General features: G+C 33.4%; 4 protein-coding genes, 1 long non-coding RNA gene and 1 other non-coding gene across 6 annotated transcripts; 4 read left to right on the forward strand and 2 right to left on the reverse strand.

Moving 5' to 3' along the window:
- Nucleotides 1-17,252: 17,252 nt before the first annotated feature.
- Nucleotides 17,253-17,324, reverse strand: TRNAK-UUU. The gene has a single exon. It is a non-coding gene; the product is annotated as a tRNA-Lys (tRNA).
- A 140-nt stretch (nucleotides 17,325-17,464) lies between these two features.
- LOC115954714 (phytoene synthase 2, chloroplastic-like) lies at nucleotides 17,465-23,027 on the forward strand. The gene is made up of 5 exons (XM_031072639.1): nucleotides 17,465-18,256; nucleotides 19,044-19,094; nucleotides 20,956-21,128; nucleotides 21,236-21,471; nucleotides 22,209-23,027. Exons 1-5 carry the CDS (start codon nucleotides 17,884-17,886, stop codon nucleotides 22,576-22,578), a joined length of 1,203 nt encoding a protein of 400 aa, XP_030928499.1. The 5' UTR covers nucleotides 17,465-17,883; the 3' UTR covers nucleotides 22,579-23,027.
- A 93-nt stretch (nucleotides 23,028-23,120) lies between these two features.
- Nucleotides 23,121-24,245, forward strand: LOC115954717 (protein PELPK1-like). Its single transcript, XM_031072641.1, has one exon. It carries the CDS (start codon nucleotides 23,509-23,511, stop codon nucleotides 24,079-24,081), a length of 573 nt encoding a protein of 190 aa, XP_030928501.1. The 5' UTR covers nucleotides 23,121-23,508; the 3' UTR covers nucleotides 24,082-24,245.
- A 3,367-nt stretch (nucleotides 24,246-27,612) lies between these two features.
- On the reverse strand, nucleotides 27,613-30,045 carry LOC115954718. The gene is made up of 3 exons (XR_004083946.1): nucleotides 29,805-30,045; nucleotides 28,838-28,904; nucleotides 27,613-27,938 (listed from the first exon to the last, which is right to left on the reverse strand). It is a non-coding gene; the product is annotated as an uncharacterized LOC115954718 (long non-coding RNA).
- Nucleotides 30,046-34,890: 4,845 nt separating this feature from the next.
- LOC115954715 (phytoene synthase 2, chloroplastic-like) lies at nucleotides 34,891-40,970 on the forward strand. Its single transcript, XM_031072640.1, has 5 exons — nucleotides 34,891-35,318; nucleotides 38,472-38,522; nucleotides 38,897-39,069; nucleotides 39,522-39,757; nucleotides 40,421-40,970. The coding sequence occupies exons 1-5, from the start codon at nucleotides 34,955-34,957 to the stop codon at nucleotides 40,776-40,778; spliced, it is 1,182 nt and encodes a 393-aa protein (XP_030928500.1). The 5' UTR covers nucleotides 34,891-34,954; the 3' UTR covers nucleotides 40,779-40,970.
- A 16,572-nt stretch (nucleotides 40,971-57,542) lies between these two features.
- On the forward strand, nucleotides 57,543-58,071 carry LOC115956941. Its single transcript, XM_031075202.1, has 2 exons — nucleotides 57,543-57,758; nucleotides 57,835-58,071. Exons 1-2 carry the CDS (start codon nucleotides 57,543-57,545, stop codon nucleotides 58,069-58,071), a joined length of 453 nt encoding a protein of 150 aa, XP_030931062.1.
- The last annotated feature ends 2,877 nt before the right edge of the window (nucleotides 58,072-60,948 follow it).

Consider the following 60,948-nt stretch of genomic DNA (forward strand, 5'->3'; position numbering starts at 1 on the left):
CTGAAAACACTATAACAAAATAATTTTTAAATATGTGAATAGTGTTGTGAGACCCATTTTTAATTAAAGTTTTGGTAAAAAAATATGTTTGTGGGTCCCGTGAATAATGCATGGGACCCACTGACAGTGCCATTTCAGACCAATGTGTGGACGTTCAAAGTGCTAGTGGGTCCCGTGCACAGTGCACGGGACCCATTGGCAGGTTTGTGTCCCACGTGAAACCAACTTCTGATAAAAAAAAAAAAAAGGAAACGTGAAAACTCAAAACGCAGACATGAAACCTTTGAATTCAAACGCTCACTAAGTATTTTAACATACTCACCGGGGAGAGAAGAGAATGTTTTAAAGAAACTGACAGTGGTATATATTCAAAATGACCTAACTCTTGAATATACAGCACATGTTTTAAACATTTTTTAACTCACACTCATTTTCCAAAAAGAAAAGGTAGGTTACAAGCTAGTTTGCTATTTATCAACCAAAAAAAAAAAAAAAAAAACCTTGTATAAGATCATATTTTCTTAAAATGGTAAGAAGTACTCAATTTTTACACGCACATAACAAAATGTTAGAAATAAAATAATTAATTTGATAATACAATTAAGCAAAAATAATTAAGTGGTACACAATTTTATATAGCCTAGTTCGAACTAATTAATACATATATTTAATTAATACACTCATGGATTACACAACAGGCACACTACTCATATAATCAAATCCAATAATCTAAGTAGTTTATTGGGGTTTCACATCAATAAAGTGTTTTTGTTTTAATTTATAATTGAAATTCGCTTCTCGCATTCCATATACTCCATACCACAAATTAAAGAGCCATGCATCCAAAAACTTATTTTCACTTTGATAATAGTCTTTCCATTTTTTTTTTTTTTACCAATGGGTGTCTGTGGTTCATATTTACATGTCCTATACTGCTATGTCGTGAATGCACTTCCATAGGAAAAGTTTGATGGATCTCAAAGTGATAACAGGGCCAAAATGGGCTTTTACCCATTTCTCACAAATTTTTTAACAAAATGCTTCATATTTGAAACTAATTAGGGAAATACCCTTGTTTTGAAACTTGATTTTCAGAAAATCGAGTTTCAAATGTAAAACTCGATTTTTGAAACATCAAGTTTTAGTGAACGTGGACTTAGAATTTTTTTTTTTTTTGGAACTCGAGTTCCATGTAAAATACTCGAGTTCCACTTGAATTTTTTCAGGGAACTCGAGTTCCATGAACTCAAGTACTTCACATAGAACTCGAGTTCCAAATTTTTTTTTTTTTTTTTTAAATTTTCAGTTTGCTATAACTCGATTGTCCAAAAATCGAGTTTCTAAAAATCGAGTTTCAAAACAGAGGCATTTTCCTAAATAGTTTCAGATATGAAGCATTTTGCTGAAAAGTTTTGACAAAAGGAACAAATGCCCATTTTCTCCAAGATAACAGTGCCATATATATTATACTAAAAGCCATTTTCATGAAACGACCAAAAGTGACTCAAAACTCATTTACTTGCATTGAATATTGATATCAAAATGTATGCCATCTTAATCATCACACGTTCATGCCCACATACAAAACGACTAAGTAAAAGATGGGCATTGTCTTTATCGAAAAGTACTTAAATGTATAGGATCTTCCCCCTAATATACTCTTCTTGCAGTCTAGAAACTTTCCCCTAGTTACGTTCTCTCTATACATATTGATCATTCATACCTAATTAAAATACCAATTTTGTTAATTGTTGTTGTCCTTGTGTCCTTTCCTCACTACTATCAACATGAAAAGGGAATCATGAGTCTTTACCCTATCTATGTGGTTTCCATTATGTGTGAATTGTTAAGTCGTCCCACACGTCTAGTAAAGTCAATCTATAATTGTGAGCAATTAATTTGACATTGTTAAACCTAAAATAGTAAGCTTTTAATTTTTTTTTTTATTAGTTTATTTTGATATTCAATAGTTAGAAGAAGAGAGATTTAAATTTCGGAAGTTTTTATTGAAAATACCAGATAGTGTCAACTAGTTAAACTACTTTACAACTCTATCAATAAGTTTAGGGGCACAAGTGCGAAGGTGGTTATGATGATGATTGTGAGTAATTACAAATTTTGCTAAGTTAATTTATAAAAGTGTAATTATGATCACGATTGTGAAATCTCCCACGATGTTACCTCTAAGACATACTTAAAGCTGGTTTAAGTAATTAGAGAATAAGCGGTTCAAACACATTATAGTGATAATGACATCCTTTGTGCTGTCTTGTAATTATATTTCAAACTTCGCTCTTTCCTCTCCCTCACTATCTACTTATATAAAAAACATAATTAAAAAAAAAGAGTAATTATAAAAGAAAAAAAAAATTGAAGGAAAATAAAATATTATAAAAAGTGTGTTGTTACTCAGGATACTAAATGCCACATATTAATTTTCTGCAATAAATTTTTTTATTCTATGCCAATAACTTTGTAGCTCAACTGATTCCACCTAGTTTTTGCAATACAGAGACAACCAAGGTTCAAATCTTCACACATCAATTAATCGTAACCGTTGATTTATATATATATATATATATATATATATTCCGTGTAACAAAATTATTAATTTACCTTGAAGTATAAGAGAAAAACTTATGTTCAGTTTTTTAGGTGCAATGCATCAAGTTCTCCAATATAATCAAATACATAGTTGTAAACAAAATAAAAGAAGGAGAGAATATCATTCCCTTCAGATAAAATCATATTTTATTGATGCGCATTACATAAGTTGTTGATTATTTAAAATAAAAATAAAAAAACACTTGAGAATAGATAGAATACAAAATTGATTTGGCAGGAACAAATCAAACAACAAAGTTTTACATTAAATAAATATAATACAAAAACGGCTAAAGACAATTGGAAGGTAACCCTAACTTTATCTTCATATTCTTCTTTTCTCTCTCTTTTTTTATTATTATTTATTTTTTGGTGGGGTTGGAGCAAGGCAGAGTATGGCAGTCCATGAAGAGAGCAGAAGGACAAATGGAAGCTAGGTTTTAGTTATGCAACATTAATTAGAACCTACAGGTACCGGTCTTTTTGTTCATACCAATTTCTATAAAACACCAAAATTTTAATTAACTCCCACATTTTATGCATGAAATGTCCACTCCCTATATTTTGTATACTTGAGAATCAAGAAAGTAATAGTTAAATTCTACTTTTCACTTTTTATTTCTTAAAAAATGTCATTAAGTTAATTTTATAAAAAAATATTTATTTTTCACCAAAATAAGATGGTTATTAATGTTCAAGGGCATTTCTATCAGTTTACGAAAGTATTCGTATTGATCAAAATTATTATTAGGGAAAATTACATATTGGGTCCCTAATCATTGCTATGTTTATCAATTTAGTTCCTAATATTTCAAATGTATTAGTTTAGTCCTTAGTCTCTTGGTATTGTGTCAAAATGGTCACTGCCATTAAGTGATAAATGAAAAATGTTATCATAACTAACGATAAAAATAATATATAATTTTCATGACACATAGATTGCCACATGTATTGCCATACCTACACAAATTAATAATAATAATAATAATAATAATAATAATAGGGACTAAACCTTGTACTGTTGTCTGTCCTTAGTATATTTTAGATTTAAAGGGGGATACCATAAAGGGGGGAGGGGACGCACTGTTGAAGAGTGTGAGTGGAAGCACAGTAATATTGTAAATGGAAATAATGTAAAGAACTTGAAAATAAATAGCTTGAAAGTAAATAACTTGAATGTAAGAACAATAATAAGGCGGTAGAACCAGCCAAGCAGTATATATCAAAATAATTAAAAGTAAATAAGAACAATAGTTCAAAATAAATGAAAGCAATTTAGAACCATCCGGTATGGCGGTAATCCGTCCAAGGTGGTGGTAGCAACAAATAAAGTAATGAACATAGAAGTGAAAATACTTGTTATTGAAAGTAGAATAAACACTTACAGTAGTAGTAGTGAATACAAGATCTCAACAGTACAAGTTAATAGTTACAAAGCTTGAACTAGTCCTAGTTACAAGGTTTGTAGGATTACAAAGTTTGTGGTGAATATGGATGAATCAAGGTAGTAGTAGTAGAAGTAGGGTGAGTTCTCTCTCTAAGAAGGCTAGTTCTAAGGGAAGAGAATTCAGAAGTAAAACTTGACTTGAAAAGCCCTTTTAACATAAGGGACAACCCCCCTTAAATAGGCAAAATTCGGAGTGAACAGTATCATGAATAGTAACGGATGAACAGTACCAGTGAATAGTGACAGGTGAATAGTGACAGATGAATAGTAAAATTTGGAATATCTCCTCTTTTTTGACCCAATCTTGTGAGGAATTTTGTAGGATTTTGGGAATCCTCCGTAGTGCCCTATAAGTGTAGGAACAAGGCTTCATCATTGGTGTCCTTTAGAGACAAAAGAAGCCAATAAGAAAAAGACCAACAAAAGGAACTAATAGGCATGCATTTTGTTGTCTTCACGTGAACATCCTTTGGAAGCATCATAATAGTGGAAAACCAGCTTCTAACAGTAGTAAATATTGGAGCATTGGCCATTGTGTAGGCTAGACAAATAAGAGAATCAAAATCTTCCGCAAAATCCGGAGTATTATGAACCAGTACCGGATTTTCCGCAACATATTTGAGAAGAGCAATATTTTATCTTGGCTGTTGTGCAAGCCAGACAAATAAAGTAACACCAGTCTCGAAATAGTAGTGACCTCATCAATCAGTAGAGGGAGCATCGGAGGGATAACCATCAAAAGGATCAAAAGGACCTTGTGGAGAATCACAAACATGCTCATGGTAAATAGCATACTTATTACAGAATCCACAATATAAAATTGGCTCAAACTTTGGGGTTTTTCCTAGGATAAGGAGACTGTTTAGATTAGGATGATCTTTTGTTTGTAGGTGAACAAAGGCATCAGCGTAGGGTTTGGGACCAAAAACAGCAATTCTACCTGTGCTTCCTATGAAATGATAATTTTTCCATAGATTATGAGCAACTTCGCGAATTTGATTATTAAAATAATTCCTCCACCATTTTGCAAGACCAGAAGGATCTTTAAAGGACAATTGAGAATTGCCTTTGAACCAAGGCCCTTGGTGAGTATGACCATTGATGAGAATAAGATGCTTTGAGGGGTTAACATTCATCCAGTTATTTCTCTCCCATTTTGCTAGAGTGCTCCAGCATCTAATGGTAACAAAAGGTCTAGTGGAAGAGTTTTCAAACCCTTTAATAGCATCCTGAATGATCTGTGGAAGTTGGCTGGCTTGTTTATGACTTGTCAACTTTACAAACCTAACAAAGCCATATTCAAACATTTGGGAAAGCCAGCTAGAATTAGGATCATCATCATCACCATCATCTGAATCTTCATCAGTGAAATATGAACCATCACCAAAATTAATAAGGAGACCGGGAAATGGATGTTTCTTTTCATACACTCTGAGACTACTCCCAAAGTGATCTTCCCATTCAAGTTGAATAAAGACATTATCACCTTCGTCTATTTCATTAGGGTCAGGAATAGTAGCAGTAACAAGTTTTCTGAAATACTTGGACCATAGGTCAAAAGACCTAGACATAACCTTGCTATCCAGAATACGAGATTGTAAATCTGAAGGCAAGTTGGCAACAGCACTTCTTAACATGGATTGGGTCTTAAGACTCAATCTAGCATAATCAGTGCCCATTATAGTCTTTTTATCCATCGAATGGATTTCCTCTTTGTCAAAGAGTTGACTAATGTAGGCTTTGAGACGGCTCACAAGAGCCTCATTTCTTGAAACAGGGTTGTTTTCTGGAACAAAGTCAATATTTGACGCAAGGTCATTATTTGGAATAAGGTTACCATAATGGCTCATGTAAATCTCGTTTTGAGCAGTAAGGTTAACAAGGTGGATTTCAAGGGCTCTAAGGGTTTTATGAAAAACATTACTGTGGTTTTTGGTAAAAGCAAACTGAAGGTTATCAAGAATGAATTTAATAGAATCTGGTAATTCTGAATAGGTTCCATTGTGGAATTGTAGATTTCTTGACAAAACTTCCTGTAAAGCAATTAATATATCACCATTAGAGTATGTCACCTCTGCTGGGACATCTCTTTGAAGGGATGTTGATCCACTGGGTTTTACACCAGAAGATGCGCCTTCATGCAATTTAAAAGGTCGTCCCGCTGGGAAGCCTTTGTTTTGAGAATAGTCCTGTGCAGGAGCTTTTCCCTTGTTTTTCCTTTCCATAATGATCCACTTACTAGTGGTATAAATATGAATATTATTATTATCCCACTTATTAGCGGTATTTATCCACGCATCATTGTCCAGTTCCTGCAAAGGATCATCGATAATGTTAGGATAATGAATAGTATTTAACATTTTGGTATTGTGAAAATTACCTTTAAAATCATCAGAATTTATTAGTTCTTGAACAAGTTCATTCATGGGAGAGTCTTTCTTATAAGACAGATTATCAATATCAATCTCAAACTTTGAAGCAAATTTGAATTTTACTTTCTGTCCGAATGGATCAGTAGTAATTCCATCATGTTCAACAAGAAAGGGATACAAAGCATTAATAAATGGCAGACCAAGAATCACTTTATCAGTCATATTTTTGACAAGAACAGAAGGAATCTTGAAACAAACATTATCATGGCACACCTGAGCATTATTCAATTCATACTTAATTTTCATTTGAGAACCATTAGCAGAAACCAATCTTTCAGTAGATTTCTCAAAATATTTTGAGGGAATTAATCCTTCTTGGATACAGTTCATATCTGCACCAGAATCAATCATGGCAATAACAGTGAAATGATAATCAGGAGAAACAACAATTTTAACCTTTGTAAACCATTTTGGAGGAAATAATTTATTAACAAAAGCAAGTTGGGGATTAATGAAAGTACTAGGAGTACCTTTATCAGAAAGAAGAGTCTGTTGACTGGAATCATTTCCATCACTGTGCTCATTTTGATCGTTACTGGACTTATTAAGATCTTTATCAAGTTTTAGCATTGTCAATTCTTGTTTGAGATTATGATTATCACTTTTCATGCTTTTAAATTCATGTCTTAATTCGTTTATCTCATGTTTAATAATATGAATTTCATTTTGGAGATCATTAACAGTTAGTTCTTTAGATTTCTTTTTATTAAATCTTTCCAAAGTTTCTTCAAAGCTTATAGTAGATTTTGGTTTTTTACCAGTTTCATCTCTTATCAAATTTTTCTTAAACCTATCCAAATATTCTTTCTGGAGTTCAGGGTTTTGAATTTGGTTTATTATTTGAATTATTAATTTTTCATCTTCTTCACTTTTGGTGAGAGCATTAATAACATTGCAACAAGAATCTCTACAACCAATTTTAATATTAGGAGAATCAAAAGAATCATCAGCAGAGTGATAGCAAGAATCAGATGAAGAAGAGAAATCATCTTCCAAAGAATCAGACGAGTTGTTTGATTCAAGGATTCTGAATAATTCTTCTTGCGCATTATCATCAATGTTTAACATGTTGAACTTGTTTTTCAGTTTACCAGGTTTTTCTTTACAGTCTTTACTAAAGTGTCCAGGTTTACCACAGTTAAAACATTTACCTTTATTTGATCTCTGTTTAACATGTTTTTTAGAAACCTTTTTCTTTTTAGCATAGAAATCATTGGGTTTAACAAAGTTATTTTTGTATTTTTTATAGCTTTTATCATGTTTTTTACTTTTTTGCTTAGAAGGAGCAATAGGAGGCAAACCATATTGTTCACAGAAATTTCCCATTTCATATTTAGCTTTTCTTTTATTCTTTAATTGGTGTTTTAACAATTTTTCATCATTGCACATATTAATACCAAGTTTTTTAATAGTACTGAAAATATCACCATAAGTTAAATTATCATAATCAATAGAATCATTTTTACCCAATAGTTCTTGTTTTACCTTATGAGCAAAGATAGGAGGCAGACCGTCAATAAACTTTTCTTTCCAATAAGGCTTATGGCAATCTTTCCGGAGCATCACCCTGGGAGTAAAAACATCTTGATACCATCTGTAATCAGACATAGTTGGACAACTCAGATTATTCAGATAATCAGAAACACGGGACGAAATATTGGATGGAGTACCAACAAAATGTTTGAGGATAGTATAGATCAAGGTATTGACACCATCAGGAATACCACGACCAATACTTTCATCAAAAATAGGCAAACCTTCCTCATTCTTTTTAACAGCATGTTTAATAGACTCTTTGGATTCTTCAGTGATGTACGAATCCCACCATCCACGAAGAGTACCAGAAAACCCAGTAAGAAGCAAGTTAACAATTTAAGGTTGATCAAGATCATGGTTGTTTTGATAAGCAATACCAACCATAGACATGTGACTCATTTTATTAATGATTTCCTGTTCAGACAAACCATCAATATTCCATTCATAGAGCTTATCAGCAGAGACAGAAAACTGTGTTTGAAAAGATCTCTCTTCAAACTGCATGTCAGGAGGAGTAGGTTTTGGATACCAATTTTTTGTAAAAGACATGGGTTTGGAGTTCCCAACAAATCTTTTAATTTCTGGGAAATCGTCATCAAAGATTCTTTTTGCAGGAACAGAAGAAACAGAAGAAACAGTATCAGAATCTGTATTTTCTTCAGAAACAATTTCTTTTTTGGAAATAGTTCGATTCATTGGAGCACTTGTAGAAGTACCAGTACCCTCAGTTTTAATCTTTAAATTAGAAAGCATTTTGTCAACAATTTCAAGAGTCTTGGACTGAGAAGTTTTAGACATAACTTTTTCTCTTTGACTGGGTAAATCAATCAAAGGTTTCTCAGTTTTAACAGGAACAGATTTTTCAGAAACAGGAACAGATTTTTCAACAAATTTTTCTTCAATACGGTCAAGCTGTTGACCAATAATATGCAAAGATTGATTAGTGAAATTGTTTTGTTCAATAAGGCTAACAATAGGAGTTTGATCATCAGCAATTTTGAAAGGAGAGGCCTTCACTTCCTCTTTTGTCACTTCATCTTTCTTGGTAGTTATCAAAATAGAATCAAGAGGAGGATGACTAGATCTAATAATGGTTTTATCAATCTTAACAAAATTTGATTTCTTTATCACATTCAAATGTTGTTTTGAAACCTCATTATTTGGAACATAGTGGTTTTCAAGAAAATCAAAAAACAAAATATGTTTTTTCAATTGATTCATCATTTCCAACCATTTTCTTTTAACATGGTCTTTGTCAGACTGAGCAAAATTATTTTGGAAATATTTTCTCTTGGTTTTGTTTGATGCAAGCATAAACTCATTGTACAAAGAATCCCAATCAATTTCAAAATCATCATTTAAAAAAGTCAAAACTCTTAATTGATTTTGGTAAACAGGAGGAGTTTCAATAGGAGAATCAAAATCAGATGGAGTAACAGAAACAGTATCTTCCTCATCTTCATTAGCAGTTTTACTAAATGGAGTGGAAGTTTCAGGTTTAGTTGAATAGTAAACAGAGCTAAATTGGGATTTATCACTTGAAATACCTTTTAGCTTTAAATCAGAAGATGTTTCCAAATTCTTTTTCAAAAATTCATTGATCTCGCGATCTCTTTTTGAAATACTTTCAGATCCAGCAAAGGAATGTCTTCCTTCGTTGATCCTCAAATGTGGATTGTTTTGAAAACTTATTTTAACAGTACCATCAAGATATTGTTGAATATGGGTGAGATCAAGCTCATCAAAAATGGGTTTAGCAGGAGGGGTTTCTTGTTCTAACAACCAATCCTTAGGAAGTTTAACATCTTGCCATTGAATCATTTTTGGAACTTGGATTTTAGCATCAGGAGTTGAGCATTGGATTAACATGGTTTTTCCTGAAGGTTCTCTAGGCATTATAGCACAAGGATTCATTTGAGTACCCATTAATTTGTAATAAATGCGATAAATCAAAGCAAAAGGCTTACTACCCTCTTCCATGTGATAGCCAGATGAAGCAATATTCAAAGTTAAAGCTTTAACAATATTAGGATCATCCAAAGCAAGAGTAAGATCAGGATAACAGTTGAAATAAACAGGACCATCATACAAAGAAGCAGTGATCATACCAAGAATGCTATCTTTAAAAATCTTAAATCTAGCATCTCTTAAACACATGAGAACAGAAGCATTAATACCCTTTCGGGTAAGTGGTTTAATAGCAACTTGAACCATACCAATATGCAAATAACTGAATTTTTTGGTAGCAAGGAAGTCATTAATATTCTTTTTAGTAAACAAACAACATTTTTCATGAATTCTTGAAATAGAGAAGATTTGTTCAACAGTTCTAGCTTTATAAGCAGAATGAAAAGTACTTTCAACAAAACTAGTTTTATAAACAGTTTTAGTATCAACTTTAGGAATAGTCCATTTACGAAAATCAGGGATTAACTCATTATCATCAATAGTGTGATCTTCTTCATTTACAATATCAGGAGGACAACTAGTCCTGGAGCTGATAGAGGAGTTGGATCTCCACAACTTATCCATACTATCCTAGGTTCAACACTCAGTTATCATGTTTTTCTCACAACCGTTGCATTTCGTAACACATACCCTAACCAACCTCATACCTCTCATGCCCTACACGCCCTCTCTTGGCTCAAACGGGCCTTACAGCTAGGTCCTAGGAATTCACTTTACGACTAGGGTGGCGCCAACGACGGTAAGAAGGGAACACAACAACGGAATATCAAGCGTTCGGGTAGACACGGACAAGAAGACAAAGAACACAACCACACTACCACCGGCCAGAAAAGAGTGGCTCTGATATTATTATTATTATTATTATTTTGTGTAGGTATGGCAATACATGTGGCAATCTATGTGTCATGAAAATTATATTTTATTTTTATCGCTAGTCACGTCAACATTTTCCATCCATCGATTAATAGCAGGGACCAATTTGACATAATACCAAAAGATTATGGATTAAATTGACACATTTAAAACGTTAGGGACCAAATTAATAAACAGCGTAAATGTTAGAGACCAAATATATAGTTTACCCTTATTATTATTATTTAGTTATGAAAATAATATTAAAATGATATGTATAAATTTATTTTAAACAACTAAAACTTATAATTTTAAATATAGTGCTCCAATGCTCATCTATAACATAATACTATGATATACATTCAAATTCAATTTATTTCCAAATAACATAAATTTCAACTATTACAGATTTTAATTGAGAATGTCTAGAAACAACAAAATCTCATAACATTTTCACAACATTCTTATTGTTTTGAGTTGTGGTAAAATTTTATTTTGACGTATGTTGAATTGATTCTTCACTTCTTGTGAGAATGTTGTGAGATTTTGTTATGACTATAGAATAACTCATTTTGATTCTTATGAGGTAAAACTTTACTTTCTTTTTTGTCTTTCATAGGTCGATAATGGGAGAGGGAGTTCAAGTAATAGCCCAATGATAATGTTATAATGTTAGGTGCCCTATATCTTATAAGATTAAACTCTTAATAATAATTTATAACTCTTAAAATTCGAAATTTCCAATAGCCAAACATATATCCTAGGAGAAGGGACCATTGTGATATCGTTGTTTTAAATTACTAGTATGTGTTTGGATTCACGTTGCGGGCATCTGCGTTTCAGATTTCAGCATTTTTATTATTATTTTTTTTATTACTTTTCACGCGTTTCAGGGAGACAATTATCACTGTACCATTGTGATATTGTTGTATTTTAAATTACTAGTATGTGTTTGGATTCATGTTGCGGGCATCTGCGTTTCAGATTTCAGTGTTTTTTTTTTAAATTTTTTTTATTACTTTTCACTCGTTTGAGGGAGACAATTATCACTGTAACAGCACTGTTCATGCATTATAGCAGCACTGTTCACACACTGTTCATGGGACCCACAACCACTTTATTAAAAAAAAATATTAAAAATGGGTCTCACGGTACTATTCACACATTTAAAAATTATTTTACTATAGTGTTTTTAGTTTTCAGTTTTCAGTTTTAGTAAAAATAAGTTGTAGCCAAATGGATCTTAAACCCAAAATCTCATATTCAACCATCAGAAACTTTACCAGTTGAGCAAACTAGAACCCACTACCAGTTGAGATTATTTTAATAACATAATAGCAGTGGTGGAGGCAGAAATTTTGAGTTGGAGGGCCGAATTATTGTGCCAAGATAAACTCAAATCAAAATCATAATGTTACAATTGAAGTCTCATATGAGCTTTTTTTTTTTTGATAAAATCTTGAGAATAGAAAATTTCATCCAAATTGCATATATTATTAATGTTGAATGATTTGAACACATTACTAGAATTTGATATTGAGCTAAAAATTAGGGGTTCCACTATTTACTCAAAAAACTTACTATCTAATTATTTCATTTTATTGCAATTGTATATCAACTCAACTCTAAACTCTCTCTCTCTCTCTCTCTCTCTCTCTCTCTCTTTGAGAATGATTACTAAATTAGTTGATCAATGCTTTTTTTTGGGGGGGGGGGGACCAACTCCTATTTTTTTCATATAACCTTTAAATATTGATAAAATATACCTATGTTTTAAAAAAAAAAACAAAATTTTGGAGGGGCTAAGCATTCATGTGGCTCTGCCACTGCATAATAGATATAATATATATTTTTGGCTAAATTAAGAGAGATAAAATGGGTAAAATTATAATTTATACCTCGTAAGTTTGGTGGATTGTTAGTTTAATTAACTAAGTTTAAATTTTATCATTTAAATTTGTTAACTTTGATAACATTGTCATCTTAGTCATTCCATCCATTGTCTTTTGAATAAAGATGTTTTAAATTATTTTTCAATCTTACAAAAGTAAAACAATGTTGTTTTAAGAGAGTTAGTGACATTTTTTGAACGACAATAGAATATAATGTCTAAAATAAAAATATTATCAAAGTTAATGGACTAAAGTAACAAAAATTAAACCTAATGAACTATAATAACAATTTCCCAAATTTATAGGGTGTAAATTATATTTTTATTCATAAAGTGTTGAAGGAATTTAAATTTATGTAAAAAATTTTTGGTGCATAGATTTATTTGATTCATGATATCTACAAAAGATATACAAAAGGATTCGTAATCTTCACCTTGTGAACAAGGCATTTGGAACTTTCAAAAACATGGGCTGCATACAGAGCACCAAATGCTTTCGGAGTCAGAATTGTTGACTCAAATACAAACACATATGTATATAACATACATGACAAAATTTAGGTATGGTATTTTAGGTGTTTCCTTAGGTTCATCTCTTAAGATTTAACTATATGACTATTTAACTAAAAAATATACTTCCATTTCATGAGAAAAATCTATATGGCAAAATCTTAAAAAATAAACCTAAGAAATAGTACTTAAGTATTGTACCTAAATCTTGCTCTAATATATATATATAGGCAATTCACACACTGTGTAGGACCAACGTCCTATGTTAAGGGACAATTGGAGGGGTATGTGTCTTGAACTATTCTATTGAGGGGGTATGCGTGTTTTTTTTTTCTTCAACCTCATCTGACATCAAGGTTACGAGTTCACTCACCTGCCTTTCCTACCTAATCACATGGATCCCACATGTGGCCGCAAGTTAGGTCAAATAAAAGTGACGCATTCTTAACTTATATATATATATATATATATATATATATATTGTATTAATTTTAATAAATACGATAAAATTTTATTTTATGATGTCCGTTTTATGATGATTATTCTTTATTAAGTCAAGACACCAATTAATTTTTGATATAAGCAAAAATTGAACTATTAATCTTTTATTTAATGATAAGAGTTTTGATTTATTTATTTCTTTTTTGGGTGAGAAACAAGGATGAGAGAGTTAGATATGAAAAATGTATAAATTTGAAGTACTTAGTACTCGTTTGGATACTAATGAAATGCATCTACGTTTGTGTGTGTGTGTGTGTGTGTTTTTATTTATTTATTTATTTTTTTTAAAGAAGCGCTTTTCTGTGGCTGTGGTGGCTTTTCCAATGGGTTCCGTGCAATGTTCATGGGAGCCACAAACCTCTTTTTTCAACAAAATTTTTATTAAAAATGGGTCTTATGGTACTATTCACATATTTAAAAATTATTTTGTCACAAATTTTCAGTTTTCAATTTTCAGCAAAATAAGCGATATCCAAACACACCTTTAATTTATCTATTATCCCCATTTAGAATCTTTTTAGGTATGGCCTTTAAAATTTAATAGACAGAAAATGTATTCTTAATAATAATCTATATATATAATTAAAGTCAGAAATAGAGAAAATTCAATTAGATTTCAAATTAAAATTCCATTGTGGGATAATTTTGTGCCATGTGTCCACTTAATTTTTTTTAAAAAATATTTGTGCTAAGTGAGTTAATGAGTGCAAAATACAAAGAGTCTAATATTAATAAATTATAAAATAAAAATAAAAACCGTTCACAGCTACTTAATAAAAATCACCACATTCCATCAAAAATAAAATAAAAATCATCACACAATCTTCTCAAAAATAAAAATAAAAGTCACCACATAACAAAGATCACCACATGTTTTATCTTATTAAAAATTAGAAAAAAAAATTATAAGTAGTGTGGGGGGCTTGGGCCTAGATAATCAGTACCGGTCCACTTAACTAAGGCCCAAGATCAGCTTGAGTAGCCAAAGCTAGCCCATAAGATGGAAGTGGACCCAAATCCAGTTGGAGTGAGCCCAGCCCGACGGTACGTATGTTGGGACTTAGAAATTATAGTTCGAGGGAATCCTACAGTGTTCGGCCTACTACTGACTGTTGAGGCGGTGGGAAATCAATGGTGAATATTAATGATTAAATTCAAGTTGGTTACCGAGAGTTGTTAATGTCTTTGGGGAGTTCGTTACTGAATGCTATTTGGCGTCTGGAACAAGTTTCAAGAGAATCCTTAGAAGACATGATAGTTTCTTAGGATTCTGGGTGAAAGTGGAATTGCATGGAAATTGGTGAAACAATAATGATTTGAACCCCACTAAAGAGAGTCTATATAAGGAGAGTGAAGACACACAATGGGGGTGGTTGCAAAAAAGGGGGAAAGAGAGAAAACGGAGAGAGAGAGAGAGTGTGAGTAAAGGAGGGAGAAGAACGATCAGAGGCGAAAGGGGGTGTTGGTCCAAAAACTCACAGAAATAATAGAAATTGGACTATTTTGTTTGTGTTTGAAGCCATTTCCCTAGGATTGTTTGGAAACCCACTAGTAAATAAATTGGGAGCCCAAATACTTTGTCTAGGACATCAGCTCTTACAAGTTTGGGGACCACAAGTAGTATTAAATTTAGACAATAATTTTAATATTTGTTTAATTTTAAATGCATTCATGAGTATGCATGGTTACACCTAGTTAGCTAGTCTAATTAATATCATTCACAATGGCAGCTGAGTGTTATGTTATTATTATTATTATTTTGGTCAAACTTTGTTTTCTTTTCACTTATATAATATCTAGACACAGCCCGATAAGGAATTCTATGATGTAACATAGTTGTTTGGGAATGGGATGATTCACGTGTAACGTCACAAAAGGAAGCAACACAAATTTTCATTTACCTAATTTGGATCTAACCCTCTTTTCTTCACGTTACTAAAAAAAAAAAAAATCATATAATAGAGACATTTAGAGTTTAGATCCTCCCACTTTTAATAATTATTAATTTATTAAAAAAATTAAGTTTTCATAATTGAACCTCATTTATCATAATAACTTTTTTATTTTGATAGTAAAATGACTCATTTTCCTACATGCATCGATTTGTAGGCTTAAACTCAATTAGTTTGATTGGATTCATTAGAATGTTTCTAATTTGAGAGATGCTACGTCCACAATATTTTTACAACAAATCACAGGTGGTTAATTGTTATTAGTTCAAATTTGAAACTAACATTAAGATTACTTTTTTGCCCCAACAATAACAACCAGTAACAACCTGTCACTTAGGATTTATTATAAAAATATTGTAGACATATCAATTCTCTTCTAATTTAGATCTTTTAGCTTCTGTTTTACGTTAATGGAGATGTGTACTTGGATTAGTTTATACAGTCATTTTCTTAAGTAAATGAGATGTTAAAATACTGTACATAAGTAAATATGTTAATAAACTAAGGAAAAAAAAATCCAAATACTAGCTTAGAGCCTTAGAAGTATTTGGTGATCTCTTTTTTTTAGTGGAAAAACAGAATTCATTAAGCAAGGCTAATGAAAGGAACAACAAGAGTACCAGGACAAAGCTTGTTAGAGTACAGACCACCAAAGTCATAATTAAGAACATCAACTGATCAACAACCCCTACAGGCAAGGTATATATCAAAAATAAGAAAATTTACAGATAAGTTATCTCCTTTTTGGTAGCCACTTTAGTCTATGGCCAAACTATACTTTTTGTTTTTAAAATAAAGGATACTTTCTAATAATTTGGTTCCTTAATTATAAAAAACTTTTGGTTTTAAGCAATGTAATTCTTCCATCCTTAAGATTGGCGATGCCTTTATAATAATTAATAATGTTATTTTTGCCTAAAATATACTATTTTTTAAACTTCATTATAAATCGGTTTGATATGAACATCTGTATTTAGGGTTAAGTCATTTCATGAAAAAAAAAAAAATTTTCCAAAATATGTGTAGGAACTTAAGTTGATTTTTCTTAATGAAAAACTTAAGTGGAGATTAATTAATTTTTTTTATCATGAATTTATTCAAATATCTTCTTTCAAAAAAATATAAAATAAACAAAATTTTAAGTCAAATATTATTTTTTTGCTAAAAATCAAAAGGATACTTTCTAATAATTTGGTTCCTTAATTATAAAAAACTTTTGGTTTTAAGCAATGTAATTCTTCCATCCTTAAGATTGGCAATGCCTTTATAATAATTAATAATGTTATTTTTGCCTAAAATATACTATTTTTTAAACTTCATTATAAATCGGTTTGATATGAACATCTGTATTTAGGGTTAAGTCATTTCATGAAAAAAAAAAAAATTTTCCAAAATATGTGTAGGAACTTAAGTTGATTTTTCTTAATGAAAAACTTAAGTGGAGATTAATTAATTTTTTTTATCATGAATTTATTCAAATATCTTCTTTCAAAAAAATATAAAATAAACAAAATTTTAAGTCAAATATTATTTTTTTGCTAAAAATCAAAAGACAAGATCGCCGTCTGTGGGGATCGAACCCACGACCACGTGGTTAAAAGCCACGCGCTCTACCACTGAGCTAAGACGGCTTGTTCGACCTTATACCAAATTATAAAATACCTATCTAATACTTTATGTACCTAGTGGCAGCTACTTGTGTCTACGTTTGTTGATAGATAACCACCCAATCCCATCGAGTTAAAAACCTCAGTGTGGATTTTACCAAACATAGTCCACACATTTCAATTCCTTGTATCAACTAAAGGATATAATATACAGCATATTCCTCAATCCTCAAAACCACAATGGCCTGAAATACTTGTTATCTTTTCTGACTTGTCTCTTCATATGTAGCCTTCATCTTTCGATACATCGCAGTACAAACTAGAGAGTTGAAATTTTTTTATACTCTCAGCCAATTAAGAAAATTTGTAACATTGTTTTATTTTATAGACTCAAAAAAAAAAAAAAAAAAACTAATCTACTTTACTACTAGTTTAAGTGTCCACTCATTTGTTATAAACTAGAGCACTTTTTTCAAAGAAGCTACACCAGAGGTGAGATCCATTGAAAAAGCCTCAAAGCTACACTAAAATCGAAGCTAGATAAAATATTCAGAAGATTCAGATTCTCTGCGCTAGTTTTGAGATGTCCGCTGTTCTTCTTTGGGTGGTTTGTCCCAAGGAGAATGCTCACTCTTTGCTCAGTCTCGTGCCCAGAAATTGTTGCACACAAAGGAGGTGCAGTAGTAGTAATAAGCTGCTGAGTTCTAAGCTTAGTTTATCATCTGGGGTTGCTGCATATTCGAGTGCAGTTGCAAACCCATCAAGATCCTCGGAGGAAAGGGTGTATGAAGTGGTGCTGAAGCAAGCAGCTCTGGTGAGAGAGCAGAGAGGAGAGAGTGAACTGGGTTTGAAAAAACCAATTGAGACTGATTGTACCACCGATTGGAACCTGTTGAATGATGCTTATGAAAGGTGTGGAGAGGTCTGTGCTGAGTATGCAAAGACATTTTACTTGGGTACTTGCTCTTTCAGCTCCTCCTCTCTCTCTGTTTGTGTGGCCGTTATCTATTCTGTTTTTAACTTTCTATCTACATAATGTTGTTGCTTTAAAAAAAAATCTGGGGTCCATTAATTCTATATTTTTTAAGCAAAAAGGTTTTGGATCTGCAGAAGAATAAGTCTTTGGTTTCGTATATTCACTTTTCTATGGCCCTAAATACTTATAATATATGTTTTTTTTTTCTCCCACTATATATAAGTTTGTTTTTCTTTTTCTGTTTCCTGTGACACTTTTTCCTTTTGTGTGTGAAGAAAATATGGCAATTTTATTAATTGATAAACACTACAACACAGTAAATTACATAGTGTTCATCTTTTTGGTTGTTAGAAAACTGGGAGAGAAGATATGAAATTTTAGAATTGTGCAGGTATATTCTGACGCCAGATTTGTTAAAAACAAATGCATGCAACATAAAAAAAAATTAAAGCATGGAGCATTTTTTATATTTTATTTATTTATTTACATATTCTGGTAAAGATAAGTGGGGGGGGAGGTTTCGAGCTGAGTCTTCAGTCTTCACCCACCCCTTTATTGTCTTATACTGATGCCCAAACAAATCATTTTACTATGATTAGAATACTTAGACCAACCAGCGTAAGCAGTCTCTTTCAACTATGAGTACATTCTTTAAAATTGACTTAACTCAGTAATTTTTAACTTGTGCATTTTTCTTTTTGAATCTTAATTTCTTGTACAATTGGCAAAATACAGTTTAATTGAGCTTCTTCTGGTGCAATTTTCAGGTACATTACTCATGACGCCAGAACGGCGAAGAGCTGTTTGGGCAATTTATGGTATGCACGGTTTCTTTTTTTCTGATTTAATAAGTAGTGAAACAAAAGATTTTCACAAATTTTTTTTTAACAATTGTTGAGATTTCATATTGTGGTTAGTATATATTAAAAGTTGTGTTAATGGTATATCCATGAGAAAATGATGTTACACAACCTTAAGTCGTCAACTTTTTTGTGTCTCTAGGATTGCCTTTTAGTTTTCTTTTTGAAATGACAATTACTCTTGAAACTATCGATTTGTAAATGTAATTCTTGAAATGTTTAAATCGGTTCAATATTACTCCTGCCTGACTCACAGTTAAATTATGCCTTCTCTGAACTCTTTGATCTCGTATTACTAAGAATGAAAGTTATGATTAGTTGAAAGAAAATTCTTTTTGTAGAACAATTTTACAAAATCTGTTGTGTTAGGTTCTAAGACTTTAGGAACTAAATATATTAGAACTTTAATTTGTATTGTGTTGACAAACCATAATCAAAACTTAGAGTCTAGGTTTAGGTTGCTCAAAGTGTATTTATTTGTAAAATTAGAATCGAGTGATTGCAGAATCTATTGGACTAAATCTACAAGGCTTGATCGATCGAATCTCGTGCAGATTTATTTTTTTGTAGAATTTCCAAATCAGCTCAAGTCTATGTGACGTGTAAGGTTTTATGTTTTATTCAAAGCATAAAAGGAAAAAACCCTAGCTATGTTTTAGAAGTCTTTTGATGTGCTGTGTGTTGAATCTCTTGTGAGATCTAGAGGTGTTTACCTTCATACACACTTAGGTTATCAAGATTAAGATTCATGTCAAGAATTTGGTGATCGCTTCAGTTGCTGCATAAAGAACTTTAAGAAGATTTGAAACCTTTGAGTGTAGTCTTAAAGTCACAAGTAGGAGAACTTGTGATTGTAGTGGATCAAAAAAAGAAATTGTCCGTGGATTCGGAGCTGTCATGTGGTCGTGGTAGTAAGTTTTTTACTCAAGGTAGCAATAGGATGTTAGTGGTCTAAGTCTTATTATATAAACTTCAATTCTTTCATAGTGGATCTGTTTTACTTTGAATATAGCTAGGTTAAATTCTCCCCAGGTTTTTTACTGGTTTGGTTTTTCTAAGTTATCATGTCGTGTGTTCTTTATATTTCCGCATTATTTACATGATATGAGTTTATTGTGATAACCTAGATTTGAATAATTTATCTAATTAATCACTTGGCTAAATAACTAGGTTAAAAAATTTGTGTTTTAAAGGGTCTAAAAATGAACAAGTGGTATTAAAGTCAAAGTCATGGGTTTGAGTCACGAGAGTATCATTGTAAGGGAAAGATTGTTAGGGGGATCACAATTTGACTCCCTACAACCACTCTAAAAATAGGTCTGCATGGCGTGAGGTTGAATGCCATAAAAGATTTGAGTATGTTTTTCTTATCACCAATTGGTTTTGAGGTGGAATGACATAGCTCACGGTCCGACATATTGATTTCTAGAATGAAAATGGGTTTGAGGGTAATATTGAATCATTTTCAAAACTTAAGGGATTAAACATTTAAAATGATACAATTGATAGGTTAGACACAAAATGAACTCTTATGGATTGTTCAAGGCCAAATTCATAATTCTCACTATCCCCACTTTTTTCTATATCCATTTGGGAAATCAATAATCATTTCTCTTGATTATTATTATTATTATTATTATTATATATCTAATATTTCTTTTTTGAGATTGTATGTTGACTCTCAAACATAGCCAAGATTGCCAACAAAAATGTTTTTCTCATTTTACATGTTTTACTTTGCCGTGGATATTTATTGTGCTTAGCTAGAGTTAGATAATTATAATTGCTGATTGAAGGATGCATTTCTTCCGCTCTGTAGTGTGGTGCCGGAGAACTGACGAGCTTGTGGATGGGCCTAATGCTACACACATCACACCCAAGGCTCTGGAAAGATGGGAGACAAGGTTAAATGACCTTTTTGAAGGTCGACCATATGATATGTATGATGCTGCCCTATCTGATACTGTCTCAAAGTACCCTGTTGATATACAGGTAAATTCCAAATGGCTAAACAAACTGGCTTGATCACTTGTATATTAGATAAAATGTCTATTTTCGTTAAGATTGACCAATTTACCATAACTTCTCTCATTGGACAGCCCTTCAAAGACATGATAGAAGGAATGAGGTTAGACTTGAGAAAATCAAGATATGAGAACTTCGATGAGCTCTACCTTTACTGCTACTATGTTGCCGGGACTGTGGGGCTTATGAGTGTTCCAGTAATGGGGATAGCACCAGAATCAAAGGCTTCAACAGAGAGTGTTTACAATGCTGCATTGGCCCTTGGAATTGCAAATCAACTCACCAACATACTCAGAGACGTTGGAGAAGAGTAAGTTTCTTAGAATGCACAATCGCATATATACCATACAAATTTGATATGATTTTTTCCATATCTATTAATTTTCATAGTCAAGTAAACATGTAATACAAATTTGGTTAAGTAAATTAATATAATTTTTACTTAATAAACTAAAATGCATGCCTTTGATGTTGCATTCGCCCAAACTATAATCTAATGATTATCTAATTATTCCATTTACGCTTCAATAGCAATGATTTTATTAAACATGAAATGAAAATGCAGTTTTAAATTTTTTTTCATTATAGTTGTACATGTTAATGATGGCTGTACCCAATGCACAAAGCTTCCACTTTTGTGGGGTCTGGGAGAGGTCATAGACTCGTAGCATGCAGCCTTACATCCAATATTTTTTTTAGAGAGGCTGATTGGGTTTGTTTAAGCTTAATTCTTATGTAGTTGAGCTTTTAACTTGAGTTAGAATTTAAACAAGCTTCACAAATTGAAGTTGAGCTATTCAGGAACAACTTGATTCATTTTACCGCTATATATCGTGTCTATAAAGCACATGTATTTGACTTTATTCTAGGTGGTTATTATAAAACCTTTTTTTTTTTGCACCCCTTCAATAGATACTTTGATTTAAGTTTATCATTATTGATGATGATTCCAACTCTTGAGATTGGCTTCATGTAATTTGGGGAGAGAGGTGGATTGACATTTTATTTTTTAGTCTTGGATACTTACACCTGTATGTGATCTTGCAGTGCTAGCAGAGGAAGAGTTTATCTCCCACAAGATGAACTAGCACAAGCTGGCCTGTCAGATGAAGATATATTTCGTGGTAAAGTAACTGATAAATGGCGTAGTTTCATGAAGGGCCAGATAAAGCGAGCGAGGATGTTTTTTGATGAAGCGGAGAAGGGGGTTGCAGAGCTCAGCTCAGCTAGTAGGTGGCCGGTATGGGCATCATTGTTGTTGTACCGACAGATTTTAGATGCCATTGAAGCTAATGATTACAACAACTTCACAAAGCGTGCTTATGTAGGAAAAGCAAAGAAACTAATATCACTTCCCATAGCCTATGGCAGAGCACTTATGGAACCTTCAAAATTGGCCAAGTTAGTAATGAGGTGAACCTGATATCTTGCCATGTTTGTACGATTCTAAGTTTGTAAAGTGTGTCTTCATATTGGAGAAAGTCATGTTCTGTTGTCCCATACGTGAGAATATGTAAATTTCAAGCCAGTTGAAGAATATTTCTTCAATGTATTCCCTATTCCTGTCTTGAGAATGCATAACAGGTGAGCTTCGGCAATTGAAGAAAACAACTACATTGGGCTTGCAATAGGCTATTTTAAAGGTGTTTCCAAAGAAATGGCCCATAATATAGCAGCCCAATGGCCCATAATTTGGGGTTCTTCTTCTTCGGCCCGGGACCTTCTTTCATTTCCTCTACACCACTTGGATCCTTGTACAAGAAAATTGGGCTTAGTCCCCCAATAACCTCTTGGTTTGTTCATTTAAATTGTTATTCAACCGAAAAAAATAAAAATAAAAATTAAGCAACTCATGCTTTTATATACTGTATATTGTTATAATTATATAGATGCCTTTGGTTCACATATCCTTGGTTGACCTCCCTGTTTAGGTGACCATATTTTCTTGGTTGGGAATTAGCCAACAACATGTAATATAATCCAACCATAAAGCAGAAAATTCTGGAATTTTTTTTATAATTAAATTTTGAAGACTATTTGTGTCACAAGAAGTCAGGGTCCATTTGGACAAGTAAGCTGCCTTGTGGACGCAACTACATGTGTCAGTCCGAAATTTGTACGTAACTCATTGACATATGTTGATGAGCCATAAAACAGGTTGGTTTGATTTCCTACAACTACATTTCATCAAACTCACATTAGCTCTTCCTAGACTTCAAAATCCTGTTAGATTTGGTCTCTATAAATACCAAGTACAAGTTTTTTTTTTTTCAATCAACACCACTTGCCAATACAATACTTGGAAGTGAATCAATTCCCACAACTTGCAGTTCCTATCATTTAAAACATGGCCGTTTCTAAGTGTTGTTTCCTTTTGTCTATGATCATAGCATTGTCACTCTCAAGCATCGACGTGAGCTTCGCGACTCGTTACCTTTTGGACACACCAGCTGCTCCACCTCCAGCATTAACATTGCCTACAATCCCATCTCTGCCAAAGGCCACATTGCCTCCTCTGCCATCAGTGCCCACACTGCCTAAAGCCACATTGCCACCACTGCCTAGCACTCCATTGCCAACACTGCCGACTCAACCAACTCTGCCAAAGCCCACATTGCCACCACTTCCAAGCATCGAAGTCCCATCTCAGCCAACGTTACCAACCACCACATTGCCACCATTGCCTTCCAACCCATTGCCAACACTGCCAAATCAACCAACTCTTCCAAAGTCCACATTGCCACCATTGCCAAGCTCCCAAGTCCCAACATTGCCAACCATGCCCACAATTCCCAAGGTGACACTACCTCCTCTCCCAGCTAATCCATTGCCCACCATCCCAACCACAATTCCTTCGATCCCCACCATTCCGATCACAATCCCAACAATTCCTTTCCTCTCTCCACCCCCCTCAAAGTGAAGCACTATTGCTTGAGATGCTACGTTTCCATTCTTTATTCTAGCTTTGTTTGGACTATTCTTTTCACCACTACTTGTATTACTTTTTGTATACATTAGAACCTATATGGGTTCTAATGTTCTATATGTACCCGTTTGGATTCAAATGATTTTGGCGTTTGTGTTTCTGTTCTGCGTTTTTTTTTTTTTTTTTTTTTTGGTTCAGCCTGCAATAGTTGATTTGTCAACTATGAACAGTGTACCATGCACTGTTTACAGATTCCACAAATTACACTTTTCAGCAACTTTTTCATTAAAAATGGGTCCCACAGCATTATTTACATATTTAAAAATAATTTCGCTACAGTGTTTTCAGTTTCAGTTTTCAATTTTAGCAAAAATAAATTGTATCCAAACGGACCCTATATCTGTCTTTTTTTACAGGCTTGAGTGTGTCCATTTGATTTTCTTTGTGTAAGATATTTTGAAGTTTTATTAGTGTCATTATAGGGTCATGGATATGTAAGTGTTATTATTCTTTTACTGGTTCTTATGTACTGTGGTTTTGGATATGATTTCTTATTATATATTTATGTTTGTGGCGAGCTTCTCCTCAAAATGACTACTATCAGACCTCTTAGCCAAAAAAAACAAAAATAAGGCTACTATTAGATCTTTACTTTCATGAATCCAAAATTTCATATTAAGGATTTTGACGACTTCGTGAATTATCCACATAAATCTAAAAGAAATGATCAATGAAGTGCACACATACACGAAAAGAGGAAAAAAAAAAAAAATGAAATCAATGTGGGTGCAAAAACATATCATATATCCAATGCAATAATCGATATGATTTAATCAGGACAACAACACAACAACCGTAAAAATTATACCATAGTGATATGGTTAAGCTTAATAACGAAGCATCACACATCCACCTTAATTCCCAAAAAAAATCCACTTCATTTAGACCTTTTATCTTATAAATAGAAGTCAAATACTTTTACACATTCTGTATTAAGTATAAGTATATCATAAACATATATAAGACATACATAACACCATATTCTTTCACAGATTTAAAATTATCCAATAAGAACACAAACTATCACAAATTCTCCATGCCATTGTTTTGAGGCTTGTATCAAGCTGTATAAAGAATTGATTTGCTTACAAATTTTCTTTTCATTTCCAAAAAATACGAACCCATTGGGTTGTTCCATGTAAACATCTTCATCAAGATCATCATTTTAAAAAGTCGTCTTCACATCCATTTGGTGTACAACTAATTAGTCTAATTTGTATATAGATGCAAGAGCTAACAATACTTTAATTGACATGATCCTAGCCATATTAGTGCATAGTTATTAAAATAGTTAAGTCATTCCCTTTGTTTAAAGTCTTTTGTCATTAACCTTGCTTCAAAGGTTTGAACAAACCTATCCATATTATATTTTCTTCCAAATAACCATTTACTATCAATTGATTTTAAACTTGGAGGTAGATCCACTAAAACCAAAGTATATAATTCGATAATACTAATTCCATTTCATCATTTATAGATTCTTTCCAAAAAAAGCTACATTTCTGAAAGCCATTCATTCTCTAAAATTTTAGGATCACTCTCCAGGTTAAAAGTAAGAGTAAGAGTGTTTTATTTAAGATCCCATATCTATCACCTTCCACTAGGTATACAAGAGCTTGATATGATGAAATAAAGTTTAAACATTTTCCAAAAAGAATCACATACTAATAAAAAGTCCCCATCCCAAATAATTGTTTTAGCATAAATGATTTTTTTTAATTAAAATTGATAAAATGATATATTAAATCGATTGAATTAATCATATTAGCAACTGAAAATAGTATGTTAGAAAATTTTAAATACAATGACTTAATTAATATATCGATTGAATTAGTCATATTATCAATTGAAATAATATGTTAGAAAATTTTAAATACAAAGACTTAATTTATATCAAGGAAGTCAACACCGTACCGGAGGCTGTATCGATTTGGCCAGTAGTACGATATATTTCGGGTACTAGTCAATACCGGTGTACCGTTTCGAGTTTACCGCATTATATATAAATATTATATATTTCAATTAATATATTTAATAAAAGAGTAAAGTCTTTAAAAAAAAAAAAAGGCCAAATCCCTTTTCTTTCTTTTTTTTAATCCATATTGTATATTTCATAAAAAAAGAAAAATTCATATTATATAGGCATATATAGTTTTTTATTAGTCCGATAGGGGAAATAACTCTAATGAATTTCAAATGATTATGCCATTTTAAAAATAAAAATAAAAAATACTATTTGGATTTGACCATCTAATAGAAAGTTGAAACGTGAGGCTCTATTTACTAGGGAAAAAAACACTCGTATAAAAAAAGAAAAAGAAAAAAAAAACATGTGACACTCCCTTCGTCACTCGTTATGCTGATCCTCATCCTACCTCCACTCTCTTTCCCTCTACATTTGGTCTTCTACTCCTCTTATCTCGTTATCTTCTCTTTCCCCTACACAGATCAAATCTAAATAGATGCTCTACATCTCTCTTTTTGTTGCGTGAAGATTGAAGAACATACGACATTGAAAACGGATCAACTACAGATTTCTCTCTCTCTCTCTCTCTCAATGTTGTGTAGAGAAATTGAAGAATTTTTTTTCAGTTCGGTATGAATTTACAGGCCAAAATCCGAAATAAATCTCTGGTACAGCCGAAATGACCCGGTAAGGCCGGTATTTAAACTGGAATGAAACTACCTTGTTTCTATGCCAGCGCAGGTATCGGTACAACAAATTTCGGCCGTACCGGCCGGTACGGTATGAAATTAACTTCTTTTTATATATATTATATCAAGATGCAAGAAGCGTTAATATTGCATTAAGATGTAGGATTTTAAATACAAAAAATGCAAAATTTAAAATAATTGCCTTATTCCTCAAATTGTATTAAACCAGTCTTGGGACACCTAAAGAAAGTTGAACTCAATATCTATAAGATATTTACTATTTTGGCCACTTCATTATAAATAGGATTTATCTAAACATCTCTATTCCTGAAAATGTATTTCATCCAATATTTTCATCATAATTTGAAGGAAAAACAAGAAGAAAAATGAAGGATAAAAAAAGTGCATAAGTTATAAAATAAAAGGAAGTAGTAGACAAAGAAAACTATAAGTGATTATGTATAGGACTTAATATATATATATATATATATATATATTGTCGAGAAAAATAGGACTTAATATTTAAGTAGTCATCTACTTCTTTTATTATTGCCGAAATACATGCAAGTGATATATTTGATACAAATGGTATGTCCATTCTTTGCAATAGCTTCATGTATATATAACAATATCAAGTCAGTCAGTGTCACGACCTAAACCTGTACTTCAGAGTTTAGAGCATGACCGGCATGTTAATATCAAGTTTACCTCAATACTAATATGAACCAACCTAAACTGAAGGTACTTATCAAATTTTTTTTTTTTGAATTCCTGCTTATTTTCTTGCATAAAAGCCATAATATACAAAAATGATGGAAACCTTGAAATTTCATTTCCTTTGAACTTGGAAAATTACCACCTGGCTGAAACTTAAGGTATTCGGGTAAATATTACATAGCTAAATGTTTTGCAAAACTCTTATTACAAGCCTAACCCTAAAGATATACAATTGGGGTTCAAAACAAAATAAAGTACCGAATTATATCTGTGCTCAAAGGATCAAGTACATCTTGATTCCTTCTATACAACAAAAGAGCTAACTACTATACAACAAAACTCTACATTCTAACAAACGAGAAAACACAGAATCCTTGCCACTTCTAACACTCTCGCTGCTTCCAGGAAGAACTTGTGCACTGAAATATAATAGGGTAAGTTGCGAAACCCAGTAAGGTTTTAAGCTGCATGACCCTTTAATAAAAATGCATGTAAATCAAATATTTTACGGATATGCCAGATTTGATAAAATAGTCTTCATACTATTCATATTGTTCTTAAAATAACTTAAGAGCTTTTAGATGAGAATACTTCATTTTCCTTTCATATAATAAATAAATATAATTCAGTAATCTTATCTTTGAACAAACTATCAAATATTTTATCATAACTTCTCATCAGACTTATAACACATTCAATATACCTTTCTTATTATCATACTTTTCTTATAATTTCCAAATAGCTTAATAGCTCATTTATAATACATATTAGTTAATCCAATTGTAAGTTTGTCATAACTTTGGGAGGCTTCCAGTACAGAGTGCCAGGCATCCAGCATTCTCCACAATGCTAGGTAATTCTAGAATCATATCATAGTACATATTTTCAACCATGGGAGTAGGTTGACATTCTTCACAAGTTGGCTGTTACCAACAAGGGCGGGTACAGCAGAGCTTGTTTTACTTTTAATGGCCAATCAAAATCTCCATGGAAATACCAGTACTATAATCCCTACTGGCTGAGTTCAGATCATAACAATGGAATAATCGAAAACTATATATTTTCTGATAACTTTGCTTTTACATAAAGGTTTCACAACAGTTGCATATTCACTTCATTCTTAAATATTATGTTTGTGATATAAGTAGTAGCATCAATATACTAAAATTATCATATATATAAGATTGAACAACTCACGAACATATATTTTACTTAAATCATGCTTATATGTAATATCTCTAATCAAAAGCTTTAATGCATAATACTTTTTCAAAATAATCTTTATACTTATCGAAAGCACCTGTCACAAATCCCTTACCTGAAAACAGAACAAGCGAGAGATTGTACAAGAGGAGCTCAAGTGTCCGTATTCTCGTTCTCGCCACCTAAATGAAAAACCAAAACTTATTACGGACAAACTCTTCCTAATATATAAACTTATACTTCAATCACAACCTAGCTCTCAAACTCAAGAAAATCTTAATTCCCATCACATAAAGTTCTCCAAAGCACATGATACAATCGTTAAACACATTTTGCACCCAAACCATAGAGAAACCAAGGCATAAAATTTATATATGATCCTAACATACCAAAGGAAGAGCATATTAAATTATAGTTCAAAATATACACCCTAACTTGAGAATTAAATCCACAAAGTCAGGTGTAGCATATGTTGTTCACTGCTCATTTCAGCAGTGTATGCTTCATTTGTAAAATACAAATGGGCTATCCATACACATCCAATTGTCATGAAATTTTACATAACTACTCCCCTATATGTCCAGTATATACCAAAAACATTTTGGAGTCAAAGAATAAACCCATGATTTACTAAAAATCACGCAAGACAGCATACTCAAATCTGTCCTGACAGAATTTCTTGCAAATTAAAAATTAAACTATTATTTTTATGTTCATCTAAATGCTGTGAGACCACTTCCATAAAAACCATGTGTGTCTAGAATTTATAAAAACTACTCCTAGCATCCTAGTTCACAAAATATGATTTAATACATATTTTTCTTGCTGTAAAAATCAAATTTGTCACAGAGACAGCTTCAGTACATATTCTTACAAAATTATCAACAAATAGCAATGGGCCTTAATTTCATTTGGGTGTTTTTATACTCATACTATACATATTAAAATATGTTAATAAGCATTCAATTGATCATAATATCATTAAACTTTCAAATCACTAAAATAGAATCATAGTTCAGCCTCTAAAATCAGGATAAAGGATAAGGAAGTAGAAATAAACAAATGAAGTTTTGATTACTTACTCATAAACTTTGAAGCTGAAATTTTAGTATTAACCTTTTAATTTCTTCTTTAGAGAGAGATATATTGTTTTGGTGAGAGAGAGAGGGCTGCCGTGTAAGAGCAAAGGAAGAAGAGAGAAAGAAGAACAAAGAAAGAGGAATAGAGAAAGAAAAAGGGCTGGACTTTCTGGTCTGGTGCAGCCAAGGAGATAAGATAAATGAGAAGACTTTTGGGGCAGCCAAAGAAGATAAAAGATGTGGACTTGGGTGGAATACGTGTGATGCTAAGGAAGAAAAATCACAGCCCACCTTTTTCAACCCTTTTTTTTTTTTTTTTTTTTTTTTTTTTTTTGCATTCACACTTACACTTTTCTACAAAGAATAATATCACTTTACACACACACACACACACACACACATATATATATATATATATATATATATATATTTTACCTTTATAAAGTTATATCCATCACATTAAAAGAGCATATATGTTCTATAATATCACAATATCAAAACTTCATGCACTTTAAAGTAATTAAGATAATAACATGCATATAAACCCATAAATTAATTATGAAATTAAGTTGGGGTGTTACAGTCAGTCTGAAGGAAATAGGTGAAGTGATACAATTTTTTTTTGATGAGATGAAGTGATACAATTTGATTGGAAGACGATGCAGTAATTGAGGGTCGGAAAAAATGGCTGGTGAAGGCCGCAACATAACAAAATGCTGAAATTAAACAATATCCAAGTTATTCAGCCTAAATTGGACACCTGTCTAATTTATGAGTAATACTTAGGTACTCTTAGAGTACATAGAATTATGCTCCCTCCTTTCACATTCATGGTAAGGTCTACTTATTAAATTCATAATGGGATCCATTATAAATGTAAGAGGAGGGAATACCATTTATTCATATTCTAGGATTACCTAAGAATTTTCCCCAATTTACTCAATCTCCAATAGCATGTAGGAACTTAAGTTGATTTTTCTTTTTTTTAATGAATAACTTAAGCTGATAGATTACTTATCTTTCATCATGGTTTATTCAAACATTTTCACTAAAAATAAAAATGCCACTATAAGTCTAGTGGCCCTAAATTTAATATAACTTATACTTAATGTTTATTCACAACAATAAAAAGAATAAGTCTTCATCTTAAATTTTAGGGTTGACTATGGATCTTCAACATATTAATGAAGGTCAATCATATGTATTATATTCTTTTCTTCCATTTTATTGTATCTAATGTTATACTCTATGTTACTTTCTTAATTAATAAATCATTTTTATTACCCTACTAATGTATGTTACTTAATTTGAGTTTTCCTTTACTTTTTATTTAGTAAGTAAATATCGTTACATGAGAATTATAAATAGAATTTTGATAATGAAAAAAAATTACAACCCTACTTATTTATATATAAAATTATAATAAATAAGCACAATATAAAAAATATATATATGGGTTTTATATAATATTAAAATACTTTAATATTCACATTAGTGTTATTTTATTTTCTAAATTGGTTTTAAGTATTATATATAAAGTATGTGTGCATGCATAATAAATGTCTATTTAAGTAAGGAGTAATGCTATAGGCACAAATTATTTTACAACATTTTTACAAACTGTTGATGTGCTCAACTTTTTATTGGTTTTCATTTTGGTTCACCATTAACATCATTTTTTTATTTACCAATAACCATTTACCACATTAGCAATTTGTAAATATATATATTATAAAAAGGTTTGTATCTTTAGCATTACTCTAGAGCATTCACATCAAGATTGCTAAAAAAATATAACTTTTATTAACTCAAAACACTATTTTATCTATTTTAACACCACACTTAACAAAACATCCAACATCAATGATTTTATTTTAGCATTGAACATAATAAAATAATATATTCAACACAATAAACAACAACAACAACCGCAACCACAACCATCAATTTTGCTTTGTTTAACTTTTGTGGAATAAAATATTAGTTTAAAAAAAAAAAAAAAACTATAACATTTTTGTTGTAGCATGCATTTTGGTGGTTTTGTTGCTAAAATAGGTTTTTAGCATTTATCAAAATTTGGTGTGAATGCTCTAAAAGTATGTAAACAAGTAAAGTCTTAGGGTTCGTTTTGTTGGAGGGTGGAAAAGTGGGAGGATAGAAAATATTTTAACTTCTCTCTTTTGTTTGGTTGGGAGTGGAAAAGTAGAGGGGTGGAAAAAAGTGAGTTTGTATAAATTTACTCATACACCCTTATTAAAAAATAATGTTCAATTAAAACAAAAAAGTGACAAATAACCAAAAAAAAAAAAAAAAGCAATCACCTAATTTATTAAAAAATAAAAATCATGTCCAAAAAAAATCATATCTAGTTTAAAAAAAAAAAATCGAAAAAACTATCATACCCACAGCCTAGGAAATCAAAAAAAGAAAAAGAAAAAGAAAAAAAGGGCAACGTCTAGGAAAGGAAAGGAAAAAAAAAAAAATGAAAGAAGAAAAAAAGGAAGAGGCAACAGCTAGTGAAAATAGCCAAATATCATGTTTTGGAAAAATTTATGGCAAGCTAGCACTGTTTTGAAAATATTTAGCAATTTACCACTTTTTTAGTACTCGAATTTCACAAACTCGAGTTCTAAATAGTACTCTAGTTTAGTGAACTCGAGTTCTTAGTGAGTCACTAGCATGACACTGCTGACCTGAAATTTGTGTAATTAAAAAAAAAAATGTGGTACTCGATATTAGAGAAATTGAGTATCTCTTTATGGTACTCGAGCTTAGTGCAGTCGAGTACCTTCTTTTTTTTTTTTTTTTTCTCTCTCTCTCTGTTGGAATGGCTTGAGTAGTCAAACTTAGTGGTTTGACATTAGTTAACAAACCATTAAATGGCTTGTATGCCTATGTTAGGAAGATGCATGTTATTCAAGAAGTTTCATGCGTGAAGAAATGCAAGAGCTTGCATTAAATGTTTTTCATGAATTCTCAAAGAAGATGGCCAAGAACAACCCTGACATGCAAACCAAATTCATGCTTCTTTTCTTTTGGCTGAAATGGATGACACTTTGGCCATAAATGCTTGCCATTTTCTTTGACTTGACAAGTTTCATGTCGGTGTAACTATTGATATTTCAGCTAAACTTTGGCTATAAATAGATGGTGAATTTGAGAGAAGATGCAAGAGTGAGTTCCTACGGGAGATTAAAAAAAAAAGAAAAAAGGAAAAAGAAAAACAAGGTACTCAACTATATGAAGCTCGAGTACTATAAAGAAGTACTTGGTTTCAGTAATATCAAGTACCACATTATTTTTTTAATTATACAAATTCCAGGTCAGCAGTATCACGCTAGTGACTCACTAGGAACTTGAGTTGATTGAACTCGAGTTCTATTTTGAACTAGATTTTGTGAAACTCTAGTACTAAAAAAGTGGTAGGTTGCTAAATATTTCCGAAACAGTTCTAGTTTGTCACAAATTTTGCCAAAACATAGTATTTTTCTATTTTCACTAGCTATAGCTTCCCAGGAAAGCACCAAAAAAAAAAAAAAAATTGTCCATTAAACATCCCCATTTTCTCCATTTTAAAAAGAAAACTTTTTGGTGAGTTTGGGGAGAAAACACCTAGGCCTTACCATTTATTTTCCTTCCTCCCCACCCAACCAAACACACCCAAAAACAGTGGCGGCTCCAGAATTTTTTTCTAGGGGGGTCAGTAGTGGTGAAGTTAAGAATTTGTCATGAGGCGATTAAAAAATAAAATGATTAATTATATATATATATATATATATACACACACAACTTCCATATTATATACAATAATCCAAAATAAATACAATTTAGGAGACAATACAGCTATATCGTATAATAGTCTAAAAAATTTATTGATAGTTTAAAGATTAGTAAGACAACAACCATTAAATGGATAATAACTTATTATATTTATATGTAATATTAATTAAATAAAAATATATGATAAAGAAGAAGAATTTTTTTTTTTTGGATGCAAAATAGAAGTTCTACTCTAATTTAATGTAAGTATATATGTGTGTGGATAAAGAAGAATAATAACAAACCTAGGAGTAGGAGTAGGAGTAGGAGTATGTGAAACTAAGAAAAGAGAGACTAATATAAATTTTTACTTTTGAAGTGTATGACTTTTTAACTATACATGTGGTCACTTTCTTGGAATTGGAGCAAACAGAGATAAAAGTAAACTACTTGATTAAACAAAGATAAAAGCTAAAAAAAATAGAGAATGGAGAAAGAGAGATAGAGAGATAGAGAAAATGAGGAAATAATCACAGATATAAATATAGATATGATGGTTGGAACGAAAGTGTAATTTTTTGCTGATGAGGAAGAAAAGTGTAAGGAAAAATAGCTTCATTTTGCTGTCAATGGAAAAGTAAGCCAAAGTCCTAGATAGGATGTTTATTTATTTATTTATTTTTTAACGAATAAGCAAAATTTTGAACAATTTTATTATAAAATTAAATATTTTAAGAGTAGTGCTGTTGACATAACACTTACACAAAAATTTCACAACAAAATATAAGTGACAAGTTGTTAAATGTAAGTAAAACAAAGTGATATATTAGTAAAAAAAGAAAGGTAAAAAAGTGATGTCAGTTGTGAGTCAAAGTAAAAACTAGTTACAATTTATTACTTAACCTCCATTATGAAGTTAATTAAATATTGTGAAAATATTTTGAACCCCCTGACCAGCACATAACGCCTCCCCTGCCCAAAACAGTTTTTCTTTCTATTTTTACTTCAAAAATTTTTATCCACCTTATTCTTCCTCCAAACAAACCCACCCTTAAATCAAATATATCCATAGAAAAGGTCAATTAATTGGGAGGACCTACTACAGTGGCGAGTACGTACGTGTGAGAACGTTTGTAGATTGACAACCTCATAACCACCAATGGATTAAAAACGTGCGTCGGTTAATAGTAAAAATAATGTAGCAAATTGACGTTCACATTGAGGAGAGTATATGCGTACTCTTCGATGTTACTGTTCATAACTACTGGTCAGTGGTGTGGTGACATATGCATGCACGTGCATTTGTTATAAAGCGGTTACCTTATCCTTATCCAAATAGCCTACCTCATATCCAAAAACAATATTAAGAAGATTATCTTTGCTTGAGAGTTGAGATGTCTGCTGTACTTTGCGTGGTTTGTCCCAGAGTGAATTCTCGTGATCACTCTTTGCCCAGAAATTATTGCACACAAAGGAGGTGTAGTAGTAATAAGTTGAGCTCTAAACCTAGTTTTTCTTCCGGGGTTTCTGCTTATACAAGGGTAGTTGCAAACCTATCAAGATCCTCGGAGGAGAGGGTGTATGAAGTGGTGCTAAAGCAAGCAGCTCTGGTGAGAGAGCATAGGAGAGAGCGTGAATTAGATCTGAAAAAACCAGTTGAGAATGATGGTACCACTACCACTGATTGGAATCGTTTGAATGAAGCTTATGAAAGGTGTAGAGAGTTCTGTGCCGACCATGACGACACATTTTACTTGGGTATATATACTTGCTCTTTCTGTACCTTAGTATGTATTTCATTCTAGGGTTTAATTTGTTACATACAAACTATTTTGCACATACTCCAAAAAATAATTAAAATCGTAACTTGAATTAAGGCTGTCTAGACAACCCGCAGATCCGACCCACTTGGTCAAACCGATTGGACCCGAACTGTCCGCTGTCCGATCTGACTACTCCGGCGGTCGATAGCGGGTCCTTACTGTTCAAAACCGATTCCAGCAGATCGGGTGCGGGTCACTTCCTCCAATACCCGAGCCACCCGACCCAACCACTATATAAATGGGTTTAAAGGTTTGAGTCCTTGCTTTCCAAAATCATCATCTCACTCTCAGTTCTTACCCTCACTCTATCCTCTCAGTCTCATGATCTTTGCTCTTCGCCGATGTTCACCCTTCACCGATCATGCTCGTGGTCGACCTCTGCCTCTCCGTCATTGATCTGTGCTCTTTGTCGTCGACCTTCGCTCTTTGTCCGTAACGTCCCAGCTCGTCTTCGCCTCCATCTCTCAAATTAAATCTTTCTATTTCATCTCTTAGGTTCGGTTATTTGTGGATCTGTTCTTTGGGTTTTTGTTCTTTAGATTTGTGGATGTTCTTTGGGTTTGTAGATCTTCTCTTTGGGTTGTAGATCTATTGATTTTGTTCTTCAGGAATTAAACTTCAGTGTTTGATCTTTGTATTTCGATCGAAATCAAAGCCGACTGCCGCCCACCTGAGCCCGATTCGACTCGATCGGTGGCTTTTCGTGGTTGGTGGTAGGTTTGAAACTTCTCCACCTGATCTGATCAGGTTGATTACAGGTTGGGTACAAACCCGACCCGGACCGACTTGTGGACATCCCTAACTTGAATCACTATTTTTAATTTGACAATTGTGGCTTTAAAGTCATTGTTTTTTTTTGGGTTGTGTGTTAAAATCGTGTAAATATGTGTAATAAACACTATTTGTGATTGAAATCTATTTTGTTTCTAAGAAAATAATTTCTTCATTTTCTAATGTTCGGGACTAGGGCTATCCACAAGTCGGGTCAGGTTGGTTTTCGACCCAGCCTGAACCTGACCAGCCGGTCTCCAGGTGGAAAGAAGAGTGACCCAAAATTGACTGTCGGCGTCAATTGGTCGGATCGGTTTTGGGCTCGGGTGGGGATTGGGTTTGTCGGTCGGTTTCAGGTCATTGCTGGAGTTTTAAAAGTCATCGACATCTGAAAAAAAAAAGCACCAGAATCTGCAAAATTGTCACCGAAAAATGTATAAACTCACCAGATCTGCATCAAAATCGCCAAGCCTCTTCTCAAAATCGTTGAAATCTGCTGGGAATGGTCGGATCTAGCTAAATCTAACCAAATATGGTTGAGAACTTGTTGGATCTCCTCGAATTTGAGCTCAATTTTGCCGGATTTGTATATAACCTCTGTCAGGTCAGGTGGCTCGGGTTTTGGAGAAGAGAACCTGCCACTCGACCCACCAGCATTGGGCCTAGGGCGTAGAAACCTGAAACTGACCGGCAGTAGCATCGGTTCGGGTTGAAATCGGGTGGAGATCAGACGGGTTGGTTGGTCCGGTGGGTCGCGGTCGGTTTTGGACACCCCTATTCAGGACATAGAAAGGGCAATATTTTTAATTTTATTTCAAGATCACAATCAAACATTTTCTAATGTTTTTAAACATAGGAAAACAAATAAACTTTTCATAATTTTCCTTATAAAAAAAAAGAGAGATTTTTTTAGAAAAAAATTTCCAATATAACCATCTATTAAAAAAGATTGTTACTTTTAAAGGGAAAATTATAGAATATTTTGAGAATGCATTAATTGCGTTCTCCTTATTTTTATTTTTATTTTTTTTTTTTGGGTGAGAAACAACATAGATTCAACCACTTTTGTGGCCCCACTTGGTGACAAGCCTACATTATTCGGCCCAGCTCCTCCTTATTTGAATTGTAGGTTCCATACTGAATTTAATTACAAACTTACTAATATGTGAAAGGATATAATACACATTTATATATTATTGGAATATTTTATAATTAATTACTCTTTTTAAATATATACGTCAGTAATTATATATGTGTATTCTATATTTTAATTATACTTCTTAAACAAAAAGATTTTGGATTCTTAACCAAAAAGACTATGTCTTTGCAAAATAATAATAATTTGATTTTGTTTTACTCTTTTCTGCAGGTTTAAAGACTATAGCATATGTTTTCGATCCATAAAGAAAGAAAGATTTTTTCTAAGTCCACTATGACTCTGGTTGGTTCCGCATTTTGGGAGCCTAAACGCGCGATTTTCTTTCCAAAGTCTTTTGTTGATTGCTGAGACTCATCTTTTTGGTCGTTACATGTGAGAGATAAGATGCAAAATTTTAGAACTTTGTAGTTATTATTCTGATTGCCAATATATATATAATTCATTTTAGTGTGATCCTTTTGCAATTCTGATAATTATATTAGTGCCTGTTTGAAGGTTCGCATTCTAAATTCTACCATATCTATTAAAAATAAATAAATTCTAATGTTGTTCAACATATAATGGAATTATTAGGCGGTTTATCTACAATGCAAACTAAAAGAGAAAGAAAGTTTGTTTCCCCTAAAAAAAACTTTTTAGTTTAACTGTATGTAAATAAATTTTTAAAATTTATATATTTTTTTTTGTGGTATATATATTTATATTTTAACTAATTTTCAATAAATAAACTGATTAAATATATTCTTGTTTAGGAAGATTAGACAAAGCAACCTATTATTTATTAAAAAAAAAAAGAACGACGACAACAACTACCACCATTAGCATCATGCATTCTTATAGCTTGTTTGGATTTTTTTTTTTGGAGGGTGGGGGGGGAGAGAGGGTGAGCAAAGAGGATTAGAGTAGAGTTGACTAGAAATTAGCATAATTTTCAGCCAATTCTACTCTACTTTCTCTCAATTCAAACAAGCCATTAAGTCTTAACTTTTTCAGTTTTCTCCACCCAAAAAAAAAAAAAAAACAAATCTTTCAACTATGACTGTTTGTACATTTTTTGAAATTAACTTATGGTCATTTTTAATTGATGCATTATAAATTACTTTTAAAATATAATTGGGGAAATACTGTTGAACTGAGCTTCTCATGTGCGATTTTCAGGTACATTACTCATGATGCCAGAATTGCGAAGAGCTTTTTGGGCGATTAGTGGTATTTGGCGGAGCCTATTTCACCTGAGCTTCATGTTTTACTTTGCTCTGGCTACTGTTTAAATAACTAGTGCTTATATATTACAGTAAATATTCTTTTATACTCACTCTATCATATAATATCCACAATTGTAGTAAACATTTTAAAAGACAAAAAATTGATATCCACCTACCTTTAAAACATGAAAAGTGTTGAAAGCTGATGTACATATATTAAGACCAGAAATTACTCTTATATATACACACAGTCACGATTTCAGTTAAAAACCAATTTGTATATATGTAAAATGTATGTGTAATAACCAACGCTCTAATAGCTAGAGTTAGATAATTAGAAGTGTTGATTGAAAGGATGGCATGTCTTCTTCTCTGTAGTGTGGTGCAGGAGAACTGACGAGCTTGTGGATGGGCCTAATGCTACATACACCACACCCAAGGATCTAGAAAGATGGGAGAAGAGATTAAATGATATTTTTGAAGGTCGACCGTGTGATGTGTATGATGTTGCTCTATCTGATACTGCATCAAAGTACCCTATTGATATACAGGTATATTCCAAATGGCTTAAAGCACTCACATCAATAGATGTATAATAGGGAAAAAAAATGTAAAACTTACATATTTTTGTCTAAAAATGTCAGTATATAATTGTTTAAATTTACAAGTTTGATATAATTACCATATAAATTTAAATTGACATTATTCAATTTGCATTTAAGTTTTTAGTATTTCTTTACTTATGCATTTCGAGAATAAAGGAAGAGAGTTAATAATGATTGTTACGTGTGAAAAAAGATAAACAATTAAAAAAGTAAAGAAAAATATTCTAAGAACATTCATTAATAAAATGTAGTGTAAAATAAATAATATAATATGAATAGGACAACAAATTTTGCACCTGCGAATGCTCTAAACAAACTGGCATGCTCACTTGAATATTAGACAGCACATATTAGGTGCTCAGATTGACCAATTCACTGTAACTTGTTTCATTGGACAGCCTTTCAAAGACATGATAGAAGGAATGAAGTTAGACTTGACAAAATCAAGGTACGAGAACTTCGATGAGCTCTACCTTTACTGCTACCATGTTGCCGGCACTGTGGGGCTTATGAGTGTTCCAGTGATAGGGATAGCACCAAAATCAAAGGCTTCAATAGAGAGTGTTTACAATGCTGCATTAGCCCTTGGAATTGCTAATCAACTCACCAACATACTCAGAGACGTGGGAGAAGAGTAAGGTTCTTATAGCGCAGATATACACATCTTCCCATTTTCATATATATATATATATATGTGTGTGTGTGTGTGTGTGTGTGTGTGTGTGTGTGTGTTTACTTTGTTATTAAGGTCGAGTTTAATTCCAAGTTATATTTTTAGGTTTAAAGTTTAGCTTGCTAGTTTCCCAAACGAACTATATATATTGAATTGATTAAATAAATTAATTTATATATTACAATTTTTTACTTAAACCTTATATTTTATACCTCTGATAATGCATATTAGTCACCAAAACTACTAATTAATTAATTTACACTTCAATAGTAATGATTTAATCAAAATGAATATATAAGTTGTTCATCATGTTAATTGCATAAGATTATCTTTTAGTGTTCAAAAACATATGAAACCGAACCTTTTTTTTTTTTTTGGATTAATTCTTGTATAATTGAGATTTAAATTTGAGTTGAAGTCTATTTCATTATGTTAGTGACTGAGTTCAAACAATAGCCAAGAACCAAATTTAAGCTATTCATGAACAATTTCACTCATTTTATAGCCCAATAAGATTTAGTTTGGAGTAGTAAAATGTAATTTTTCCATAAATATTTTGTGGTCCCATATAGGTTTTTATTTTATATTTTATATACAAAAACACTTGCACCTTCTACTTTGTAGTGCTATCAGAGGAAGAATTTATCTCCCACAAGATGAACTAGCACAAGCTGGCCTGTCAGATGATGACATATTTTGTGGGAAAGTGACCGATAAATGGCGTAGTTTCATGAAGGGCCAGATAAAGCGAGCTAGGATGTTCTACGATGAAGCCGAGAAGGGGGTTTCAGAGCTCAACTTAGCTAGTCGATGGGCAGTATGGTCATCGTTGTTGTTGTACCAACAGATCTTAGATGCCATTGAAGCTAATGATTACAACAACTTCACAAAGCGGGCTTATGTAGCGAAAGCAAAGAAATTAATATCACTTCCTGTTGCCTTGGGGAGAGCACTTAAGGGACCCTCAAAGTTGGCAAGTTAGTAATGAGATATGAACCTGATACCTTGGCGTAGTTTGAATTGGGCGTAAATGAACTAAACAGCTCGAGTTTGATTTGGGAAAATATTTATTATTGTTAGTTTATTTAGCAAACAAGTTAAGTTTAAGTCCAAGTTTATAAATAAGTCAAGCTCAAAAATAATGATGTGTTCATGAATATTATATTTTTATGTATACTTGTCTAAAAATATACTTATATAAACTTGATATTCGACTATATAAATTATTAAATAGGTTTATATGGTATCAAATTATTATTTGTAGTTTATTGATTATACAAATAGCTATTAAAAAATTCTAGATTTGTGAAGGTGTAAAAAAAAAAATGTTAGTCATGTTCATACTATATATAAGAAAAGAATAAGTTAATCACGTAGCTCACAAACAAACTCGAGCTTGATTAACAAGTAAATAAACCAAACTTGTATAAGTAATTTTATTTGGTATTTACTTCGAGCTGATCAGCTTGTATTCAAAATAAAATTAAATGAGCAAACTTGAGCATTTAGTGTCCATTTGGGATGCACTTATATGCCAACTTATTGCATATTTTTTCTACTATTTGCAGTACCCATATGAGTCACCTACTTATTTTATTTTATTTTTGCTTATTTTTCCTATTATTTGTGGGTTCCAAGTGTGTCATATATTTATTTTATTTAATTTTTACTTTTTATCTACAATACTTTCAGCAAAAAGTTAGATAAATTGTTTCCAAACGGACACTTAATACTTGGTTCAACTTAACTCATTTTACACTTGAAAAAACATTTAGCAAACAATTAGAATATATTTAAAATTTAATAACATTTTTCATCAAATTAATTAGAGTGCAATTAGAAGGACATTGGAACAAAATTGAAGTGTAAGTTGTATGTAACAGATAAAATATATTTGGTTGACCGTCTAGTTTAGGTGACCATCTGTTCTTGGTTGGGAATTAGCCAACTACATGTTGTCCAATTCCACCATAAAGCATAAAATTCTAGACTTATGGATATTTTGATTAATTAATTCTGCAGACTTGATTTCCACCTTTGCAAGATCTATTCATTTAATGTAAGACTATATTTGTGTCCCAAGAAGTCATAGTCCATTTGGACAAGTAAACTTCCTAGTCGACCCTACTTCAAACTTGTTGGTCCAAAATTCGTTCAATAACTCAATTGACATATTTTAATGAGCCATAAAAAAGGTTGGTCTGATTTCATAAAGGTGAATATCAATTTTCATGCCATATGTCTTTCTAGATTAGTTAGTACTAGTTTTGCTCCAATTTGCCTATCTTGGAAGGTGAACTAACCGATGTTTCTCCCTACAACCACATTTCATCAAACTCACGTAGTCCTCAAAATCCTTTAGAATTTGGCCTCTATAAATACACCAGAGTATAAGTTTTCTTCAATTAACACCACTTGCCATTGCCAATACTAGAAGTGAACTAGCTCGTACCATCTAAACCATGGCTTTTTCTAAGCATTGTTTTCTTCTGTCTATAATCATAGCATTGTCATTCTCAAGCATCGATGTGAGCCTCGCGGCTCGTTACCTTCTGGACACACCAGCCGCACCACCCACAGCATTAACACTTCCTACAATCCCATCTCTGCCAAAGCCTACATTGCCTCCTCTGCCATCAGTTCCCACACTACCTAAAGCTACATTGCCACCACTGCCTAGCACTCCTTTGCCAACATTGCCGGCTCAACCAACTCTGCCAAAGCCCACATTGCCACCACTTCCAAGCGCCCAAGTCCCACCTCAGCCAACATTACCAACCACCACATTGCCACCATTGCCTACCAACCCATTGCCAACACTGCCAAATCAACCAACTCTTCCATAGTCCACATTGCCACCATTGCCAAGCACCCAGGTCCCAACATTGCCAACCATGCCCACAGTTCCCAAGGTGACACTACCTCCTCTCCCAGCTAATCCACTGCCCACCATCCCAACCACAGTTCCTTCCATCCCGACCATTCCGACCACAATCCCAACAATTCCTTTCCTCTCCCCACCTCCATCAAAGTGAAGCACTATTACGCTAGTCCTTGAGAGTTGAGATGCCACATTTCCATCCTTCTTTCTTCTAGCTTTGCTTGGATGATTCTTTGCACCAGTACTGTTTTACTTTTTGTATACGTTAGAATGTATCTGGGTTCTCTTTCTTAGTCTTTTTTACAGGCTTGTTAGTTTATGAGATTCAGATGAAGTTTTATTTGTGTCATTTTAGGGGTCGTGGATATGTGAGTTTTAGTATTCTCGTAATGGTTCTTGTGGTTATGAATCTGATTTCTTATCATTTATGTTAGTAAGGAGCTTTTCTTCGAAATGGCTTCTATCAGATCTTTACTTTCATGGTTGAATTTTATATCATGAAAAGGGATGACTGCATAAACTAATCACATAAATCTAAAAGAAACAATTAATACCAAGAATTTTGTAGCTTAATTGGCATTTCCAATTAATGAAGATGTTAAGGGTTTAAGTTCTCTCAATCAATTATGAAATTATTAAAAGAGAAGAAGAAGAAGCAATCAATGGGTGAACACTACACACAGAAAGAGGAAAAAAGAAAATTAAAAAAAAAAAAAAATCTGTATAGAAGGGTGCAAAATTTCATCCAATGCAATGATCCATAAGACGATTTTGAATACATTGTTGAGATTTGATTTGAGTAACTGAGTTCAAGAACACAACAATGGCAAAAATACACCATACTTATAGGAATGCTATCATCATTACATTGTTAAGTTAACAAATAAAAGCTAGGAGTCTTGTTGCTTAACTGTTTAATTGACACCTCTTGATGTATCCATGACATTCATGATTCCAATCTCCATTTTTTATTGTAACTATCTAATTTTTAAAAATAAATAAAGGACAAAGAATATAAGGAGAGTGTAAATCATAGATCTCATGTTCAATCGCATTAAACCCATCATGATAATGACATGTTTTTATTTTTGGATATGTACATAATCTTTTCAATGGATCTATTGCATTGGATCTAAGGCATGTATTGTAACTAAGACAAGTCCATAAGGAGAAACATTTTTTTCATAAACAATTCGTATTTTGAACAAGGCAATAAAGCAAGAAAGAGTATTGTGACATCTTTTGTGAAATTTTCGCTGCCTTCAAACTTCAAAATTTTCGATTTGTGAACTATTCTCTATTCACCATAATGTCAATCATACCCCTGTGTTTTTGCAGGTTTTTCTTTTTTTTTTTTTTTTAATAAAAATTTTATTATTATTATTATTATATATTAAAAAAAAAAAGTGTTTCACACCTAGCTTGTCTTATATATATAAATAAAGGTCTCAGTCATGCCTTCCCTAGTCCCCACACATAGTACAAGCGCATCCCACATGTGGCCACAATGGTCATATTAATTAATTCATAAAGGTGACGCATTATAAATATATTTGTGCATTTGATTGCACGAAGAAGCAAAAATAGATACTGTAAGATTTTTCAGGCAAATTACAAATAAAAAAATTTGAGAGATAAGATTAATTTGATGAACTAACTAAATCTATTATCCATGTTGATTCTAAAAAAAAAAAAAAAAAAAAAATCTATTATCCCTGTTGGCAGTTAGAATTTAAAAGATATAAAATGTATTCTTGATTTAAATAATGTCAACAATGACTCTGAATAAATTAAAGGAAAAATGTCAATGACAGTTGTGCTCTCTTGCGCTTTTTTTTTTTTTTTTTTGTAAATTACAATGCTAGTAATATAGCTAGCATGTACATTTTAAATGGAGTAGAAAAATAAATATTTTTTGATTATAATTAATATAAATGATAAATTTTTTAACTCCAAAATTATTAATTATCTTTTTAAAATACACCCACAAAATGACATGGCATCATATGTGTAGGGACACGATTTTTAACGACCTAAGAATGACGTTGGGCTCGTATGTAAAGGGCCCTAACAATATGATTTGTAGAGAGTGAGCTTGAAAGGCTGGACTCTGGTCGTTAGACGGCGGTTTAGTCATGGTTTTCATGGGGGCTCATACGAAGGTAGGTTTGGCCTGTATAGTTAAGCCTAACATCGACGTAGTTTGGAAGGTTTGACTCCTCGGACTAAGTCCGAGGAGCGTCGCATTCCCACCATTCTTCCCCCTTTTTTTGTAGGATCCCCCTCCTTTTGTCTCAGCTCTCTTTTCCTTTTATACTAGTATTTGCTTCCCGTTTCCCACCTCCGTGTCAGTTTTTCCTTTTTTGGGGTAAGTACTCGTCCTATCAATCCATACGTCAGAGTGGTTGGGGGTGGTTGGGGAAAGTTGAATAGCAGGGTCTGGAGTATGGGCTTGTCAGGTGCTGGGCTCCACATTACGGTGTGGGCAGCTTTCTCCCTTGTAATGCTCTTGTACTGAGTTTGTCCTTTACTTCGGGCGTTTTGTGAGATGTTGAGCGTGAGATCGTTTTCAGCCACATCCTTGGGCCTTTAAGGGACTTTCATCACACGTCCTTGGTAGTAGGACTTCTCGGCTTGGGCTTTGAGCCCTTAATACAAGGTGGGCTGGGACCGCAGATTTTGGGTCCCACAATATGTATTTGCAGATTTTTAAAAATGCCAAACCTTCACACACAAAAAATGAAATGAAAAAAAGAAAAAGAAAATTGATCTTAATTTAGTTAAAGATAACGTGGGTTATTAGTGTGTGTTGAATGAATTGGTAAAATTCCATGTCGAGAAGAGATATTCTAGAGAAAGGAAAGAGCTATCTTCTTTTCAATAACACATTGTGAGTCTCCAATGAAAAAAAAGGGCAAATAAAACTTTTGGTTTAATAGATTTTGTCAAAGGAAACATAAAATTTCTATCTGCTCGCTCAATATATCTTTGTCGCAGAATTTTGAAGTTTGGTCATTAATATTCAATATTTACAAATTACAAAACATAATAATGTTTCCCTGATTATTGTTTTAGTTTTTGTGTGGGTTCTAATTGGTAAAACTAAAAAGTGGTAAAGTTTTTATTTTTATTTTTTTTATTCAATAAGAGATTCGTAAACGATTCCCTCTTAAGAAAAAAAAAAAAAAAAACCAAAGAAGTATAAACCGTCTTGCCATAGCCTATGGCAGAGCACTTATGGAACCTTCAAAATTGGCCAAGTTAGTAATGAGGTGAACCTGATATCTTGCCATGTTTGTACGATTCTAAGTTTGTAAAGTGTGTCTTCATATTGGAGAAAGTCATGTTCTGTTGTCCCATACGTGAGAATATGTAAATTTCAAGCCAGTTGAAGAATATTTCTTCAATGTATTCCTTATTCCTTATTCCTGTCTGCCAAAGCCCACATTGCCACCACTTCCAAGCATCCAAGTCCCATCTCAGCTAACATTACCAACCACCACATTGCCACCATTGCCTTCCAACCCATTGCCAACACTGCCAAATCAACCAACTCTTCCAAAGTCCACGTTGCCACCATTGCCAAGCACCCAAGTCCCAACATTGCCAACCATGCCCACAATTCCCAAGGTGACACTACCTCCTCTCCCAGCTAATCCATTGCCTACCATCCCAACCAAAATTCCTTCGATCCCCACCATTCCGACCACAATCCCAACAATTCCTTTCCTCTCTCCACCCCCCTCAAAGTGAAGCACTATTGCTTGAGATGCTACGTTTCCATTCTTTATTCTAGCTTTGTTTGGACTATTCTTTTCACCAGTACTTTTATTACTTTTTGTATACATTAGAACCTATATGGCTTCTAATGTTCTATATTTGTCTTTTTTTACAGGCTTGAGCATGTCCATTTGAAATTCTTCGTGTAAGATATTTTGAAGTTTTATTAGTGTCATTATAGGGTCATGGATATGTGAGTGTTATTATTCTTGTACTGGTTCTTATGGACTGTGGTTATGAATATGATTTCTTATTATATATTTATGTTTGTGGGGAGCTTCTCCTCAAAATGACTACTATCAGACCTCTTAGCCAAAAAAGCAAAAATAAGACTACTATTAGATCTTTACTTTCATGAATCCAAAATTTCATATTAAGGATTTTGACGACTTCATGAATTATCCACATAAATCTAAAAGAAATGATCAATGAAGTGCACACATACACGAAAAGAGGGAGAAAAAAAAAAAAAATGAAATCAATGTGGGTGCAAAAACATATCATATATCCAATGCAATAATCGATATGATTTAATCAGGCCAACAACACAACAACCATAAAAATTATACCACAGTGATATGGTTAGGCTTATATAACGAAGCATCACACATCCACCTTAATTCCCAAAAAAAATCCACTTCATTTAGACCTTTTATCTTATACATAGAAGTTAAATACTTTTACACATTCTGTATTAAGTATATCATAAACATATATAAGACATACATAACACCATATTCTTTCACAGATTTAAAATTATCCAATAAGAACACAAACTATCCCAAATTCTCCATGCCATTGTTTTATTGCTTGTATCAAGCTGTATAAAGAATTGATTTGCTTACAAATTTTCTTTTCATTTCCAAAAAGTACGAAACCGTAGGGTTATTCCATGTAAACATCTTCATCAAGATCATCATTTTAAAAAGTCGTCTTCACATCCATTTGGTGTACAACTAATTAGTCTAATTTGTATATGAATGCAAGAGCTAACAATACTTTAATTGACATGATCCTAGCCATATTAGTGCTAGTTATTAAAATAGTTTAGTCATTCCCTTTGTTTAAAGTCTTTTGTCATTAACCTTGCTTCAAAGGTTTGAACAAACCCATCCATATTATATTTTCTTCCAAATAACCATTTACTATCAATTGATTTTAAACTTAGAGGTAGATCCACTAAAACCAAAGTATATAATTCGATAATAGTAATTCCACTTCATCATTTATAGATTCTTTCCAAAAAAAGCTACATTTCTAAAAGCCATTCATTCTCTAAAATTTTAGGATCACTCTCCACGTTAAAAGTAAGAGTAATTTAAGATCCCATATCTATCACCTTCCACTAGGTATACAAGAGCTTGATATGATGAAATAAAGTCTAAACATTTTCCAAAAAGAATCACATACTAATAAAAAGTCCCCATCCCAAATAATTGTTTTAGCATAAATGATTTTTTAAAAAAAATTAAAATTGATAAAAGGCTATTTTAAATCGATTGAATTAGTCATATTATCAATTGAAAATAGTATGTTAGAAAATTTTAAATAAAAAGACATAATTAATATATCGATTAAATTAGTCATATTATTAACAAGATTTTGAAACCCGGACCGTTCAATGAACCGTAAAAGGGAGAGGTTCAAAATTTTTGAGGTTGGACTGAGGTCGAATTAGGGTTGAACCGTGATGACGTCATAATTAATTTAATAATTAAATAAAATAAAAAATGAAATAAATTTATAAAATAAACAATATTGATCTGAAAATATAGAATATTTGTTCAAAAAAAAAATTGAATAGTAAATATCTTTCAAATATATTTTCACAACTTTTATATTTTAATACTTTTAGGCCAAAAAAATGTAACAAACCGAATGAAAACACAAAAACCTACTGCCACAATGCCATGAGCCAACTGATGTCATGTCTCATTTTTTATTTATTTTTATTTTTATTTTATCAGAAACTAGAAACTTTCATTACTTAAAAAGGAAATTACGTCATGATGGAGAGCTTGTTCTAAGAAACAAGGATTCTCTTCTATCCAAACTAGTTAATCAACAATGCCACAAGCATGTTTATTTAAAAGATGCGCAGGTGTATTTCCCTTGCGCTTTACATGAGAAAACCTAACATTATGAATATCATGACAAGAATCAAGGATCCCATATATTATAGGAGCAACCACGGTAGCTGCATGAGAAAGACCAGCTAGAGCCCTGTACACATTAAGTGAATCCCCTTCTAAAATGAAGTCCTGTATTCCAAGATCTTTTGCAAACTGCAGACTAGCCTCAAAGGCTTTTGCCTCAACTTCCAAAGGACCCAATGGAGCACTCACTTTCATGGACATTGCAGCCATCACCAATCCAGGACAGTCCCGAGCAACAATTCCAATCCCAGCTTCCTTTTTTGCCGAGAAAATAGCCCCATCAACATTCACTTTATACATAATCTCCGGAGGTGGACACCAATGCTCAATCTGATCCTGAACAGCCTTGATTGAAAGCTTTTTGGCACCAACATACTCTTGCAAATACTGACATGGCCATTGCAGTAGCTCTAATTCCCCTTTTTTTTTTCCTCCATTATGAACCTCATTACGATTAGTCCAAATACTCCAAGCAATTGTAACCACCAATGCTAAAATATTTTCCTCACAATCATCCAGCATCATCATCTTCCATAACAAGTCAAGAAAAGAAGGGAATAAACCAATAAAACTAGGTTGGAAAATTCCAAAGCATTTCCAAATATTTTGAGCTCTATGACAAGACCAAAACACATGTCCCGTGGTTTCTAACTCCAGTTTACACTCAGCACAAATATCCTCAACTAGAATCTGTCTGTGTTTCAGAATCCTCTTTGTAGGTAATATGTCTCGACATGCCCTCCACACAAAATGTCGAATCTTATGAGGCACATCTAATTTCCAAACACGCTTCCAAAACCTTTTCGTATTACTCTCATCCGAACTAGAACCTGAGGAACCCAAAGGAGAAGCAGCCAAGATATCAACAGCCACCGTATAAGCACTTTTGACAGTGAAGAGCCCATTGTTAGTCTTTACCCAAATCAGCTTATCTGCAGGTAGACGCATGCTCAACAGTATACACTTAACAGTATCCACTTCACAAGGTAAAAGGAGTTGTTCAATTAAGCCCGAATTCCAGCAAGAATTGTTAGAGTCAATCAACTCAAAAACTCGAAAATATGGAGAAACGTTAACTCGAGGAGAAATTACCATATGAGAAGACGAATTTGGAAGCCATTTATCTCCCCACACTCTAATATTGGTCCCATTACCAACCTGCCATCTCATCCCCTGTTTAACCACCCTTTGTGTAGCCATTAAACTTCGCCAAATATAAGAAGGATTATTCCCCATGGAAGCATTCACAAAATCACAATCAGGAAAATATTTTGCTTTAAAAACTTTGAAGACCAAAGAGTGTTTTCCAACCTGCAAATGCCACCCCTGTTTTGCAAGAAGCGCCAAATTAAACGGTTTGAGCAATTTAAATCCTAATCCCCCAGAAGACTTAGGCATACATAGCTTTTCCCAACTCAACCAAGCTGTCTTCCTTTCATTTTGCTTCTACCCCCACCAGAAATTTCTAATCAGATTTGTCAATTCATCACATAGAGAATTTAGAATCTTGAAACAACTTATCGTATAAGTCAGAATAGCTTGGGCCACCGCCTTGATAAGAATTTCTTTCCCCGCCTTTGACAACAACTTCTCCTTCCAACCCGACAATTTCTTAGCAAGTTTCTCCTTAATTGAATTAAATGAGTTTCGTTTATTTCTTCCAACCAATGACGGAAGACCAAGATATTTCTCATGATTTCTGATCACCTGTGCTCCAAATTGGTTTTTGATTTCTTCCTTCACACTTGTGTCCGTATTAGAGCTAAAAAACAATGATGTCTTTGTTCTATTCAGTTGCTGACCCAAAGTTGCCTCATAAACTTGAAATATTCGTTGCAAAGAGTCACATTCCTTTAGAGATGCTTCACAAAAAATTAAGCTATCGTCTGCAAAGAATAAATGTGAGAGCTTCGGTCCTCTTCTACACATATCTACTCCATGTAAATCACTCACCACCGTAGCCTTCTTTATCATTGCTGACAAACCTTCAGCATAAAACAAGAAAAGATATGGTGATAAAGAATCTCCTTGATGCAAACCCCGAGTTGGAACAATGTTACCACATGGCTTTCCATTAAGCCTAATAGAGTATTTGACCGATGAAACAGACTTCATTAAAAGATCTCGGACTTTCTAATCAAACCCCAACTTTTCCATGATTTCTTCAAGACACCTCCATTCAACCCTATCATATGCTTTTCTTATATCTAACTTTAGCATCATCTCACCCTTCTTTCCCATTTTCTTTTGATTTATATGGTGCATAGTCTCAAAATCAACCAATACATTATTAGTGATTAATCTACCTTGTACAAAAGCACTTTGTGAATCACTAATAATGGAAGGCAAAACTTTTTTAAGTCTATTGCAATAGCTTTAGAGGCAAGTTTATAAACCACATTACATAAACTAATAAGACGATAATCCGTTATTCTTTGTGGTTCCTTATTTTTTGGAATTAAGACAATATGAGTGTCATGAAAGTGAGGAGGAGAAATACCTGAATTAAGAAAATCAAGTACAGTTTTAATCACCTCATTGCCAACCATTGCCCAGAAGTGTTGAAAAAGCATAGGTGGCATGCCGTCGGGGCCTGGAGCTTTTAAAGGATACATTTGGTTGAGAGCTGCCTTCACCTCTGCACCTTGGAAATCTCTAGTAAGCATGTTATTCATATCTTGAGAAACTTTAGGCTCCACTGCTTCTATTAATTCCCTGAACTCAGATGGGTTAGAAGAAGAGAATAAGTTTGAATAATAGTTAATCACAATCTCTTCAACCTTCCTCATATCTTCCTACCAACAATCATTCGAATCCATCATACTAGAAATAAAATTCTTTTGATACCTGGTTGAAGCTTTAGAGTGAAAAAATCTAGTATTTTGGTCTCCATTTTGAAACCAGTTTATTCTAGATCTTTGTAACCACATGGTATCCTCTTTGTCTAACCAACAATTCAACTCTACCCAGGTATTTCGAATATCTTCAATTATAGCAGGAGAAGTAGATTGGAGCTCCAACCATTCCAAATGCCTCTGTAAGCTTTTAATCTTTTTGCCTACATGTCCAAACTCATTTTTATTCCATGCAACCAGCCTTGATCTATATAAGTCCAAGCAATTTACAAGAGGAAAATCTGAATTTGCTAATCTTCCATCATCCCATGCTTTATTAACAAGCTCTTCGCACCTTTGATCCTTTAACCACATAGATTCAAACTTGAACATACATGGAAACTTTTCCTTCTTAGCTTTCCCAAATAAGTGCAATGATAATGGGCAATGATCTGATACAGAAGAAGAGAAGCGATAAAGTTTGGTTGAAGGAAACTTATCTTTCCAATCTTCTGTAGCCAAAGTACGATCTAACCTCTCTCTAATTTGAGTGCCATCCTTCCCTTGATATAACCATGTAAACTTAGGGCCTACGAATCCTAAATCACGAAACCACACAAATTTATGGCATTCAAGTAACTAACCATTTGTGCAGCAGGACGATTTCCACCACCCTCCTTTTTAGATAAACCAACAAGCTCATTAAAATCACCAATTGCGACCCATGGTAAGTGAGACATGTCCTTAATAGACTTAAGCAAAGACCAAGACTCATGCCTTTTTTCCATCTCTGGATTTCCATAAAAACCAGTAAGCTGTCATCATCCCACACCTTCACCTCCATCTATAAATGCATCAATATGAGACATGGAATATTTTTGAACATGAACATTAATATCATCCTTCCAAAACAAAGCAAGCCCTACACTAGAGCCTACACTCGGCATAATCAGCCCATTCTTGAAACCACACTTATCTCTAACATTTACCATCCACTCCCTATTAGATTTTGTTTCCATCAAGAACACTAGTTTGGGAACTTCTGCCTTAACCAATTTCTTTGAGGCATTAACTGTCCGGTGGTTCCCAAGCCCCCGACAGTTCCAACTTAGGATACTCATTGGACCCGGTGGGGCTGTTCAACAGCCTCCGCCGATCCCAAATATGAACTAGAGAGAGTAAGTGTATTTGCTTTAGCACTTACTTTTGTTTTCTTTTCAGTATCACCTACATCCTGCGTCTCAACTACAGCCAAAGAAGACTTCCTTTTTAAACCCAACAAATCAGCACTTTCTATTGAAAAAGGACTTTCAATAGCCCTATTCCCACGTCTAGCCCACTTCCCTTTTTTAACATCACCTTTTCTAGCCCCTAAACTAGACTCACCCAATAAGCTATTAAATTTCTTGGGCTTACCCTTTCTTTTAAGTCTTTCAGAATCACCTTTTTCCAATGAGCCTTGAATGACCCAGCCCATCTTGAATTCCCCAACTGAATGCCCCCCTTGAGCAAAGTCACCTTCACCAATTAGCCCACAATCCCCTTCCCTATCCTTAAATGCCCCACTATTCTTATGAACAATCTCATTAGACAACACCGAATTTTCCTCATTTGACACCTTATTAGAATTAGACACGACAACAATGGAAGTTGAAGGCAGTTCACAATGTCTCTTTTTTTTTTTTAATAAAGAAAAAAGAAAAAAAACGCATTACCCCAAAATAGGGAACTAAGGCCATGTTTGGTTCAATAATTTTCATCACTCAATTTCCATCACTCATCACTCATCATTCAATTTCCATCACTTATCACTCATCACTCAAAATACCCTACCCATTTGGCACCATTACTCACTTGTCATTACTCAATATTTTTCACACTATTTGTGGGTCCCATACCTGTCACTTGGTGCATTTTTTTTTTAATATCACCGAACCCAGTGGGGAAAAAGAAAAAGAAAAAAAAGAAACCTAGATCAGATCACCGAACCCAGTGGAAAAAAAAAAAAACAGATCAAATCACCGAACCCAGTGAAAAAAAAAAAAAAAAAACCCAAATTAGATCACTGAACATAGTGAAAGAAGAAGAAGAAGAAAAAAAAAAAAGAAAAAAAGAAAAAAGAAACACAGATCAGAAGGAGGAAGAAGAAGCCACCTGGTGTGAAAGGAAAAAGAAAAAAAAGAAGATGAAGAAACACAACCTAGTGAAGAAAGAAAGAAAACAAAAAAAAAGATGGTCAAAAGTTACAACTAAAGTCTGATAGTGGGGCCCTCCATGTAGTTTTATTTATGGAAATGCCATTGAGTTATGAGTTATGGAAACTAAAAACAGCTAAAATATGTTTTCAGTTTTCATAACTCGTAACTCAAAAATCAAAGAATTGAGTGATGGAAATAGAGTTATGGAAACAGAATTATGGTGGTGCCAAACGGACTTCTAGCTATAGGTCCCACCATTTTTTAGTTATGAGTTATGGAAATAGAGATATGAGTTATGGAAACTAATGAACCAAACACCTCCTAATACTGTCACTTTTTATAACCCCTTCAAATTCAAATTTTAAATTTCAAACAAAAATAAGAAACAAACAAAAAAATCTACAGTCACTTATGTACTTCATCTTATTTAATTTAAAAAAATTACTATTTCCAAAGCAACCCACTCATATGTCATATCACCCTTTTTTCAATACAACATCAGACCCAACCTGCCCCCACTTACCACTATCTCCTCTTCCCTTTTTGTCATATTTTCTCTTTTACTCCCCAAGATTCTCTCTATCCCCATAGTTTCTCTTTACAAACAAAATTTATCCTCCATCTGACAGAAACTAAACAACAAGAACCAATGATAATAGAGAAAGATCTAGTGACAGTGAAACATTTTGGCTAAACAAGATGTCAAGCTCTGGCTTCTAGTGAAGAAAAACGAGATAGACCACTGCAGATTTTTTTTCAAAGTATTTGTTATCCAATCGGTAAAACCGTGTTCAGTCTTGCAAACCCGGAGGTTTGACCGCGGTCCAAACGATTTGCAGCAAATTTAAATTTTCCGGTTTTATACTTCTAAAGAACCGGACTGATGGCTGGTTTCCGGTTACTACAGTCCTACTGGCCGATTCAGTTCGGATTTCAAAACCCTGATTATTAATTGAAAATAATGTGTTAGAAAATTTTAAATACAAAGACTTAATATATATATATATATATATATATATTTATATTATCTCAAGATGCGAGAAGAGTTTTAATATTGCATTAAGATGTAGGATTTTAAATACCAAAAATGCAAAATTTAAAATAACCGCCTTATTCCTCAAATTGTATTAAACTAGTCTTAGGACACCTAAAGAAAGTTGAACTCAAGATCTATAAGATATTTACTATTTTGCCCACTTCATTATAAATAGGATTTATCTAAACATCTCTATTCCTGAAAAATGTATTTCATCCAATATTTTCATCATAATTTGAAGGAAAAACAAGTAGAAAAATGAAGGATAAAAAAAGTACATATGTTATAAAATAAAAGGAAGTAGTAGACGTTTATAAAAAAAAGAAAGTAGTAGACAGAGAAAACTATAAGTGATTATGTATAGGACTTAATATATATATTTTTTTGTTGAGAAAAATAGGACTTAATATTTAAGTAGTCATCTACTCCTTTTATTATTGCGGAAATACATGCAAGTGATATATTCGATACAAATAGTATGTCCATTCTTTGCAATAACTTCATGTATATATAACAATATCAAGTCAGTCAGTCTGAAGGAAATAGGTGAAGTGATACAATTTGATTGGAAAATGTTGCAGTAATTGAAGGAAGGAAAAAATGGCTGGTGAAGGCCGCAACATAACAAAATGCCGAAATTAAACACTATCCAAGTTATTCAGCCTAAATTGGACACTTGTTCAATTTACAAGCAATACTTAGGAATTCTCGGAGTACAGAGAATGTTGCTCTCTTCTTTTATATTCATAGTGGGTTTACTCATTAAATTCATAGTGGGGTCCATTATAAATGCGAGATGAAAGAATACCATTTATCCATATTCTGGGATTACCTAAGAATTTTCCCCAATTTACTCAATCTCCAACAGCATGTAGGAACTTAAGTTGATTTTTCTTTTTTTAATGAATAACTTAAGCTGCTAGATTACTTATCTTTCATCATGGTTTATTCAAACAATTTCACTAAAAATAAAAAAAAGCAACTATAAGTCTAGTGGCCCTAAATTTAATATAACTTATACTTAAGGTTTATTCACAACAATAAAAAAAAAAAAAGTCTTCATCTTAAATTTTAGGGTTGATTATGGATCTTCAACATATTAATTAAGGTCGATCATATGGATTATATTCTTTTCTTCCATTTTATTAATTGTATCTAATGTTATACTCTATGTTACTTTCTTAATTAATAAATCATTTTTATTACCTTACTAATGTATGTTACTTAATTTGAGTTTTCCTTTACCTTTTATTTAGTAAGTAAATATCATTACATGAGAATTATAAATAGAATTTTGATAATGAAAAAAAAATTACAACCCTACTTATTTATATATAAAATTATAATAAATAAGCACAATAAAAAAAGGGTGTTATATAATATTAAATTACTTTAATATTCACATTAGTGTTATTTTATTTTCGAAATTGGTTTTAAGTATTATATATAAAGTATGTGTGCATGCATAATAAATGTCTATTTAAGTAAGGAATAATGCTATAGCCACAAATTATTTTAAACATTTTTACAAACCATTGATGTGCCCAACTTTTTATTGATTTTCATTTAGGTCCACTATTAACATCATTTTTTTATTTACCAATAACCATTTATCACATCAATTGTAGGAGTGATAGGCCCAATAGTATGTATCTATGTATGTATTAGGTTGAGGGCCCAATCCGAGGACATTAAGCAGTTCGAGGATGGGCAAAACATTGTTATGGGAGTTCGGGTTAGTGAATAAAGAGGTGAGGTTTGGTCATAAGAGTCCAAGAAGGTGGTCTGAGAATGAATGCCTCCTCAGTCGAGCAAAGCCGAGGTCCAATAGAGTTGTCTGCCACCCGGGGCATCGTTCTAGGAAGTTATATTGATAAGGACAAACATCCTAGAAGCACAGGACAGAGGGAAGCCATATAATATCTAAGAGAAAGCTGCTACCATTGCATTGAATGCTGTAGCTAATTCTCTGGCCACATTAATGAGGAAGTGATACCTGAACAGTAATTTTCAACCTTACAACTACTCTCTAAAGACTTTAAGAAGGTGTTGATGGGATAAGGATCAACACCAACAATCTAATCTACACGTGGAGGGTAGAGATGAAAGGGGGAAGATAGTGTAAAATAGAAGGATAGCCGTGAGAGAAGGGGATCGAAAATTCAAGAAAAAAACACTGTAACAATAAAAACTGTACTGGTATTATAAACAAGAATTGATCTCCTCGGATTGTGCCGATGACAATTTTCTTTAGATTAAACCAGTTTATTTTTACTTTATTGTCATTTAGATCTACTATAATCGCTATCCAACTCATTAGAGCCTAGTTTTCTAACCCACTCTTGATAAATTCATTGTATTGGGCTCTTTGGGTCTAGATCCTTTAACCTTTTGGGCCTAGGACTCAAATCGTGTCCTTACAATTGGCACTGTCTGTGGGAAATTCTTATGTTATAGTGAGTTTAATGGTCAATTATAGTAGGTTTAGGTCCAAACCGAGAGGAATCCATGGGATCCCAACGTCAAGATCATTTCCTCAATTTTGAGCAAAGAAGGGATTGAGAAGTTAGTGTGCATACCACCTTTACCAGTAGGAGCCACTCTAGAAGTGGGAGCATGTCTCTCATTAGGAAAACACTAGAGACATGCAACTGGAAGTTGATCATTTGAAGAGGAAGTTGTGCCGCGAATGGTGAAGGCAAACTCCCTCTAACTTTGATTTTTCTTTTGGTAATGAGGGGGATGGTAGCTACAAACCCAGTTCAAGAACTCCCCCTAGTGAATCTTTCTTGTGTGATGAGGATTATCACTGTAAGTATAGGAATAAGAGCCCGTCTTGCAAATGCCTGAGAAATGACGCTATGAGCAAGGCGTTAAACCAAATTTCCAGGTCACCTTTCACACGGAGAATTGAAGGAGGAAAACTTCCTCGGCGATTTACTCAGCTAACATTCACAATATACAATGGTCGAAGAGACCCTATGGAACATGTAAGTCACTTCAATCAGAGAATAGTTGTCCATTCCAAGAATAAGGCTTTGATGTGCAAGGCGTTCTTGTCCAGTTTGAAGCCTGTGGTAATAAGATGGTTTAATGGCTTGAGGGCAGGTTCTATAGATTACTTTAAGGAACTTATCTGGGCATTTGGATAAGGTTCCTCGGCCCTTAGATTCCCTATTGTTTATGACCATGCTAGAAGGGGAGACCTTGAAAACGTACGCAAACAGATACTGGGAGATGTTTAATGAGATCGATGGTGACTTTGATGATATGGCCATAAGAACTTTCAAGGTCAACCTACTTGCCGAGCATAGTTTGAGGAAGTCTTTGACTGGGAAACCTATTAACAGTGTTTATCAACTCATGGACCGAATTGACAAGTATAAGTGAGTTGAGGAGGATCAACAGCAGGGGAAAGGGAAGGCTAAGGTTATCCTTCAGGAGAGGAGGGATTTTAGGTCAGACTGATACAATAATAGCTAACCCTGGAGGGACTTTGCTGGGTAATCGGGGTCTACCAATACTCAAATGGTTAACACAGTGTTCCGAAAACTAGTACATCAAGTCTTGGAGAAAATAAAAAATGAGTCATTCTTTAAATGACCAAATAAGATGGGAGGCGACCCCATGAAGTGCAATCAGAGCCTTCATTGCCAACACTACCAGAACCGAGGGCATACTACAGAGGATTGTAGAACTTTGTGGAATCATTTAGAGCAGCTGGCTTGAGAAGGGAGGTTAAAGCAGTTTTTGTATCATCCCAGTGGGCAAGGGGGCCAGGCTAGATTGGAACCTCAGAAAGATGCTTTTTTAAGAGCCCCTTTGGCCACGATTAATGTTATCCTCGTTGCTTCGGGGAGGACTAGTTCTCATCCATCCAAGGTGATGTCTGTAACCACCTACCGAGGACTCTAACCATGAGTCAAAGAGGGCTAAGATGGAGATCCGACCAGCATTGAGCTTCTCGGATGAGGATAAGGTTAGAACCATACAACCACATGATGACCCCCTGGTGGTCACCCTTAGGATAGGAGGATATGATGTGAATAAGGTGTTGGTGTATCAGGGTAGCGGGACAAAGATTATGTACCCTGATTTATTCAAGGGGCTAAACTTGAAACTTGAGGATTTGGCATGTTATGATTCACCTCTGTTAGGCTTTGATGTGAAGGTTGTTATTCCAAGGGTCAGATTAGACTATTGTGCAGGCAGGCTCAGAGGTGGTGGTGGTGGTGGACTTTATTGTGGTACATGCTTATTCTCCCTACACAGCCATTGTAGCCTAACCTTGGCTTCATGCCTTAGGGGCTGTTTCTTCCACCCTCTACCTGAAAGTGAAATATCCATTCGGGAATCAGATTAAGGAGCTAGTTGGGAGCCAGTTCGTGGCTAGGTAGTGCTTGGTGGCTACAATTATGCATCAGCCTGAAACCGTGTCCTTAACCCCTACTAACAGGGGTTTATAGCAATAAAGGACTCCGGTGTTACCTGTGGATGAGATAGCCAAGGGGCTGAAGTGTGAGAATTTAGAGATAATTGTTGTAGATGATGATTCAGAGAAGTTTTTTTAGGTTGGAGCTTAGCTGCCTCCTCGAGAAAAGGAAGAGTTGGTAGAGTTTCTCAGGAGGAATGTTGACATGTTCACATGGAGTGCTTACGAAGCTCCTGGGGTGAATCCAAACTTCATTTGCCATAATTTGAATGTCAATCCGTCCGTTATCCCCAAAAAACAACCACCTTAGCACTCATTTAAAGACCATTCTAATGTTGTCAAAGACAAAGTGATAAAACTTAACCAGGCTGGGGCTATTAAAGAAGTGTTTTACCCTGAATGACTGGCCAATACTGTAGTGGTGAAGAAGAAAAATGGAAAGTGGTGAGTGTGTGTGGACTTCACAGATTTGAACAAGGCCTATCCAAAGGACCTTTTTCCTATGCTTCGAATAGATCAGCTAGTGGATGCAACTGTAGGCCATCCTGGAATGAGATTTTTGGATGCCTTCTAGGGATATCATGAAATACCACTGGCTCTGGTTGATCAAGAGAAGATAGCTTTTGTCACTCCTACTGGAAATTACCACTACAAGGTGATTCCTTTTGGATTGAAGAATGCAGGGTCTACCTATTAGAGGATGATGACCAAGATGTTCGAGCCACAATTGGGCAAAAATATTGAGGTTTATATAGATGATATGGTGGTGAAGAGTAAGATGGTGTCTGAGATGTGGGAGGCCTCAAGAATATTTTTGAAATACTGAGGAAACACAAATTGCACCTCAATGCTTCCAAGTGCTCCTTTGGCGTGGGCTATATGGTCACTCATCATGGAATTAAGATCAACCCTGATCAGGTTAAGGCAATTAACAGTCTACAACCATCTCGAAATCCTAAAGAAGTCTAGAAGCTAACAAGAATGACTTTTGCCTTGAATCGGTTTATCTCTCGGTTAGCGAACGGATGTAAACCCTTCTTCTAGTTGTTGAACAAGTGGAAGGGATTTGAGTGGACCGAGGAGTGTGCCTTGGCCTTCCAGTAGCTTAAGAAATACCTTTCTCGGCCATCTGTTATGTCGAGATCTAAGGTGGATGAGGTCTTGTTTGCTTACATTGCTATGGCTTCCCATGCCATAAGTTTGGTGTTGATACGAGTTGACAATGGTGTGCAGAGGCCAGTTTACTATGTAAGCAAGTTGTTGCATGAAGTAGGAGTTCATTATTTGCCACTGGAGAAGGCCATTTTGGCAGTAGTATATGCTACACATAAATTTCCTCACTACTTCCAATCCCACAAAGTTGTTGTTTTAACCCAACTTCCTCTTCAATCACTACTTCGGAGTGCTGATTTCATAGGGAGGATTGCCAAATGGGGTACGATCCTAAGGGCTTTTGATATGAAGTATATGCCTCGCATCTCTATCAAGAGCCAAGTCTTCGTAGATTTGGTGGCCGAGTTCGCTGAATCCCCATTTGAAGAAAAGGTAGAGAGGCAGGACATGGATGAAAAATTAGTTGGCATGATCTCCTTGCAAGGACCTTTATCCTGGAGGGTATACGTTGATGGTGTAGCGAATCAAAGAGGATTTAGAGTGGGGCTAGTTTTAATATCTCCTAAGAAGATTACTATTAAGAAATCCTTAAGATTGAGCTTTTTGACCACAAACAATGAGGCTAAGTATAAGGCTCTATTGGTCAGGATGACCATTGTTTCGAAAATGGAAGAAAAAATAGTAGAGATATTCTCAGATTCAAGATTGATCGTAGGCCAGGT

Source organism: Quercus lobata, chromosome 8 (genome assembly GCF_001633185.2).
Source record: "Quercus lobata isolate SW786 chromosome 8, ValleyOak3.0 Primary Assembly, whole genome shotgun sequence".
Classification (NCBI taxonomy): Eukaryota; Viridiplantae; Streptophyta; class Magnoliopsida; order Fagales; family Fagaceae; genus Quercus; species Quercus lobata.

Excerpts from the sequence above, each read along its gene's own strand:
- LOC115954714 (XM_031072639.1), top strand. The coding sequence starts at position 17,884 with ATGTCCGCTGTTCTTCTTTGGGTGGTTTGTCCCAAGGAGAATGCTCAC. Across the intron at positions 19,095-20,955 it reads AGCTGTTTGGGCAATTTATG|TGTGGTGCCGGAGAACTGAC; the intron begins GTATGCACGGTT and ends TCCGCTCTGTAG. Across the intron at positions 21,472-22,208 it reads CTCAGAGACGTTGGAGAAGA|TGCTAGCAGAGGAAGAGTTT; the intron begins GTAAGTTTCTTA and ends GTGATCTTGCAG.
- LOC115954717 (XM_031072641.1), top strand. The coding sequence starts at position 23,509 with ATGGCCGTTTCTAAGTGTTGTTTCCTTTTGTCTATGATCATAGCATTG.
- LOC115954715 (XM_031072640.1), top strand. The coding sequence starts at position 34,955 with ATGTCTGCTGTACTTTGCGTGGTTTGTCCCAGAGTGAATTCTCGTGAT. Across the intron at positions 35,319-38,471 it reads TGACGACACATTTTACTTGG|GTACATTACTCATGATGCCA; the intron begins GTATATATACTT and ends TGCGATTTTCAG. Across the intron at positions 39,758-40,420 it reads CTCAGAGACGTGGGAGAAGA|TGCTATCAGAGGAAGAATTT; the intron begins GTAAGGTTCTTA and ends TCTACTTTGTAG.
- LOC115956941 (XM_031075202.1), top strand. The coding sequence starts at position 57,543 with ATGAGCAAGGCGTTAAACCAAATTTCCAGGTCACCTTTCACACGGAGA. Across the intron at positions 57,759-57,834 it reads TGTCCAGTTTGAAGCCTGTG|GTTCCTCGGCCCTTAGATTC; the intron begins GTAATAAGATGG and ends CATTTGGATAAG.